The sequence below is a fragment of the Caretta caretta genome, chromosome 23, assembly GCF_965140235.1.
Source record: "Caretta caretta isolate rCarCar2 chromosome 23, rCarCar1.hap1, whole genome shotgun sequence".
Lineage (NCBI taxonomy): Eukaryota > Metazoa > Chordata > Testudines > Cheloniidae > Caretta > Caretta caretta.
Window position 1 is genome coordinate 5,211,178 of NC_134228.1, and position 69,176 is coordinate 5,280,353.

The 69,176-nt window shown below is 57.7% G+C and overlaps 2 protein-coding genes across 4 annotated transcripts; both read left to right on the forward strand.

The window, feature by feature from the left end:
* The first annotated feature begins 5,537 nt into the window (after window positions 1-5,537).
* DACT3 (dishevelled binding antagonist of beta catenin 3) lies at window positions 5,538-31,766 on the forward strand. The gene is made up of 4 exons (XM_048833315.2): window positions 5,538-5,853; window positions 26,645-26,756; window positions 27,166-27,321; window positions 27,671-31,766. Exons 1-4 carry the CDS (start codon window positions 5,632-5,634, stop codon window positions 29,347-29,349), a joined length of 2,169 nt encoding a protein of 722 aa, XP_048689272.1. The 5' UTR covers window positions 5,538-5,631; the 3' UTR covers window positions 29,350-31,766.
* Window positions 31,767-40,458: 8,692 nt separating this feature from the next.
* Window positions 40,459-45,957, forward strand: GNG8 (G protein subunit gamma 8). 3 transcript variants are annotated; one of them, XM_048833379.2, is made up of 3 exons: window positions 40,459-40,645; window positions 44,857-44,963; window positions 45,577-45,957. In XM_048833379.2, exons 2-3 carry the CDS (start codon window positions 44,880-44,882, stop codon window positions 45,703-45,705), a joined length of 213 nt encoding a protein of 70 aa, XP_048689336.1. In that variant the 5' UTR covers window positions 40,459-40,645; window positions 44,857-44,879; the 3' UTR covers window positions 45,706-45,957. The 3 variants fall into 3 exon arrangements, with proteins under 3 accessions (XP_048689336.1, XP_048689334.1, XP_074978623.1); XM_048833377.2 differs by having other exon boundaries at window positions 40,464-40,645; window positions 44,824-44,963; XM_075122522.1 differs by lacking the exon at window positions 40,459-40,645 and adding an exon at window positions 42,036-42,059.
* The last annotated feature ends 23,219 nt before the right edge of the window (window positions 45,958-69,176 follow it).

The following is a 69,176-nucleotide window of genomic DNA, read 5'->3' on the forward strand; positions in this document are numbered from 1 at the left end:
GAAACTGATCAGCTCAGGCTGGTTTTTCTCAGGAGAGGAGGGAGGGTCTGGGGCAGTCTCCCAACTGGAGCCGCGGCAGGACAGACAACCATCATCCGCAAAATGGCAAAACCATCCGGGGTCCTCTCTTTGGCCAGGTCTGTTAGGAGGGCTGCCAGGACCAAGGTAAGAAAGGCCCAGTGGTGCCCGGGACATGGTGGAGGTGGCAGCTGTGATATAAACATGCTCTGCGCCAGGCTGGCAAACCTCTCTGGCCAACTGACGCGCATCCTGGTGACTTCAGACATTTCCTCCCATTTCTAGACTCTTTCAGCCCGTTGCCATGCCGACCCCTGACATTCCCAGGGGCCCTGCAGCCCCCTTAGCCACACGTCTTTTAACTTCAACGATCCACCCCGGATCTGCCCATTTGTTGCCAGCTTTTCGGACTCGGTTCCCGGATCAGGCTGACAATCCAGGTGTCTTGACAGCGGGCCCTGGAACGCTGGCCGATGGGACTGCCTCAGCTGTGTATGCCGGCGCTGAGATGCTGCTCACGGCACTCTGGGCCATACAAACTGCAGGGTGAGTGCCCAGCTGATGAATAAAGACCAAGATCCTGAGCCTTGTCCTTTCTACTCACCCATGGGACCCACTAGGAGATTCCCCCTCACCACACACACGTCAGATCCATGAGCAAACTCTGTCAGGTCCAAGACACAGGAAAGATTTGGATCCACCGGGACGCGAGGGGACGGAAGTGTGGGGAGCCGCAGGGTTTGCCTGGCTATGAAATTGGTTTCAGGTGGTGTCGGTGCCCCCCGGGTTGTTACTGATGTGAGCTAGGGGAGATCAATGGGCCCCAGACCAGGGTCGCATCGGGCCCTGTCGCGCTGGGCACTGCATAGGCCCAGAATGAAAACACGGTTCCATGCCCTGAAAGGTTCACAGGGCATGTCTGTGAGTCGCAGGTGTAATTTCTGGCTGGAGGAGGCGTACTGAGCAAGCTGGCCCGCTAAAAAACCCCATGGTGTTGTCGTGGCTTCCCGGGCGGTGAGATAGGCAAGTACAATCCTGGCCGAGATGCTAGCTGTGTATTCCAGCAGCTCCCGCTCCCGCCGCAGTGGCCAACCTGCTATTTTTAGCGCCCTAACTCAAGCAGCGCTTGCGTATGTCTGCTCCTCCCAGCTCCAGTGTGAATGTACACCCCCCTCCCGCGATGGACTAGGGACCGGTGACGGTGTTCCCGTCCCAGGAAAATAGTCAAGGTTCTGGGAAATTTCCCCGTCTCGAACGGAGATGGAGAGTTCAAATCTCGAAAACCTTCGGGACATGAACAGTCAACGTTGGTTTGGGTTCAGGTCGCTGGAAACATTTCGTTTTTGAACTTTCTTCATTTCGGTTGAAACGACAATTAGCCTCAATCGCTGCCAGAAAAGGCCTTTCAAGCCAGGAAACTGCAATGTGCCACTCAGATGACAGCAAGATGGGACATTTTGACAATTTTATAAACTTTTTTCCACCTTTTCAAGTCAAGAAATTCCCCAGAATCGACCCGGCCCTGCAAACAGTTCTGGTTTTTGATTAATCGAATTTTTTGGATGGGAAAAGTCTCATTGAAAATTCCCTGACTTATCAACAGGTCAGGGACATGCCTATACCGTGCTAACGTATCACATGCACTGACCCCTACGGAGCATCCCCCTCTAGTGGCAAGGTGCCTGCTCGCGGTTTGTGACTTGGCTACAGGTTACGGAGCGAATAAAGCAGCTTCTTTGGATCATGCTCTTCGAGCTAGGGATCTGTTCCCAGGGAGAGTCAGCACACACCACCGCTTGTCTGTCTGCCTCACCCTTGCTAGGTGCACAGTCTCCTTGGCCCCTTCAGCCCTCGGGGGCCTGCTGGGCTGGTCGTTTTGAAGCTGGACACGGCTGTCTTACTAGGAACTGCTCAAGGCTTTGTTTAAATCAGGCTGCTAGCTGGGTCTAGCTGTACTTGTGCAAACCCCTCGTGCAGATGGGCTGCAATGGTGTAAGCCGTGACTCGCACCAGCATGGACAAGTCTGATTCTGCTGTTCTTGGTCTGGAAAGTTTCTGGGAGGGGAGTGGGGTCTAGTGGTTAGAGGGGGGGGCTGGGAGCCAGGACTCCTGGCTTCTTTCCCCAGCTCTGGGAAGGGAGTGGGGTCTAGTGGCTAGAGCGGGGAGGCCAGGAGTCAGGACTCCTGGGTTCTGTTCCCCCCTCCCAGCTTGGGGAAGGGAGCGGGGTCTAGTGAATAGAGCAGCTGGGGATAGGAGGGTCTGGGAGTCAGGACTCCTGGGTTCCCTTTCCAGCCCTGCCTGTCTTTATTAAAAGTGCCCGATTAACGAGGCCTTTCCCCACCATGTGTCTGTGCTGTCATGACGCATTCTGGCCCCCAGAGGGGGGTATCGGCTTCTTCTACAGATGCATGAACTCAAACCCTTTCTCCTTTGCTAGTGCTGTGGGGTGACTGGACTGGGGGGCAGGCCAGGGTCACTGGTGGGGCAGGCCATGGTTTGGGGGCTTGGGCCTGTGATGCCGGCACCCTTCCCCAGCACTAAATCCCCCTTAGAAGTTAACTGGGGGGGCAGGGCAGCGTTTTGACCTAAGGACACTGATCCTGTTAATCCCCCACCCCAGGCCCTAATCCTATTGGAGCTCGTTAAATCGCCCTGGCCCCTTCCCGTCTGCGCTGGCTCTGGCAGCTGCAGCCTGGGGAAGGGGCAGCCTTCCTGGCCCCATGCCCCCTGCCACTCTGCCCTCCCTGGAGCCCTCCCACCATCCCTGCTACCCGTCCTGTTATTAGCATGGCCATTTTCACCGTCGAAGGTAACTTGATCCCAGTCTACCAGGGGACAAATATTTAATCCTGGGCTCTTCAGTCTAGCAGGGAAAGGTCTAATGTGATCCAGGGGCTAGGAATTGAAGAGGGACAAATTCGGACTGGAAATAAAGGGGTAAATTTTCAACAGTGCAAGTATTTCACCCCGGAGCAATTTCCCCAGAGTGGTGATGGATTCTCCAGCCCTGGTCACTTTCAACTCAAGATGTGATGTTTTATTAAGATCTCAAATTCATTCAGGGCAGTTCTCTGGCCTGTGCTCTCCAGGGGGCTGGAGGAAATGGTCTCTGCATCCATGGCTCTCTGGATGAACCCCGTGACTATGATCAGCAGGGGGGGTCTCTTCTGGCTCTACGCTGTGAATCGCTGTGCTTGTGATGGGCACTTACCACGTCCGCCATCCTCCCCATCCCGGTTGCGTGGAGTCCAGCCTTGCCTGGCGGGCAAAGCAGACCCCTCCTCTGCACAGACACGTTTCACTCCACGACCAAAGCTGGTTGTGACCCATGTGCTGGATTTCACAGTTCGAACAAGGATGGTAGATGCTGTTCTGGGATAAAGCGTATGCCTCCACTGCGGTTCTGTGGGGGGTGAGATGTGGGAGGGCGTGCTGCATAAGTGTGTGTGTGGGGGACGCTGGCATGTTGTGGGCTTGTTAGGGGTTCTTGTTGGCAGCAGCAGGAATAGTGGGCCCTGGGGGATTTGCAGGGATATGGGGAGACCTGGAGGGGCGCTGCAGGTATTTGGGGGTATCAGGAATAGCAGGGGATAGGAAGTATTGGGAGGAGGGGTGAATGGTGGGGGGCTGCAATGGGAGCATGGCAGAGATAGGTAGGGGTGGGGGAGGAGGGCGAGCATTATGGAGCAGAGGGATTGAGGAGACTGCCTTGGGGGAGGAAGCCATAAATGGGGGGCAGCGTGCATTGGGGAGGGGCTAAATGGGCAGGTGCACAGGATGCATTGGGGAGGAGTTGAATGGGGTGCCTTGGGGAGGGGGTGGAGGAGTGTGCAGGGTGTATTGGGGCTGGATGAAGGACATGGCCAGGGGGCTGGAGGAGTGCGATGGGGCGGGGCATTGGGGGAGGTGCAAATGGGAGTGGGCAGTGAGGACTGGGGAGGGGATTAATGGGGGGTGCATTGGTGGATGGGATGGGGGGATTGCACAGAGTGCATGGGGAGGGGTGTGTGGGAGTGGTCAGAGAGCACTGGGGCGGGGATTGATTAGCAGGGTGGAGGGTGCATTGGGGAGGGGCTGGGGTTTGCACAGGGTAAACTGGGGAGGGGTAAACAGTGGGGTAGGCAGAGAACACTGGGGAGGAGGGGCATTGGGGGAGCAGGTTAGTGGGGGTGCATTGGGGAGGGGGAGTTGCACAGGGTGCTCATTGGCAGGAGTCGATGGGGTGCATTGAGGCGAGGGTGCATTGGGGGAGAGGGTTCATGGGGGAGCACTGGGTTCAGTTGTGAGGGGGGGGTGTTGAATGACCATTTGGGGAGGGGATGGCATTGAACAGGATGAATTGGCGGGGGGCTTTTTGGGGGAGGGGATGGGTTTGCATTGGAGGTGAGGCTAGTGGGGGTGAACTGGGGAGTTTATTGGGGGAGAGGGTGAATTGGGGAAGGGGCGAGTGGGGTCAATTGGGTTCACATGAAGGAGTTGCAGGACCATTGGGGAGGGGATGGGGGTTGCACAGGGTGCATTGAGGGGTTATTGGTGGAAGGGATGGGGTTGCACTGGAGGTGAGGTTAGTGGGGATGTACTGGGGTCACATCAGGGAGTTAAGGACTATTGGGGAGGGGAGGGGGGCTGCAGGGCGTGCACTGGGGGGGTGTTATTAGGGGCAGGGTGTACTAGGTTCAGCAGGGGGTGGGGAGGGGGGTTGAAGGACCATTGGGAACTTTACCAGAACCAACAGCTCCCCTCTCCTGGGTCTATTTAAGGTAGGCAACCCAGGCTCAGCCAGGAGCCAGCCAATCAGCTGCTTCAATTGTCCCCTGGGAGGCAGGAGGAGTGAGAGCCACACCCACCTTGGGGTGGGTGGAGCTGTCACTGGCCCGCCCCATGGACGAAATGGATGAACCAATGGCTAGGTGCGGGAGGTGTGGTCATGCAGATTAAACTCAGTGTATGAGCAAATGGCAGCATCCATGGGCGTGACTGTGCAAATAAGCATGTGTAAATGAACCACTGGCTGGGAAGGGGAGGTGGTCATGCAATTAAAACAAGGGGGGTGGAGCCAAGGATTAAATTTAGGGGCGTGGCTATATAAATAAAACAGGGCAGGGGCGATAGCAGGCGAGCCAATGGGTTGGCTGAGGGCGTGACTATGCAGATAAGGCAGGACGAGAGACTCAATGGGCTACAATGAGGTGGGGGGGCTATGCAAATTTAGCAGGGTCGGGCAACCAATGGGTTGATCTGAAGGCGTAGTTATGCAGATAAAACAGTGCGGGGGAACCAATTGATCGGGTCAAGGGCGTGGCTATGCAGAGGAGGCAGGGCAGAGAAGCCGATGGCTTGCGTACGTGTGGGGGGGTCTAAACAGATGAGGCCGGGCAGGCGAGCCAATGGCTGTGCTGGGAGGGTGTCTATGCAGATGAGGCCGGGCAGGCGAGCCAATGGCTGTGCTGGGGGGGTGTCTATGCAGATGAGGCCGGGCAGGCGAGCCAATGGCTGTGCTGGGGGTGGTGGTTATGCAGATGAGGCGGTGACAGCGCGGAGCTGCCGCCGGCGGAGCGGGTCGGCTGCGCTGGCCGGGGCCGCAGGGGCAGCCGCGGGAGCCCAGCCGGGGGGATGATCCGGGCGTTCTCCTTCCCCGTGAGCCCGGAGCGGGGCCGGCTCCGGGGCTGGTTGGAGGGGAGCCTGGCCGGGCTCTGCGAGCTCCATCTGCTGCGGGAGCGGCAGGAGCGCCGGGTGCGGCAGGCGCTGCGCCTCGGGACCGAGCCCGCCGAGCAGGCGGCGGCCGGGGAGACCGAGCCGGGCAGCGCTGCGGAGCCGGCCCCCGAGGAGCAGCTGGTGAGTCCCGGCCGGGGCCCCGAGCGCCTGGGGACGGGTCCGGAGAGCGGGGGCGGCGGGGCCGGGACTCGTTGGGCACAGTGGGGCTAATTCCGGGGGGCTGTGCCCGGCCTCCCCATAGCTGCTTCGGTGTATGGGGCTGTTCTGGGGAGCCCCAGCTGTGCGGTGGGGGGGCTGTTTTGCGGGGGTGCGAGGAGCCCCGCGGTGGGGTGTGTGTGTGTTTGGGGCTGTTACGGGTTGTGTGGACAGCCCCTTGCTGTGCGGTGGGGGGGCTGTTTTGCGGGGGTGCGGGGAGCCCCCCGGTGGGCGGTGGGGTGTGTGTGTGTGTTTGGGGCTGTTACGGGTTGTGTGGACAGCCCCTTGCTGTGCGGTGGGAGGGGGGGGGGTAAATGGGGCTGGTGTGGGGGCAGCCCCCTGCTGTGTGGGGTGTACGGGGCTGTTATGGGGTGTGGGGGCACACCAAGCTGTGCAGTGGGGGGGGGTGTATAGGGCTGTTATGAGGGTGTGGGGGGACCCCCAGCTGTTCAGTGGGGGGTGTACAGGGCTGTTATGGGGGCATGGGGGGGGTCTATGGGGCTGTTCTGAGTGGTTGTGGGGGGAGCCCCTAGCTGTGTATTGTGGAGGTCTCTGGGGGTGTTGGAGCCCCTAGCGCTGCAGTTTTAGAGTTTCCTGGGGCAGGTGAGCAGGAGGCTTCCCCTCCCCTTCCTTTGTGTATTTAACTTTCATTGAAACATCTCAGACCCCCGGGCCTCTGGGAGCCCCTGGGCCCGGCCTGTTGCCTGACTCAAGTTGATGGCACCACCATGTCCGAGGTTACATTGTCCTCTGCCCTGTGGTTGGACTCTGTTGATCTGAGAGCGTTTTCTCTATGGCACTGTGGTTAGAGCAGGGGGCCTGGGAGCCAGGACTCCTGGGTTCTATCCCTAACTTTGGGAGGGGAGTGGGGTCAGTGGTTAGAGCAGGAGATTGGGAGTCAGGCCTCAAGGGCTCTGTTCCCAACAGGAGCAACCCAGGGCCAGCCTTTCTTCCTGATTTGGATGGGCTTGCAGTTTAAGAACTGCTTTTGAATCCGGTAAGCAACAAAGTAGTGAATTATTGCGTGACCGTGAGGCGTTAGTTGGTAGATCTTCCACTATGTATAATAGAAACTGGGCTTTTAGTGTCGGGGTTTTCCTGAGAGCTAGAGAAAGGAGGATATTCCTGATACCTCTGGATAAACTCCAGGGGAAAAAGGGGGGGCATGTGAAATTGCGAAGCGATAAACTGAAAGTAGAAGAACATTAATTCTCTCCTGCAGGGGTGCTGGAACAATTTTTATAGTGGGGGTGCCGAGAGCTATTGAACTCAACTGTAAACCCTATATATGATGAAAACCACTTCAAGTCAGGGCGTGTGGCAGGACCCCCAGCACCTCTAGTTCCAACACCTATGTTCTCCTGAGCAGCACAAAATTAACTTGTGGAATTCCCTGCCACAGGATGTTACCAATGCACAGTGCTTGGGGAGGAGTTGGAAAAAAGTTAAGATTGTTTTTAATACAAAAACTCACCCTCATGCTTCAGAGCTGATCACTGGCTGATGGTCAGGAAGGCACCCAATCCGAGTGCATAGTTAAGTCCATCCTCCAGGCCATCCAGGAGAGAATGACAGGTTTCAGAGTAACAGCCGTGTTAGTTAGGAGAGAATGTGGCTCTAGACTGGCCCATTGGTCTGCTCTGGTGCAGCAAGGAAGGGGGTGGTGGGGACACTGCACTCAACAGACCATTGATCATTTCTGCTTTGGCATCTTCAGAAACAGAATTCAGTCTGCACTCAGCCCCAATGCTAATGCGGGGGAAGGGCTGTCTTGCCATTGACAGATTAGACTAAGCACCTATTGTCTTCTCCTCCACGTGCGGGTGGAAGGGAAAGATCCTGCAGGCCGTGTGGGTGTGCTGGCATAAGGCAGCTAGAGGGAGGCCGGAGATGGCAGGTGAGGTGTCCCTCTGAGGTCTGACTGGTCTTTAGTCCTGCCATAGCTGGGGCGCCAACTGGGGATTGGGGGGGTCCCATTGTGCTGAGCACTATGCGGACAAGCCATAGAGAGTCCCTGCCCCAAAGACCTTACAGTGCAGGGCCGGATCCCGAGCTGGGGTAAATTGGGTGTAACTCCATTGGAGTCAGTGGGGCCAGATCCCCAGCTGGCGTACATCAAGCTTTGCTCACTGACTTCATTGTAGTACTATGGAAAGTCCTCTGGGGCGCAGGGTGTCTGTCTGTCTGTCAGTCAGAGCTTGTCAGCTCCTCTGGTGCAATCCTCCCCCATCTCATCCTCAGCCCGCTCAGAGGGGAAAGCAGGTGGGGTGGGAGTCAAAAGGATGGGGGGGGTGTCATTCACAAAACATGCAATTGTCCGGTCATCGTTGAAAGTGGCAGGTTCCTCCATCACCCCAACATCACTGTGCCGGACTCAGCTAGGACTTCGGTTGTGTGGCGAGATCCCTTGCAGTGGTGTCTTAGCCAGGGAGGGGCTGGGGTTGTGGTGAGCTTCCTCAGTGCAGTGTCCTAGCTGGGAAGGGGTCAGCGGTGTGGTGAGCATCCTCACGGTGGTGTCCTGCCTCTCAGAGCTCAGCCTGTACCTGTGAGTGCTGGGTGGGGCAGGTCTCTCTCTGGCCTGAGGAGACCATATCTGGGGGAGAGGAATGGGGCAGGCTGCCTTTCCCTGGTGTATGGGGCAGGTGTCATAGAATCATACAATATCGGGGTTGGAAGGGACCTCAGGAGGTATCTAGTCCAACCCCCTGCTCAAAGCAGGACTGATCCCCAATTAAATCATCCCAGCCAAGACTTTGTCAAGCCTGACCTTAAAAACCTCTAAGGAAGGAGATTCCACCACCTCCCTAGGTAACGCATTCCAGTGCTTCACCACCCTCCTAGTGAAAAAGTTTTTCCTAATATCCAACCTAAACCTCCCCCACTGCAACTTGAGACCATTACTCCTTGTTCTGTCATCAGCTACCACTGAGAACAGTCTAGATCCATCCTCTTTGGACCCCCTTTCAGATAGGGTCTGTCCCACCTCTGAGCTGGCTCTAACCTAAGACCCTGCAGTACCAAACCAAACTATCCTCAGCGACATCTGGAGTGGGGTCGGGGGAAGTTGTGTGGGTCTTGTCACTTTGTGTAATAAGCTGCTCACAAGCCCTGGGCAAAGGTGTCTGTTGGGCATGTGGAACCAGCTTATCTCTTGGAAAGTGACTGCTAAGGCTATTCTCACTGGAGTCCTTCCCTGGGTGCATCTCTGCCCCTTCCTGTCTCAGCAGGACGGACAGATGGACGACATTGTTGTCCTGTGCTCCAGACTGCTGCCCATGCCGGGGGAGTTAGAGTAGTCAAGGTCATGCTCCAGGGCAACAGCTGGTCCCTGGAGCAGGGTCAGGAAGGGGATTCCTCACCTGCCCCTGCAGTGCATTCAGCCAGGAGGATGGTTGATTCTGAAGCGTTGGATGTTGACTGGTGCTGGTGGCAGGGTGCTGGGCTGACGTGATGTAGCAAATATCTTCGTCTCCAGCCCCATGCTCTAGTGTTGCTTAGCGTTGCTGCAGCAGGGGCAGCTACAGGACTTGAGTGGCTTGGTGAGCTTCCTCCTAGTAGTGACCTGGGTGGATTCTACATATAGGGGAAATAGAGGCACAGCACAGACAGATCACCCAGCAAATCTGTGTCAGAGCCAGGAAGAGAACCCAGGATTCGAGGCACCAAATGCTTCTGCTGTAACCACTAAACCCCACTCCCTTCTCAGAGCTGGGGGTAGAACCCAGGAGTCCTGGCTCTCAGGCCCTGCTGCTCTAACCACCAGACCCCACTCCCTTCTCAGATCTGGGGGTAGAACTCAGGAGTCCTGACTCCCAGCCCCCCTGTTATAACCACTAGATCCCACTCCCCTCCCAGAGCTGGGGTAGAACCCAGGAGTCCTGATTTTCCCCTCCCTCTTGCAAGGTGCTTTGTATTTTCAGTGCCCTGGATGTGCTATCTTGCTGATTTCACTGCTTGGCCTGTGCAGCCATCTCTGACCAGGTATCGCTTGGACCCCTAAAAGTCTTGTTCTGGAGGCTGGCATTACTGGTCCCTTCTGCTGCTGCCAGGGCTATGGGGTTCCTGCCTGGCCTGGTACATCACAGCTGCCCATCCCGCCCCCCCTTTCAGCTCCAGCTTTGCCAGCTATTTACTGATTTAATAAAAAGATTTTGCTCTTTCTCTGCCCCCCCTTAATTAAATCGACTTCACGTTTGCGGATCCGCTGTCAAAAAGCCTGGCAGCGTCTTCCAGCAGGGGATTAATGGGGCGAGCAGCCAGCAGCCAATGAGAGGCGCCTGCTTTGCATAGTGATGAGATTCTCTGGTGGGGCGGGGGTGAGCTGGTCTGGAAGCTGTTCCTTGGACCTTGCGTTGAGGAAAGGCGGCGGGGAGTGGGTGGGTGCGGCCCCGGGGACGAGGCTGCAGTCAGATCAGGATGCTGAGCGCTGGGTGAATTCTTCCCACCGTTGACACAAGCTGCATGCCTTGGTGCTGATAACGCCGCTCCAGCGGTGGGATAATGGGCCGACGAGTCCTCCTGTCACCCCAAGACTGTCTGGGCTCCGGTGGGGCGGGGAGGGGGAATGAGTCAGCCAGAGAACAGGCTGCCTGGACTTCTGTGTCCTCCTTACACCTCTCCGCCCCTCCCATCTTGACTGTATGTCAGTGGCGTGGTGAGCTGCCTCCGAGCAGTGCCAGCTAGACCCCAAGGCCAGGGCAAAGCAATCCAGAGTGTTGGCGCAACCTCACATGGGGCACTTCCTTGGCCCCGCCCCTGTGCCATGACTCCGCCCCCTCTTGTGTTGGGCAGGGGTCACGCATTCAACCATCCTATTTCTCTCCCCCCATTTCTTTGGTCTTTATCTTCTGGCTGGGCTGGGGTCCCTTCCCGAGATGGGGAGGCTCCTTTCTCCCTCAGAGAAAATTGGGAGTTTTTTCAATTAAATGTCCCCCCCATTCCCCCCCCACACTGGGAAACGTCAGTGCGTCGAAACCCAAATATTTTGGTGGGAAAGTTTTTTGTTGTTGTTTTGTTTTGACAAATTTCCTGATTTATTTATTTTTGGGTGGGGAGGAAGGGGTTAGGAATTGTCACTACCTCCCTGTCGTCACGTTTTCCAAAATGAGAAAATCCAGGTTTTTTTGGGGGGGGGGGTAAAAGGGAAATTTGAAGTTTAATTTGTAGGGGGGGGAAATGTAAACAAGGCAGATAAGAATAAAAATGGTTTCAATCAACACAAAACCCTTCAGTTGGACCCAGTCGTTGTCTTCTTCTTCCACTTCTTTTTGGATTGCTGGTTGGTGAAAATTTTCAGACTTTTGACTTTTCTTCCCAATTCGGGACAGGAAAAATATACAATTCTCAGGGGATGGGCAATCTGTGCAGCTGTGCTGGCCCTCCCCTCCCACCCCCCATATATGTGTGTGTCTGTTGGGGAGGGGAGCTTCTGACACCATCGCAGATTGGTGTGGTGAGCTTCCTCAGGGAGGTGCCCTGGCTGATGGAAGTTAGGACACCCCCCTTTCCCCGGGTGTGGTGAACTTCCTCAGGGGAGTACCAGTGGCTAGCATTGCCAGTGTCTTTAGCTCTGGCCTGGCCATTCCCGGCTGGCTTGGGTCTCAGTGACAGGCCATCCGGCATGCGCTCTGGCAGGCCTCATCGGTCCCCTGCCTTCCAGCTGGAGCTGGGGCATGTGGGAGTCTCGCCGGTGGTGGTGGGGAAACACGTGAGTCGTCTGGAATGGGCCGGCGGCCGGCGCTCTGAGGTCGGCTCATGCCTGAGACATGACGGTGCGCGAGGCTGCGGCTTGGCGTCCGGAGCAGCCCCGGTTTAGGGTTTCCTTGGGAGAGATGCTCAGACAAAGCAAAGCCCAGCCACGCGTCCCTGGCTGCAGCGTCCATCTCCCCACCCCAAACACACCGCCCCACTGGCTATGGCTGGGCCTGCCTTTCCGCTAGGAGTCTGATTTCTCCTCTCTGCTCCTCACTTCTTCAAAGGCAAAAGCCGTTGGCAGCTCACAATTGAGGCTGGGGGCCAGGAGGCGGGGCGGTGGTGGGATCCTTCAGCAAAATGCTACCTCTCCCTGGGCCTCGCTCGCCCCGTCAGTAAAACAGGGGTAATGATCCTGCCCAGACGGTGCAGCACCGTGCGGTGGGGCGGGGGGGTGCGATCTTGGGTGGGGAGGCTGCAGAATCGAAGCAAAAGCTGCTGCAAAGGGAGTAGCTGCAAGATCCCGGAAGGGGTGGGGGTGAGCCCCTGGCTACAGAGGGGGAACGGAGCTTGGACTTTAAATCAGTGGGATGGGGGAGGGCTGAGAGTTGCCTGCATGATGCAGGGCTGGTGGCAGCCGACAGCTGCATGGTCAGGGGGCCTGGCGGTGGCTGCTGGGGGCAGACTGGGCCCCTTGGCTGGGCTGGCTGGAGCTGTTTCGCTCTGCCTGCCCTCCCCCCCCCCCAGCCCCATTCCTGGCCGCTGAGGGGTGCTGAAGGGATGCAAGGGGGCAGGCTCCTGCCTGGTGAGCAGCCTCCCTTCCCCCACTGGTCCCTCCTGCACCTTATCTCTGCTTTATTACTTATGGGCCATAACCGCTGGGCTGGGGGGGCTGTGCCGAAAGGAGCTAAACTCCGGCCTGGACTGTCGCGGGAGGAAGGGACCGAGCTGTAGCTAGTGGGATGGATGGGGCAGGGAAGCTGCTGGTGCCAGGGCGGGCCCCATTACGTCAGGGATCCTCCTCTGTATCTCACCCCAACGGAGACTCCATTATTCCCCCAGACCCAGGGAGCCCTCGAGACAGACCCTGCTGTCCACCCTCAGTAAGCCCCCTCCCAACTGACCTTTGCACAGACCCCCAACACACCCTCTCCTCCTGGGAGCCCCTGCCCTATCTGACCCCAAAGCAGACCCTCTTACCCCCTCCCCGCCTCAGTCACTGCGAGTCTGGGCAGCGCCCGGCCCGACGGGGCCCTGATCTCGCTCACTGCGTGTCTGGGCAGCGCCCGGCCCGACGGGGCCCTGATCTCGGTCACTGTGTGTCTGGGCAGCGCCCGGCATGATGGGACCCCGATCTCGGTCACTGTGTGTCTGGGCAGCGCCCGGCCCGATGGGACCCTGATCTCAGACAAGGAAACACAAGAAAGAAGAAGAAAAATGCAGCCAACATGGAAACCCCAAAGTAGCGACATAAGTTGCGTCACCCAGCCAGGAGAGCTTCTTATGTCGTCTTGGACCAGTCACAATGACCTTGGCTGCCCTTCTCAGCTGGGGAAGCATATTCAAGGGCTGCCCCCCAGTCTGGTCCTCTCCAGTGCAGTCCGTGCCCGTCTCGTGTCCTGTGAGTCGCGATCACACATGGAACTTCTGTCTAGCTAGGTCCGTGTATGGTCCCCATCACCGCGGCAACTGTGCAAAACCATCACCATGGTAACTGAGCACCTGACCTTCATAGCACCCCATTTTACAGATGGGCAAGTGCTGCACCTCAGTTTCCCCAGGGTCACACAGGGAGCGTCTGTGACAGAGCCGGGACTTGAACCTTTGTCTCTTGCTGTCTTAACCATGAGGCCAACCTTGTTACCAGAAACATTGTTGCCTTGAGACGGGAGGGTGTGTAGCGGGCCCAGATGGAAGGAGGAGAGCTTGTGAATTCTGAGTAGATGCTTAAAAAAAATCTTTGTATAAGGGCAGGGGTCTGCTCTGGTGCCATTGGCCAAAAATCTACCCCACCCCTGTGCTGTGCACTCTTTCCCCCCCCCCCCCCCAGAGGTGGCTGCATTCAATTGCTGCTGCTGGGTGTGCGTGCACAGCTTGTGAAAAGATCTGAGATCCGCTAGGGAAACAGTGTAACAATATCCGAGCATTGCCGTCTTCTGGATACACTTGGGACAGCTCTGATGAGTGTCATAAGCCCTGTACTGCTAACACCTACCTCATGGGAGATTCTCCTTCAGCCCAGGTGGGCTTTTGTGGCAGGAGGCGCTGGGTTCTATCCTTGGTGGTGGTGGGAAGTTCTGAGCTACCACAGACCTTCCTCCAGATTGTCATTCTTGAGCGTGTCAGTGGCTTGCTGGAAAGATTACCATGCCGTGCTGAGCAGCTGATTGTGGTTTCAGTTCAGGTGGAGGCATTAGCAGCTGTTAAATGCCGTAGGAACAAAAGAATCTGCTTTTATGCAAATATCCCTTGTAATTAAGAAGGCGAGGGAAAAAAAAAAACTACCGAGGGGGCGGAAAGCCACAGAGAAGATGCTGAATGCACAGCCAGGGATGTTGCTAAGTATAGCAGTGGCTAAATCATCCATGGCATAACTCCTGTGAGAATCAATGGTGTAACAGCTCAGTAAGGTTTCCAAAAGTCGTTTAGAGCCCGGCTTCTAGTGCAAATCCCTCTAAGGTCTTCCATAGCCTAACAGGGGAAAATAATTTCTTGGCATATAAACCACACACACCTCTATGGAGAGAAATATACATGTATTCAGATTTTATCACGTGCCCTGGACCAGGACTACTTAGAGAATAGGGCACACAACGGCATTTGGTATTGAAGAAAAGTATGCAACCCCTAATGCTCACCTGATAAGAGAAATTTCCCCCTCTCCATATATATATATTTCCCCATAACTAGCTAATTAAAGAAATTCAGTCGTGGAACTGCCAATTAGAAACCTAGCCTGTTTCTACCAAGATCCCTTCCACACCTCCAAAGTGACGCATCTCTTCAAGAATGGATGATTTTCTAAAAGACCTGCTCGAGTTCAAACAGGAATTAATTTGAGGTTATCCAGGAGGTCACAACCACATGATCACAATGGTCCCTTCTGGATCCTAGAAATGCTCATTCAAGACTCCATCAAATTAAGCCAACCTGGATTTTTGTTCTGGGAAAGGATGTTGTGTTTCCCCCCTCATCGAGATAGGAATCAGTACCAGCCCCAAATTAATGGTCATTTGCAACTTGGTTTTGGAAGCGTAGAAGATGAGAAATTTTGTCCTACGTCAAAATCGGTGGTTTAATTTTAACCCCCCAAACAAAATTGTAATTCTTTTCCTTGTTGGCGAAGCGAAAGCTTTGCAGGAATTAAGTGTTGCTATGGGAGCACCTGGGTTTTTTTTAACAAGCTCTTGTTCTAACGATTTAAACCTCATTCCAGAAATTAGGGTTGGGAAATAATCTAGGGGAATTAGATGCTTTTGGAATTCACATGCCTAACTCCCTTAGGAAATTTCAGTCCTATACATAGTGTGGGATGCTTCATTGTCCACTCCCCTACACCAGGGCAGAGTTGGTGCCCAAGAATCTAAAGCCACTGATGGCCCAGGGGGTTTAGGCACCTCACCTGGTCAGGCCCTTTTGTAAAATCGTGCTCGGTGCCCCTCTGCATCTTGAGGCATCTGTTTCCCTTTGTAAGCCTGGCCCTCTGTGCCCACGGCGGGTGTGGGGATGAAGTACTTATAAGCAACAGGAAGTTTATTTAAGTTCTTTTCTGTTTTAAAATCATTTAATGCTTGCCACTTGTATGGTGCTTTTCAGCCACCTGGTGCAAAGTGGGTTAGTATTATGGCCCCACCCCCTGGTTTACAGAAGGGAAACTGAGGCACGGAGAGAGGAAAGCAACTCCTTCAAGGCATCAGTGGCAGAGCTGGGGAGAGAACCTAGGGGTCCTGACTCCCAGCCCTGCTGCTTTAAGCACTAGGCCCAACTCCCCTCCCACAGCAGGGATTGAACCCAGAGGTCCCGACGCCCAGCCTCCTCTGCTCTAATCACTAGGCTCCACTCTCCTCTCAGAGCTGGGAATAGAACCCAGGGGTCCTGGTTTCCAATTGTCCTGGCTCTAACCACTCTCTCACGCAACCGGGAATAAAACCCAGGAATCCTGAATGCTGGTGCAAAATGTTGTCCCTATGGGTCATGTGTTTCTCTCTGCTGGGTGTTTTTTACACACGTGTGTGTGCAATGTACGTCTCCAACCTTTGTTCCTTTTTTTTTTTTTGAATACAGCCTCCCCGTTTCTCCGGTCAGGAAAGCAGCCCTGACTGTCCAAGAGGAATTTTCCTGCGGAGAAATGGGAGCTATGCTTCCATCCAATAGACTTTTATGGTCTGTCCTCTCTCTCCTCTTGCCAGTGGGGGGAGGGAGGAGGAGGAGAATGCTGAGCAGCGGCTTCTTTAGGGAATGCCAGAGCGAGACAGAGAGAACCGATACAAAGCTCAAGCTTATTATAGCCTGCAATCCCCTTGGCGGCTGCTGGCTATCAGGATCCGGTGTGCTGAAGGAGCCCTCTGCAACGGGGAGGAGAGCAATCTGCTCTGAACTGCACCCCAGGGACCGGCAGTAACTAGCTGCTTAGTACAGCAGCTCAGTGATGCTGGAGCGCTGGGCCGGTGCAGTTTGTGCTTTGGCCTGCCCTGCTACCCGCCCTGTGCCGGAGGCCGTGTGGCCTCGTGGCTAAAACACTGGCCTGTGACCCAGGAGAGCTGGGTTCTCTTCCTGGCTCAGCCACTGGGTGGCTGGCTGGCGGTGCCTCAGTTTCCCTAGCTGTAAAATGGGGGTTGTGATCCTGCCCTCCTCTGTAAAGCCCTTTGAGATTTCATGGTGACGAGCGAGGCTTCCCCCCTGCTCCCCATTCAGCTGTGGGGTGGTGCCAGCCCCAAAACTCATGTGTCAGCTTCCCTCCCAGAATCATGAGATGGCCCGATGCTATCAGCAGACTTTCCCAAATAATGGGGTGGGGGGTTCTCTCCATTTGCCTTCTGGAGCCTTTAGGGGGTCCCATTTTCTAGCTCTGTCTCCCCTACCACAAGCCCTGCAGACATAGATCTGGGGTAGGTCAAAGCGCAGTCTGCAACAGTTAGTGCATGGCAGGCTATGGCCAGGTAGATTCACGCTCCAGCTTGCCACGTGCTAACAGTTCATCTAAACAAGCCCTTACTTCATTAAGGAAAAAAAACGGAAGCAGATGTTCTCCCATGACTCCGGGAGCTGGGTCTTGAAGTGCAAGAATTGCCAACGGTGGATTATTATTTATCACCGTATATCACAGTACCACCTAGTGGAGATCGGGGGCCATTGTGCCAAGCGCTGCACGACCGCAAAGTCCCTGCACCAAAGAGCTCACAGTCTAGGCAGGAGGAGAAGCAGAGAGAAGTGATTTGCCAATGCCTCACAATCTGGGCAGAGCATGAAATAGAGCCAGGGCACCCAGCTCCCAGTCTGGTGCCCTATACACTGAGCCATGCTGCCTTTAGCTGGTCCAACCTTTCTACCTCCTAGACTAGTCCAATGTTGGATGTGCTAGCCAATATGGCCAGGCTGGGAGATTTACTAGCCAGAGGGCTAAACCTGCAAGCCAGGTGCTGATCTGAAATATGGGGGAGGGGGGTGTAAAAACCTAGCGAGACCAGCCCATGCCTCTGTCCTCCCGCTGAGGGAGATGAGAATGGGGGCTGAGACGCTTCCCCTGTCTCTGCTCTTCTGGGTCAGCCTCTGCTAGTAGGTGTAATGAATCTGAAGTCACCTCTGGCTGCTGGCTCGGTGAAGGGTGGAACTTTGAAACCTGGCAAGAAGAGAGAGAGAGAGAAACCCCTACCGTGGTATCCTATGGAACTCCCTGCCACATGATATTATTAAGGCCAAGAGCATAGCAGGATTTTAAAGGAAGGGTTAGAAGTTTTCTATATAAAACAAGAATAGGAAGTTTGTTGGTAAAAGGGATATAAGCCTTCATGCTTCAGAGCATACGCAAACCCACTAACCTAGGGGTCTGTCAGGAACTTCTGCTCTTGGCTGGGTATATCATTGCCCACCGGGGGTGGGTGGAGCAGGGAGGAAGGGCGGTTCTTGCACCTTCCTCTGAAGCAGCTGCTGCTGTCACAGACACAGTTCCAATGCTCAGGCCCAGCTGGTCTTAAAATGGGTGGAAACGGCCCCTTGAGAATCCCTCCTCCACAAGGGGATCTCCCTAGCCAGTGTGGAGCTGGAGTAAGAGGACTTGGATCCCAGCCCCCCGACATAGGGGGTGGATAGGGGGCATTGTCAGAGCACACTGCTCTGTGGCTATTCTCTGTCCTCCAGAGGCAACAGAGTGTGAATTAGAGCAGCCCTGAGGCTGCACTAGCTAACACCGGGGGCTGGGGGAGGCCTAGAATATGCCGGGGCGGTGGGGAGCACTGTGCAAAGGGGCTTAAAACCACCTCCCACCATCATTGCCACAAACACAGGGGGTAGATAGCTGGGAATCGGGCCCCACGATACTGTGCAAGAGGAGGTGCTGGTCCAATCCGGCCCAGCAGATCCTAGTGCCTGTGGGGCATACAGATTAGAGACTCGCACGGCGTTGGAGCCACCATCCATTTGCTGTGCTAGCCACACATCCAGAGCCTGGCCCTTGGCTCTGCGGGATGCTGGGTTGCTGCACTGAGTTTACTTAAAACTGAATTCTACGGTTTAACCCTTTTTTAACCTTGTCCTGAGCCGTGAAAGGCGCAGAGTTTGATCCGGCTGGATTCAGCCTAGCCCTGGTGCTCAGAAGTCACGGGATCTGTTGGTACTTTTCCATTTCTGGTTGCTGCGATCTCTGCTTTAGCTCCGCTGCGTCCACCTCCCTGCTTATGGCTGTTAGCTGGACGATAACGGCTCTGCCGAGGTCTGGCTTGTGTCTTTGTCTCCTTGTTGCTCCAACATCTAAACATGTGTTTGAATGCAGCCAAAGGCAAGATCGTGTGTCTAGGAGCAAAGAATGCAACTAGATGGGGGACTATAGTCTGGAAAGCACTAGTTCCGAAACAGACGGAGGGGTCACGGTGGCTGTTGCTAGGCACGTTTATACTGCACACTAAGTCCAGGCTCTGACTCCAGTTTGAGCCCAGTTACCCCCCCACCCCTTGTGTCCACACACAAATTACTCTGTCTTGGGTCAGCAAGCACTCACTGAGGACCCTGCTAGTGGGGTGCATCAGAGCCCCGCTCCTGGTGTGGCTCAGGCCTGAGCCCCGTCATTTTGCAGTGTGGACACAGAGACGGGCTGCAGACCATGTAGTGCAGTGTGGACGTGTTAGCATGGGTGAGAGACCCCAGCCCAGCACTTATAAGTGGTGTGGACACTCAAGCACGGGCTTCGAAAGGCCGAGTCCACATGCTGGGTTCCACATACCCAGGTTAGCAATGCAGTGTAGACGCACCTGTCAATCCCATCCTCAACCTGACAAACCGTCTGAGCATCCATTTCAAGTGCAAGGCCCTGATTGGCTGGCATTGGAGTAGGGCCTTTAACCTGGTTTGCTGTATCCCCAGCGACAGCCCTGACCACTGGGCTACCCAATCTCTTTCTTTTTGGCCCAGTGGCTAGTTAATGACTTCTACAAAGGGGTGAGACTGAGGCTGATTCTCCAGCCAGGTGCTCCTCAGGGAAATGGGAGACACCGGTTCAATTCCCTGGGCTGGCCCATGCCTGGTTCTCATTCTAGTTCTCAGCTGAAGAACTAAACAATCCATGTTTAGTTTTAAAGGGACGGAGTGGAGAGTAATGGTTAGAGCAGGATGGGGCAGGGAGTCTCAGGACCCTTGGGTTCTGTTCCTAGCTCTGGTGGGGTTTAGTGGGTCAGAGCAGGGGGCTGGGGGTCAGGACGCCTGGTTCTATTCCTGCTCTAGGAGGGGTGTGGGGTGCAGGGGGTTAGAACAAGGGTGGCTGGGAGTTAGGACTCCTGAGTTCCATTCTGTGCTCTGCCATTCCCTCTCTGATCTTAGGCAAGTCAGTATGCCTCAGTTTCCCCATTTGTAAAACAGGGATACTGCTGAGCAGGTGGGGCTGGGAATCTGGACTCCTGGGTTCTATTCATTAGAATGGCCATATTGGGTCAGACCAAGGGTCCTCTTAGCCCAGTAGCCTGTCTTCTGACAGTGGCCAATGCCAGGTGCTTCAGAGGGAATGAACACACCAGGGCAATTATCAGGTGATCCATCCCCTGTTGTCCAGTCCCAGCTTCTGGTAGTTAGAGGTTTAGGGACACCCAGAGTTGTTCCTGTGACCATCTTGGCTAATAGCCATTGATGGACCTGTCCTCCAGGAACTTATCTAGTTCTTTTTTGAACCCGGTTATACTTTTGGCCTTCACAACATCCTCTGGCAAGGAGTTCCACAGGTTGACTGTGTGCTGGATGAAGAAATATTTCCTTTTATTTGTTTTAAACCTGCTGCCTATTAATGTCATTGGGCGACTTCCTGGTTCTTGTGTGATGTGAAGGCAAATAGCGCTTCCCTCGTCACTTTCTTCATACCAGTCCTATTCCCAGAGGACTTGAACCTGGGTGTCCCATATCCCAGGAACGCGTCCTAACTCTGGGCTGTTGGCTGTTTCAGGGTGGGTCTCTCTCTCTCTCTCTCCCCTGTGGTGTTTTTGTGAGTAATTTCAAAAGGTCTCGGTTCGTTCCAGCGTGAAATAAAAACAAAACTTGAAACCTTGACATTTTTTGTGGATGGGGATTTGTGCTTTCTGGCCAGCCCCTAGCCTTACCTCTGTATACAGCTACTGGGATAGTGTGTCCACACTCCAGACAGGAGCGGGGGAAGCTCACAGAGGGTTCAGAGGTGAGCAAGTTGAAGTCCGGAAAAGCCACCTCCCAGCAAGAGAGGGAAGGAGCTCAGTCTATTTAGCTTATTGAAAGGACACCTAAGAGGCAGCTTGGTCTGGGTGGATAAGCATCCGCGGGGGAGATCTCTGGTGTAAAGGGCTTGGTAACCTACCAGACAAGCCATTACAAGAGGCAGTGACTGGAAGCTGAAGCTAGAGAAATTCAGACTGTAAATAAGACTCAAGTTTTTAACAGGAAAAGGAACTAAGCATTGGAACAACTGACTGAGGGGCAGTGGTGGATTCTCCACCGCTTGGAGGCTTTATGCTGAAATCAGACATTTCTTTCCCGTTCTAGCTCAACCACAAGATATGGGCTGGAAGTGGGATTCTCTGGCCTAGGTAATACAGGTCGGACAGGCTGATCAGAATGATGGTTCCTTCTGGGCTGAAAATCTCTGAATCACTACAGTAGAGCACCCATCCCCGTCCCCGTCGTCACTCCCTGCAGAGCTTCTACCAATCCCACCCCAGATCTCCTCCCTCCCCTTTCTTCACAGAGCCCCGAGTACTGCTGAGATTGTCACAATTCCTCTGCCTTTCTGACTGTGGCTCCAGGGTGTCCTGTTTAAATGTATCCCCCCCTACAATGTCTGTATGTGGCTCCGTTCGGTAATTTATCCCATACGCTCTCCCCGGTCCGATCTTTAATTTGGCGGGGGATAGCTCAGAGCAGTGGTGGTGTGCAGAATGAATGTGGATGAGCCCCACACCTGGTTCTCATTTGAGCTCTCTTTTGGAGAACTGAACAAGCTATGTTTAGTTTTAAAGGGGAAGGGATGGGATTTAATTGCTGGAGGAGCAGGGACAAGAGAATCAGGACTCCTGGGTTCTATTCCCAGATCTTGCAGGGGAGTGGGGTCTAGTGGATGAGAGCAGGCGGGGAGTGGGAGCCAGGACTTCTGGGTTCTATTCCTAGCTCTGCCATTGACACTCTGGTTGTAGGGAAAGTCAATATGCCTCAGTTTCCCCAATTTGTAAACCAAGGAAAGTGCAGAGTTGGGAAGCAGAAAGGGTTAATATTTATACAGTATTCTGGAGGTAGCAAGTGCCGCATACATGAATGATTATATTTGCTGCCCTGTGCTGGCGAGAGGCAAGAAGTGGAACCGATTAGAATCAGAGTGAAAACAACCCAGCTATGTTTCAGGGTTCCTGAGCGAGGTGAAATGCAGACAGGAAACCCACCGCATTAATAGGATCTCTGCAATCTCTAACCAGATCAGATTCATTTCCTGGAAGCAGGTTGCCTGATATTGCGCTGCAACTAATCTTAGCCGCGAAGCCAGGAGGAAAGTAGGCTAGATTTAAATACACACCAGGTCTCTTAATACAGGGGTTTTTAAAAATGTAATTTCCTATGATTTTAAAAATTGGGAGGGGCGAGGATTTCATCCTGTGGAGCCATATTGACCCTTTCACACATGCGGGGTGTCATCAGGATTGGGGTCATTTGATTCAAAGTGCAGTCCTGGTAGCAGTAGTAAGCTGTTATCTTCTATGTGGATCTGCCACTAGAGGGGGATGAGAGACACATGTTGACTGTGGGTTTCACAGCTATTTGCTGACACCAAAATCCCTCATGACTGGTCCTCCTCCTATCCCACTCCGCTTCTCTCTCCCTCTCCCTACCTGCATCTCTTCTGTTCCCCCATCCAGCCTCCTCACCCTTCTGCATTCCAGCCTGGCAGCTGTCTCCTCTTGCATGCTGCATGGTGCCAACAGGGGGAGCACTCAGAGTGCAGGAGAGAATCTCCTTGCTCTTTGTGCTGCATCGCCCTCCCCCTTTCCCCCTTCCCCAAGGAGCAATTTCCAGGAGTCCTACTCAGCCCCTGCAGCCCTGAGCTGGAGCATGTTCAATTGCTCTGTTGGGGTGGTGCATGGGCAGTCTGGTTGGGACACAGGACAGATTCTCAGGGAGACAGCAGAAGGCACATCCCTGGCCCCTCTGCCAGATTTCAAGTCCCTGCCCCAAAGCATGGGGGCGCTAGAGCTTCTCAACCGAATGGTTGGAAGAAAAAAAAATTATTTTTTTGGAAGCATGGGCAAAGCGCTATATTTCCCCCTAACTTTGTTCTCAAAAACAGCTGACCTGTTTTACCTGAAACTTTCCAGAAAAATTCAGGTGGAGGCTGACACCCAGCAGGGAAAATTTCAACCTGAATAGCTAAAGTTATAAGTAACCGAAAACAGGCTCTTATAATGGAGACTGTCAGACAACCTTAATAATTGACATTGCTGTTTGGGCTGCCGATAACACACCCATTCAAATCACAGGTCCAGTGCTCCTTGCCGTTGTGTCCCAGGATGTATCTTTCAGCTCCATCCTTTACCAGAGGCTGATCGTGGCTGCTGGCAGTTGGATCGGGATTGGTTTTTCAAACCCATTTGTGTGTGTGTGGATTTAGATATTTGAAATGCGCCAGCACCAGATATTACAGAGCTTAGCAGGATTCCAAAAAGGATTAGCCATTTATAGGAATAATAAGAACGGTTGCGGCTACACGTGCCGGGATAAAAATTTACATGGGATATAAATCTGCCTGCCTCGGGGTATAAGCCCACTGCAAAAGGATGGAGGTTGGGATAACTTCCCTCGTAGGTGGGTTAGTTGGTCACGGTCCTATCCGCAGTGCCTCGCACCTGCCCCCAAAATATCTGGAACTAGCCACGGGGAGGCAGGGTGCTGGGTAATATGGGGCATTGCTGGGATCTGGCACTTCCTAGGGGGTGATTTTAAAGTCTTTTTCCGGATTAAAAATCTTTGGACCAGGAGCTCAGCTGGTGCAAATCCGTTCAGCGCTGTTTGTGCCAGTGGAGTGATGCTGACTTGAACCGGCTGAGGATCTGGTTCTGTTCATCCCAGTGTTGCTGAGCCAGCTGGGGATCTGGCCCAGTGACTCCAAGAGCGTGACACCCATTTACACCAGTTGGGGGCCTAGACCCTTAGCTGACCTTCGTAGCTCAAAGACAATAATTTGGTTTTTATTTTGAAAGGCCCCCTTGGAAATTTTTTTTTCCACGCTGTCAGACGTTTATGGCTGGCATTTTAACTCCCAGGGCTCCTGGGTTCCCAGCTATGGGAGGGGAGAGGGGTTTAGTGGATTGGAGTGGGTAGGAGGGGGTGGCTGGGATCCAGGACTCCTGGGTTCCATTCCTCACTCTGGGAGAGGAGCATGATTTAGCGGTTAGACTGTCAGATTGCCAACCTTCCCCCTTACGGCCTAGCTCAAAGCAGGTCTAGCTGACACAGCAGTTAAAACCCCGATGGCTGCCGGTTCGGCTGTGGGACCTGCATGGCTGGATTGTCTGAACAAGGGGAAAGTGCAGCTAACACATGGGTGATGCATGCAGGTCGTTTCAGTCCTGATCCGGCACAACCGTTCCATGTGTACTTAATGGGGTGCCCACACGCACCCTTATAGTAAGGTGCCCAGATACCGTGGGGATGGGCGTGGGATAGTAGGATGAAAACCTGACTAGCGCCATTGGAGGATTTGATGGGGCAGAAAGTCCAGGGGCCAAGGCCATTGAGGGCTAGGTTTTCCAACGCCCAGCATCCACACCTGGGGCCTCAGCACCCAATTCACTGAGGTCTCTAAATGGAAATTCTGGCCTGGCTTGTGGGTGCTGCCCCCTTCTGGATAGTCCATGTAACAACCACCTCACTTCAAGTCCTGCTTTTGACCCATTAATATAGCACCTGAGCACCCCACAAACTTTAACGGAAGGATCTTCACAGCATCCCTGTGAGGCAAGGCAGCTATGCCCATTGTACAAATGGGTAAACTGAGGCACAGAGAGCCTTGTGTCCAAGGTCACTCAGGGAGGCTGTGGTGGATCAAGGAAGTGAACCCCCCTCTCCTCAGTCGGAGGCTAGAGGCCCTGGCTGCTAGGCTATCCTTCCCTCTTCCTTCACCAGCCTTTCTCTTTCTCTGCTGCTAGGCTGAAGCCAAAAGACCTGAAGAAAACAAACCCTCTGGTCCCCCCAGAGTTTTACAGTGTTGTTGTTCTGGGTGGGGGGCGGAGAGGGGGAGCTTAGTTAGGAAATTTACCATTTTTACATCCAGCCTCTTCACAAAATGGCTGGACTTCACCCATGAGCCTGATGCCCAGGGCCTCTGGGAGACAGACGGTGGAAACAGAGGGGGCCGGTTAGGTGCTGGGTGGACAATACAGAGTTGAGGGTCAGGAATGGGGGGGGCATTTATCAGATGTCCCTAGAGCAGCAGGCTAAATCCCTGATTTAGAATGTCACTCGTGAAGTGTGGGGGGGGGAGGACATGGGCTGAATTTATGGAGTAGGGGGGTGGATCTGGGCTGGGCTGGGAATACCCCCCCCCCATGGCCCCTTTGTCTGCAGCCCCCTGCACTGTAATGTATTCATCGACGTTGCCATTGTAGTAGGAATTTCCCCAGGAGCCGTGATAAATGAACCCACCCCCCGCCCCAATCTCTGAGCCAGGCAGAGGGGAAGGCATCCAGGTGTGAAGCAGAGATAGCGGGGATGCGCCGGGGGAGGCCTGTGTGTGTACGTGTCCCCAGTGCAGGGTTGGGGAGCTCTCCCCTCCCCATTGGGATGGCAAGGAAACGGGGTCTATGTTGGAGGGGTGGAGGAGATTTTTCCTGTCTCTGCTTCTCCCTTCTCGTTCTTTCTCTCGTTTGTTTCTCTCCTTTTTTCTTCTTGTTGTGTTTTCTGTCTGTCTATCCCCACGTAACCCCATCTGTCCGTCCGTCCCAACACACCTCTCCTTTTCCCTCTCCCTCCCTCTTGTTCGATTTCGTCCGTCCTGTTCTTTTTCTCCTCCCCTGTCTTTTCCTTCTCTCTCACTCTTCTCTCCTGGCGCAGGAGAGCCGGTTAGAAATCTCACCGGAACCGACGGGCAGCGGACTGATTACACCTTTTACGAACTGACTTATAGCCAGGACGCTGTTCGGTTGACTTGGGGTGTTAAGAGTTTGCGTGAACTTGGGGGTGCTGATGCTTTAGGGATTCAAGTTTAATGTCCGCCGGGTGTGTTGTGCTTTGTTTTATCCCTGTCTCAGTATTTTAGAACATTTTAAAAAAGTTTTAATGAAATTTGATGTGAATAAAGGTGTTTTTCATGACATCGTCTCTCCTTTACTCTTCTCATTCTTTCCCCCCTTTTGTTCTCTTCTCTCCTTTGTTCCCTCTTCTCCTTCTCTCTCCTTGTTTTTCCTCACTCTCTTCTCTTCTTTTTCTCCTTCCCTTGTTCTCTCTCCTCCTTTTTCTCCTCTCATTTTCCCTCTTTTCTCTCCTTCTTTTCCTCCTTTCTCTTCCTCTCCTTCTCTTGTTTTGCCCCCGCATCCTGACTGGCTCTGGCCCCGTCAGAACACCCCCCACCCTTGTGCCCACCCCGGCTCCTTGGAGTTCAGGAAGCTTCCCCCCACCTCCATTGGGCCCGGGAGCTTTGGGATCTGGCTGCCTCCTGCTTTCCTGACCTTATAGGGGCAGGGTAGAGGCCAGCACAGATTCCAAAGAGCCTGGGGCCCATCTCCGGGCTCCTTGGGCCTTGTTTCCCTGGGCGGCTGCGCACCCCAGATGTGGGGGTGGGGTTTGGGGTTGGGGTATCCCAATGCAGTGGGACAGGTGGTGGCTGTTTCCCCTCCCCCTCCAGCCCTGGAGCTGTCAGCTCCCCCCCTTCCCCGGGGTGAGGACGTTCCCCCCCCCCTTTTGTCTCCAGCAGAGTTTGAGCGACAGCCCCAAATGGGTCTCATTGTCTCCCCCCACCCATCTGTCTGGAGGTCAGAGGTCACCCAGCAGACCCTACCCCACCCCCCATGTGGGCTGTCTGCAGCACATCCCCCTCCCACCATGATACCCCCCTCGGGGTGCAAAGTTCAACTGAATGTAAACATGAGGGGTGCACTTAGGGGCTAGCTGACCCCCCCCCAACTATCTACCACTGATGGGGTTTGAGCCTTGATTTTTGGGAGGGGGCTGAGGGGGTGATGTGCAGCAGTGGCTTCTGGGTGGGGGGCACTGTTGGGGGGGGTAGTTCAACCCCCCCAAATGGGGAGGCTTGGAAGGCCCCTGTTGCTGGAGTATCAATCCCTCACTAACGTCCTGCCCCTCTCGGTTTCCTTTCCAGGATGCGCTGCCCGGGCTGATGTGGGAACTGGAGCAGCAAGTGGGGGGGCTGCGGCTGCACCCCGAAAAGGCCTGCGGGGAGGCGGCCGAGATGGACAGCTGGCCCAGCTCGGGTAGGAACCCCGGTGGTGTGATATGGGGGTGTGTGTCTCAGACTGGGGGAAAGATGCAGCTGATTCTCACCCCCGGTTATCTCTGCAGGGAAGTGGGACCCCAAAACTGCTTCTCACACCCCAGATTCCAAGCTGAGACCTGCCCAGGGAACGGGCCGGCTGGTGCCCCGTGGGCTGCTCCCATCCCCCCCAACAGTCTCTGTCACCTGCCTCCCCCTTCCCTGCCCCCCAGCTGATGGTTGCCTCTTCCCCTACCCCCAGCTGACGGCTGCCCCCCTCCACGTCCATCTCTGCCCCCCAGCTCAGGGCTGCCTCTTCCTATCCCCCATCCCTGCCCCCCTCTCAATTGGTGGCTGTCCCACAAATCTGTCCCAGCTGCCCCCCAGCTCACAGCTGCCATCTCTTGCAGGTTTCTACGAGGGTGCCTCTTCCGCCGTGGCCTCAGACTCGCCGGCCTCCTGCTTCGGGGACTCTTCCGGCTTCCCCTCCATCTCCGGCTCCTGCTCCCGCATCGGCCAGGCCGAGTCACGTGGCAGCTACGCCAGCGAGCGCCCCAAGTCCGTGGGTGAGCGGCTGCCCGGCTCCTGAGAGACCAGCGTGGGGCTGGGGGTCGCCTGGCTGATCTGGTGGGCAGAGGGAGGGATACCGGGCCGGACGGAGCCGTGGGTCCGGTCCTGGGGGATACCAGGCCGGACGGGGCCGGTGGTCGGGTCCTGGGGGATACCGGGCCGGACGGGCTGTCAAGGACCGTCTGGCCATGGCTGAAGAGAGTTGGGGGGTGGTGAAAGGGGCAGGCCTGTCTCTGGGGTTGCCTTCGTCCCTATGGGAGCGAAGGGGGCCTGAGCACTGCCCCCCTCCAGCTGGAGCCGCCCTTTGTGGGTCTGTCTCTCAGTCCGTATCTCTCTGTCCCGCAGGCGAGATGGGCAGCAGTGGCAAAGACGGGGCCGGGCGGGGCATGGTTCCCCGCTCCTACTCGGCCCCCTACTCCAGCTGTCAGGACTACCCCTCCGAGCCGCCCCCGCGCCTCCCGCCCCGGGACAGCCTGGACCCCTTCCTGTACCCCAGTCCCCTTCACGCTGTGGCCATGCAGAACCCACTGCTCCGCGGCCGCCTCTATGATGCCACCCCCTTCTCACCGGGCCTGGCCTATGGGGCGGAGCAGGCTGGGGGGCTGGAGGAGTTCGGGGGGCAGGAGATGCCCTGTTATCCCGAGGCCGCTCACTGCCACAAGGTGGAGAGCTACATCTCGCGGCTGATCCGCCGACGCAGCCAGCTGGCGCGGGGTGGCAAGCCCCGGACTAGCCTCAACGCCGAGCCGCCCGCCAAGGCAGTGGCCCGCCAGAACAGCCTCTGCAAGAGGCCCTCAGAGCTGCTGGCCCCCCAGGCGGAGCGCAAGCACCCCCCAGCCATGGAGCGGGGCAGCAGCACCCCCTCGCCCTGCGGCTACGAGGGCGGGGCCGGCGTGGCCGCCCGGATCTGGTCGTCTTGGGACGCCGCGGCCGAGAGGACGCTGGCCGGCAAGGGGGCCCCCGAAGGCTATGCCCCGCCGCACTCCAGCCTCAAGAAGCCCCCGAAGCTGCAGGCACTCGCCCACCTCCGGCCTGCCCTGTCGGTGGATCACTACGAGGAGGGGCCGGGCGAGGACGGTGCCCATGCCAGGAACGGCCAGGAACCCGCTCCCTATGAGGAGAGGGGGGGCCGCCCCCCGCTGGCCTGCACCGAGGACGGGGCCTGCCAGATGGTGAAGGCCCAGTACATCCCGGCCCAGCAGCCGCCCCGCGCCCAGCAGGCCCACCGAGGCGCCAAAAAGAAGCCCCCTCCCCTCACCAAGGGGCGCTCGGTGGAGCTGTCACCAGAGCGGGCCCCGGTAACGCCCAGGGAGAGACCTCGGGCAGCGGCGATGCCCAAGAAGTGCCGCTTCACCGAGGAAGGGGGGGAAGCACCAGGGGGGCGCCGGGCTAGCGCCAGGAAAGGCTCCCCCCGGGGCAAGAAGGCGGCGCGCTCTCAGTCGGAGAACAGCCTCCTGAACAAGCCGGGCGCCTCGGGCACCAAGTACCACACGGTGGAGCGGGACGAGGTGGTGCTCAAGCCGTCCCGGCAGCGTCGCCCCCACCCCGGCGCCGCCGGCTACCGGAAGTGGCGCTCGACGGCAGAGATCTGCCAGGAGGAGGCGGGCGCCGGGGAGCCGCGGCGGAGCCGGCGGGCGGGGCGGAGCGGACCGGGCGCCCCCTCGCCCCCCCGCAATGTGCTGTACGGTTACGCCGGGAGCGACTCGGAGTGCTCGGGCGGGCGGGGCGGCGGGGCGCGGCGGGCGCCCGTGTGCCGGCTGGAGGAGGGGCTGGCCTACGGCGACAGCGAGTCCAGCCTGAGCGAGGGCGGCTCGCCCGCCTTCAGCACCGGCTCCAGCGACACGGACGAGAGCAGCGGGCTGGTCTGGCCCCAGCAGCTTTCGCCGCAGCTGGTCGCCAGCGCGGGGCCCGGCCAGGCCGGTGGGCGGCCCAAGGTTTTCGTCAAGATCAAGGCCTCCCACGCCCTCAAGAAGAAAATTATGCGCTTCCGCTCGGGTTCCCTGAAAGTGATGACGACGGTGTGAGATCCTGGGCTTGGAGGGGGGGGGTCTAATCCCCCTCGTCACCCCCTGCAGCCTGGGGGTGCCCCTGACCCACCCCCTCTCCAGCCTCCTCCACCCCCCCAACCAACTCTGCCCCATACTGCCCTGGCCTGGGGCAGCCTAACCCATTCCCGGTCTATGTCCCCTGCCTGGTGGTGGCCCCAACAAACCCTGCCCCATACTCCCCTCGCTTGGGAGTATTCCCTGACCCATACCCCCTCCAGCTTGATCCACCGCACTCCATACACCCTGGCCTTTTGTGGGGGGCTTGACTCTCACCCCCCCATCTACCTTCCCAATCTGGGAGTGTCCCTTTCCCAACCTGATCCAAGCCCTCCAGGGTAATCCAGCCCACCCCCACCCCCAGCCTGGGAATGTCGCTTGACCTAAACCCCAGCCTGATCTACACCCTGACCTGCCTTAGCCTGGGGATTCCCCTCGACCCCCTGACCCACCCTGGATCCATGCACCCCCAGCCTGGCGGGCCCCCTCACCTCACACCCCCCACTCCTACTTACCTTGGGAGGGGCATGTCATCCCTCCATCCCTCCCAGCTTTGGGACCCCTCTGATCTCCTTTCCCACTGGTCCAGTTCTCCTCCCAGGGTTGCCAATTTTGGTTAGACCTATTCTTGGAGGTTTAATCACATGACATCATCTTTAATTAAAAATTCATCTTTAATTCCTGGAGAGTCCAGGACAATCCTGGAGGCGTGGCAACCCTGTCTCTTCCCCCTTTGCCGTACTACCAGATCCTCCTCCCCAAACCCTTCCCTGCCCGGCCCCCTGATGCAAACCTCAGGCCAGAAGCTGGTAGGTTCAAGCCCCCAGGTTTAATTTTTAGCAGAGGTGCAAGATGCCCCCCTGCCCCCCACCAGTCTGCAAGGCCAGGGGGATGCCATGACGGGGCAGGGGGCACTGGCTGCTGGGGGTCAGTGGGTTACATTGCGGCTGGGGAGCAGGTACTAAAATTAATTGGGGAGGGAATTGGGTGGGGGAGCTGCAGTCTGCCCTGGCTTCCCTTCACCATTGTGCGTGAGCGCTCGCTTCCTGGTGCATGACGCCTCCCAAGTGAGCTGCATGCGAGACCCTCGCTTGGCACTGGTAAAATCCTGATGCCGAGCGGCCTCGGAGACACGAACGGTGAAAGTGGGGCACTGGTGCAACCATGGGCCCTGGGGGTGACGCCCCCTGCATGGGGGGGGGTGAGCTGCGTTTGGGGCGCTGGTGAGGCGGTTGTGATGCTGATGCGATCGTGCCTGAATGGATGAGCTCTTCGGGTCCGTTAATGGTGACGCTGTGGGCACTAGTGAGCGCGTGCCAACACCCTGGCGGCTGGCACCGAGCCGGTTCATCGCCTTGCAGATTTTGTGGACTGCTGAGATCTGGGCCCAACCAGGCTAACGGCAGCTTCTGGGTTAGGATGGGCCTGTGTCTTTCCTTGCACCCGTGGATCGTGCCCCAGGGCTTCGGCGTGCCGGATTAAGGGTGCAGAGATCTCAGGGTGGTGGCACTCCCATCCTCTCCCTTTGGGAGTCTATGCCTGGGGGCACGGACTCTGGCTACCTCCCGCCCCCCCGCACACATGCTCCCACCGCAGCAGCTCATCAGATACTCTAGGAGCCCCTGATGAGCGTGGTGGGGGCGGGACAGCATTGTGGTCCCAGGGGCATGAGATACAGGGGCCTTTTCCCTCCAGCTCCTCAGTTCCAGTCCAGCCCAGCTGGGTAACGTGGCCCCCTCTCCCCATCTGCAATCAATTTGTTGGGTCTCTGCTCACAGTGGGAGACACCATGAGCCTGGGCGGTGCTCACCCCCTCCCCCACCCCCACCCCCCGTGACAGGGGTCCCTCCCGGGCAGGGCTGAGACTGGCTCAGGGTAGCATTTGGGGTGCAGGGGTGAGTTCCCCCTGCCCGGGGTTGTGCCCACTCTGGGGCTAGACCGGGAAGGATCCCTCTCCAAGGGTCTCCATCCGGCCCCATCACAGCAGCAGTTAAAATCCCCCTCCCCGGTTATGTGGGTTTCATCTCTCTGCCAGGGCCGGTTACTAAGGAGATCCAGCCTGTTCCTGAGCGCTACCCTGAAATAGACACCCGTGCCCGCTACACAGATAATTAACTTGCCAACAGGAGCCCAGCTTGTGTTAGTCCCCTGCCGCAGACCCCTGCCCCCCGGCTGGGCCAGCACTTCCATGGCGCGACGTTCACTGTGTCGCATGCTGTTTAAATGAACGTATTTATTATTCTGATTTTGTATCGTAACTCCTCTGGAGTCCGCGCTGTACATAGGTACCTCCCTGGAGTCTGTGGCAAACCCCCCTGCCAGTCTTGTATTTCTATATATAATTTCCCCCTCCCTGTCACCCCGTTTTTGTAAATAAAAATCTGTTATTTGTGGAAGTGCCGCTTTACTGGCGGGGTGGGGCGGGGCAGGGATTGAAGCACCCACAAAGTTAAGGGGGCGGGTTGCTGAGCCATATTTGTTAATATGGTAACACACAGAAAACCCCAATTGAGATTGGGGCCCCGTCGGGCCAGGCGCTGCCCAGACACGCAGTGACCGAGATCAGGGCCCCCGTCGGGCCGGGCGCTGCCCAGACATGCAGTGACCGAGATCGGGGCCCCTCATTGCATACAGTGTATGTCCGTGAGTATGCAAACAAGTAGCTAGATACCCTGGTGTGGCTGGGGAAAGCAGGCCACAAACCTCAGGCTTGGGCGGCTTTAGCATCCCCACACCAATGCCCCTGGCATTTCATCCACCTCCCCGTGCCTGGCGTGGGTCAATCCCTCCATGGCAGCATGCTGGCATCATCCCACCCCTGACACCAATAGAGAATTTGGAGGGAGATTCCAGGCTGCAGCCATGTCCATGGGCTGCTTTGAGCTCCAGGCAGTCCCTGTTAAAAACGCTTCGCCCAGAGCCCCTTATGAAAACCAGATGTGTGAAGCAGCCAGGAAAACGTTCCTGCCTTCCAAATTCTTTCCCTCGGCCCCACGAACGCCGGCGCTTGGCCCCCTCCCCTCCCCCCGGCCCTTGCTCAGCTGAATTATTACGAGCTGTGGACAACATGCACATTCTCCTCCTCGAGCCCTGCTTGGAAGCCAAAGTGTGGAGCCAGTTCTGCTCCCTGCCCCCCTCCACCTCGCCTATGCAGATTGTCTCTGCTCCCCCAGCCTAGGCTGCTGTCTCCCCGCTCCAAAATCTGAGCTTCCACGCTCTCTGCACCCTCACTGCGGTGTTGTGCTTTTTCTCCTGCTCCTGCACCCCGACACCTGTGCTGTTGTGCTCTCTGCACCTCCAAATCTGGCCTGCTAAGTCCCATGCCCCCTTGCCCCCCCCAATCCTGAGTGGCAGTGCTCTGCACCCCTCGCCCCCATATCCCAAGCCTAAGTTGCTGCGCTCTGTACCCCCAAACCTGAGCCACTGAGCCCCTCTGCCCCTGCACCCCCAAACCTGAGCTACCAAGTGTCTTCCCTTTCCCACCCTGCCTTGTGCATGATACAAATGAGGGGTTCACCCCCCCGTGCCTCTCTCTCTGGGTGGGAATGGGACACCCCCACTCGCTGGGGCAGAAGGTTTTACCTCCCCGCATTCACACCGGTGCTGCAGGCCAGGTTCTGCCTGCCCCCTCCCTGCATGCTCCATCTCCTTGCATGGGGGAGGGGAGAAAAGCAGGGAGCATCTGGCTGCCTCCCATTAGGGGAGCCTGGGGTAGAAACGGGGGGGATTGGTCCAGGGAATGAGGGGGGGGTGGGACCACACCCTTTAATTTGTACCATCTGCAAATCACACTAAAACCCAAGCAGAGGGGGAGTGGGTGGGGTGAGGAGGGCTGTTATGGAGGGGAGGGTTGGAGGTTGTGGGGTGGGGAATGGGCTATTGTGGGGCAGGATGTGAATATGTTGGGCTCCCCCAAGGGCCGGGGGGGGGGTGTTTGCAGTGGTTGGCTCTGGCGGGAGTGGGGGGCTGGGCTGTGGGAGGGGGCTGGTGTGTAGGAGGGGGATGTTGGGGGGGCTCGGCTTTGCTGGGTGGGGGGGGGGGCAGAGCTGGGATCTGGCAGGGCAGGGAGCCTGGGCTGTGGGGAAGGGTGGGTTGGGCTCTGGTGAGGGGCTGGGCTCTGCTGGGCAGTGGGGGAGTTGTGGGGGGTGCGCTGGGACCTGGGGAGGGGCAGGCTGTGGCGGAGGGGGGACGTGGGGAGGGGGCTGGCGGCTCTGGCTGACTGAAGTCTAATGCCTGCCAGATGTGAGACAGTGGCCCCCTTTCATGGCCTGCCCCGAGCCAAACCCACCAGCCGCTGGGACTGTGCGCATTTCAGGCTGGGGCGGGGGGAGGTGAGACAGGCCTGTGGGACCCACGATCGCCTCCCCCAACTCCCAGCGGGTATGGGGCCACTTCGCCAGCCCCGGGACGGGGGGGGGGGGAAGTACCAGATCTGGGTGTGCGGGCAGGTGCCCCATTCCTTGGTGCCAGGTGCCTGGATCCCAAGACCGGAAGGGTCCATTGCGACCGGCTCATCTGACCCCCCTGCGGGGCAAAAGAACTGCACGAAATAATCCCCAGAGCAGATCCTTTTCGGGGCGGGGAGGAGGGGACCCACCCCTCCTGCAGCCACACCGGACCTTTGTCCCGGCAGAGGCCCAGATCTGGGTGTGCGGGTCCCTGGGGGCCTGTTGTGCCATTCCAGGGTTCTCCCAGCAGCAGGGGTGGGAGTCCCGGCGGGGGTGGGCGGGGGACGACATCAGGGCAGTGGGGCTGGATAGTACAGCTTGGAGCTGGCAAAGCGCCAGTTGCCTCCCAAGGGGCATTGGCACTAGGCAAGGCTGCAGTGCTGCGAGCTTCCTCCGGGCAGTGCCGGTTGGGGAGCGTGGTGCTGCGAGCTTCCTCCGGGCGGTGCCACCTGGGGAACATGGTGCTGCGAGATTCCTTACAGCAGGAGCCAGGCCCAACTGGAGAGCTGCTAAACTGTAGGGAACATGAAGCCTGAGTCAGGCAGCACCTTCCCACGGAGCCGATAAAAATACCTCGCAGGCGGTGGCAGGGACGGAGCCTTGCCAGACTCCCGCATTTCTCCTGCCCCCTCCCCCTCCTCCCGCTCCCCCGAGCCCCGGATCACTGCAGGACCGGGGCTGAGCTCTGCTTCCCCGGGAAAGGGGTTACTCTGGCCCAGGAAGGGGCCCTGGCATGTCCACCCACACCTGCTTCGCTCCTACCCCTCCTGGCACATGGAGATGGCAGGCAGCTGGCCTGAGTCCCAACTCCCTACGCTTGGGAGAAGGGAAGGGTTAACTCTCTTTGTGTTCCTCACATTCAGGGCTCTTCCCAGTTCCCGGTCAGGGGTGCACCCTCTATGTCTTGGGGGGTGGGGGGGGCAGTGAATAGCCACAGCGCAATGTGCTCCGGCCACACCCCCGATCTGCTCCCTACGCCAGGGGTTGGGAGTCAGCTCTACACTGAGCAGAGAGGCCCCCTGTGTGTGGGGCGGGGGAGAGTCTGAAGGGGCTGTTTCCAGGGCAGAGGGGCCTGAGAATGGAGCTCAACCCCCCCCCCACGCCCCTCACAAGGATCCCCTCTGCCTGGATCGCCCACTGCTGAGAACTGGCTTCTACTCTGATCGCTGCCGTGCTGTGAGCTTCTCCAGGGCAGTGCCGGCTGAAGCCGGCTGTGCTCCTGCCTTCAGGCACCATAGGGTTAACAAACTACCTTACCCACAGTGGGATGCCTCCCCCTCAGACGGGCACGTCCCCCAGGCAATGAGCCAAGCTGGGCCCCCTGCCAGTCGTTCTATCCTGGCCCCTTATAGGTGCCCATTGGGCTGAGTCTGAGCAGCTACGGTCCTGCTAATGGAGGGTTAACAAGCCGGGATGGTGGCAGGAGGCAGCTGGCTCACTGGGCACTTGGTGCCCTATGGGGGGCGATGAACGGCCTCGTTCCCCTGGCACCCTGGGGTGGGGGTAATTGATCGGTTTGGTGTCACGGGGCTAACTTTTCTGGAACGGAACAACTGGCCAATATTACAATAGGGAGGAGGCAATTAATTAAGGCAGCATCATGGGGCTGATTAATGAGTCTGGGGCCACAGGGGGTAATTAGACGGCAGCCGCGCACTGTGAACAGGAGACTGGCCCGGCCTGGAGACCGTGAGCCAGGCTGGGGAGATGAGGTAAAGCAACCCAATCTAAGGGGACAAAGGGCTGGGCTGGGTTTGGGCCAAGGGGACTAGGAATTCTGGGCCAGTGGGCCAGTTCTGCAGCAGAGGGGCCCCGAACTTGGCCAGCACCCAGCTGGAGGCTCCAGTGTTGTGAGCTTCCCCACAGCAGTGCCCTGCCAGCACCCAACCGGGGACCCCAGCGCAGCGAGATTCTCCTCCGCAGTGTCTGGCCATCACAGGGGCTACTGGGAGGTCTGAAGGTGATTCATAGATTTTTTTGTGGGGGGGGGCCCTAGCACCATTCCCCTACATCCCACCCCCACTCCCTTCCCTGCCTCACTTGCCTTTTGCAGTCAGGACTGAGCTGACTGTAATCTAAAGGGGGTTTTCTATGGAGGCTGCTGGGCCCTCTGTGGTTCCATCAGACCCTCCAACCTGGCGACTCTAAGCTGGCCGGTCCCGTCTCTTCCCCCATGCCCCCAGGAACCGTGCACCCTGGGAAAGCCACTCCAGAGCCTGGGCAGAGGAGACGCAAATGGACGGGATTTTCCCACAATGCACTGGTGCCCGGGCACAGGGCAGGCGTGAGTAGCCAAGGTGGGAATGATGGGATGCATTGGCAAGTGCTGGGAGCTGGCTGGCTCCTCATGCCTGTGCCCTGGGGGCATCCCGTGAGTTCCAGTTTGGTTCAGACTCACCCATGGGTGGGGGGAGAGGGGAAGGCTAGGGTAGGACACTGGGGTGGGCTGCCTGCCCTGAACTGGATGCTAATCTGGAGGCAGGGGGGAGGGTCTCTCTAGATCCCACCTGGCTGAATCCACTCTGGCTCCCCCCTGCAGTGACTAGGACCAGGCTGACAGAGGAAACTGCATTTAAGCACTGGGTGAAGGTTCCTTGTATAAACAGCTGCTGCACCCCCACCCCAGAGGCAGCTGCATTTCAGTGCTGGATGGAGGATCCGTGTATAAACAGCTGCTGCACCTCACCCCAGAGGTGGCTGCATCTCAGGTCTGGGTGACTATTTCCCTAAAAGGACATGAGCGACAGGCACTGTCGAAACGTGCGAGATAATTTGCAGGAGCCCTTTCTCTGTCTCGTTTCCCTCTGGAATGTGCCCGATTCCTCCTCCTCCACTATCACCCAGATCTTAATGAACCGATTCCACACCCCGGCTTTCCCACCCCTCGCTTCTTCCGGTATCAGAACGGGCTGGTGCCGTCGCCATGGCGACCATATTGCAAGAGCCTGCCTCTGGAGAAGTGGGCGAAGGGACGAGAGGATTATGTTAACCCTTCCGCCGGCTCCTTCCCCGCCAGCCCTCCGTGCGAAGGACTCCCAGGGCTGGCCGAGGACTCGAGGGGAAAAGCAAAGCTGCCTCCCTGCAGGGCCCATCTACACTAAGCTGGTAGATGTTGCAACAATGTGTCTGCGGGGTGGCAAGATTGGGTCCATGCCACAGGGATGGGGCCTTTAGTTCAGTCTTGGCCAAGCCATGCATACAGGGATAGGAAGCCGCATGGGCTGCAGCTGGTCCCGTCCCACAATGCACTGTTCTGCACCTGACAATTACCCACCGCTCTCCGCTCCCAGCTGCGGGGATTGGCACCACTCACGCCAGGAGAGCGTGGATTGGCGCCACCCTCTAGCGACCGCTCCATGGCTTCCCGAGGCGGCTCAGCCAGCCGGTCCTGTCTCTCCAGGGACAGAGCCGCAGCTCTGATGGCCCCGGGTTCAAACGCCGGAGGGGGGGCAGGGCATCCTCGGCTGGGCAGTCCCAGGGTGCAGGGCACCGGAAGTGCGGAGGGGCTGAAGTGACTTTACCAAGGAACCGGTGCCTGGAATCCCCTTCCTTAGGGTTGATCTGCACTGGAATCCACATCCCCGAGAGATGTAGCCAGCCTAACCCCCGGTGTAGACAGCACAAGGCCTATGTGCCACTGTACGTGTCAAGGCCCATCACTGCCGGTGTGGATTTTCCTTCGGCTTCAAGTGATCTGGGCTGGATGGAGGAGGAGGATTTGGATTTTACCACAGCTGCTGCTAGGAAGTGTTAGGAGAAGACGGCTATTAAACAAAAACAGAGAGGAGTCGCGTCACACAGCGTAGACATGCAGCTGCTTCTGGGGTGGGGCACGGCAGCTGTTTATACAAGGACACCTCACCCAGCGCTGAATTGCAGCCACCACTGGGATATGACACACAGGTGTACCCCTTGCCGGGTACTGAGATGCAGCCAACTCTGGGGTGGGACGCAGCAATTGTTTATACAGAAATCCTTCCCCTAGCACTGAGATGCAGCCGCCTCTGGGGTGGAACACAGCAGCTGTTTATACAGCAATGCCTCCCTCGGCACTGAAATGCAGCCACCTCTGGGGTGGGATGCGACAGCCATTTTAATGGCAAAACCAAACACTGTTTGGGACAGAAAGTGCAGGAGAATCCCGTCTCCAGGGCGGGCTATGGGGGAGAGGGAGGGCAGTGTCACCCAGGCTGAGATGCAGCCAAGACGCTCCAAAGGCCACATAAAGCCTCGTTGGCAGGAACCGGGGACCGAAAACAGTAAAAAGAACAAATAATTAAATACTGAGTCCCGGTCTGAGTGGCTGCAACGTGTCGGGACACCTGGGAGGCACTGCTCTCTGGGGGGCGGGGTGCACTCGGAGCTTCCGGCTGGTAATTTGGGGAGGAGAGGGGGGTTGCAGGGGAGGATTCAGCAGGAAAGGAGCTAGATGGAGGCAATCCACTCCCCCATCCCATCCCAGGAGGACGTGGATGTGGGGCAGGGGTGTGTGTGTGTGTGTGTGGACATGGGAGCTGGTCCATGGACCGGGCTGGTCCCATGGAGCTCATTTGCCCTCATTCTAGACGTCTCTCTCTGTTGCCCCCTCCCCAGCAACCCCCTCCCTGCCGTTCAGCTCCTTTAATGGCCTTGTCTCCCCCACCTCGAGTGTGGGGCCAGCTGATTCCAGCACTCATGCTCGTGTGCTCTTTTCCCCTCCCCCACCCACTCTACCTCTTCCCCCTCCTCCCTTTCCCCTTGCCCCCTCCTTTTCTCTCTCCCCCCCCACCTTTCCCCGTCCCCTCTCTTTCTATCCCTCCATCATCCCCCCCGCCCCTCTGGAATCCGTGAGGCCCTGCTGGGATCTGCTGGGGCTAATTTTAGCCCCTTGAGGCCCTTATGGCTGCCATGGAGGCTGCAGCGGGGCTGGTGCTCAGAGCCGAGAGCGCCCGCCTCTCCCCGTGACACCAGGGCACAGGGGCATGTGCCCCAGCCAGATCAGAGCCCTCTGCGGGGGCGCGGCTTCCCCGCACGGCCATGCGCGGCCCGTGCCGCGATCTCCCGCCTCCCCCGGAGATTCGCTCCTGTCCCGCCTCACCGGCATTGCGCGTGCCACGTTCACCGCCCGACGCGCGCGGGTACACGCGCTCTGAGCCCCCGCCCTCCTGCAACCCGTACTCCATTGCACCGCCGGCCCCGCGGCGCCGTCCTGCCCACGCGGCACGCTCTCGTGAGACACGAGGGCAGCCCCTGCAGCCCGGCCAGCTTCTGGCTCATGCTGAAGATCCCAGGGCTTCCGGGGCTGAGCAGCACCGTCCTCGAGCCCAGCAGGGCCTGTACCCATGTCTAAGGCCCTCTTGCCCTGCGTGGACCCCATGCCCTCTCCAGGTGTGAGCTCCATGGGGCGGGAGGGCGGGAGGAGGAAACCTTCAGCTGGAGAGACCCTGGCACCCTCCCCCATGCACCCCACTGTCTGCCAGCTCTGGGGTCGGTGGCATGATCCCAAGCGCTGTACGGATCCCCTGTCCTTCGGTGCCCCCATGTGGATAATGCCAGTGCTGCATGTGGGGAGGACGGCACAGAGTGCAAAGGACCGGACTCGGGGTCCCAGGGACGGGGAGAGACAAAGCGAAGTCATTGCACATAACAGAAAATCGGGAGCAGGAGCTGAGCAGGGCCCTGGGGGATTCTTGGTAACTGGGAATGGGGCGCAGGGGCTGGTCAGAGCCCTGGGGGATTCTGGGTAACAGGGAATGCGACTGGAAAGGTCTGGTTGCTCCCCCATTGTCTTGTCCAAGTGCAGTTGCAGGGTAGCTCCCCATCAATCTCGGGGTGCCCTTTTGCCTGGGGGCTGGAGCCTTCCAGGGTCCATGTCTCGAGAGGAGTCTGGGTAAGGCTTGGAGCCTTGTGGCCTGCTGAGGGTGAAGGGGATACGGGCAGCCCATTAGCCACCCACTTACACACAGCCAGCTTGGGCTGCAGCCCGTCAGCCATTCCCTCCAGGGAACGTGTGGACCCCTTGCTCTGGGGCTGGGAACGCCCAATCCCCAGTGACAGAGAGAAAGGCACCCCCAGAATCCTGGGGCCTCCTTCTCTGTGGGTCAGTGGGGAAGGCAGCGTGGGAGGGCACTTCCATGCCCGACTGTGGCGTCCCTTGGCACTGGGCCACATGATGGCACGAGCGGCAGAGAACAGGCCCTGCGAACTGAGTATGTGTGAGCACGGAGCTGGGGTGCGTTTGTGCACACGGGGTGTGTGTGTGTGTGTGTGCGTGAGCACGAAGGCTTCCGTGCCTGGCAGTCCCGTTGCACCAGTCTGTGTCAGTCCGACCGTGGAGGGGGGTTCCTGCACGCACCTGACTGTGAGTGTTGTGTGTGTGTGTGTGTGTCCATCCACCCTTCCGTGTGCGCGTGTCCATCTGTCTGTCCGTGTGCGCGCCCCATGGCTGTCTGTCTGTGCCCACGTGTCTCTGTCTATCAAGGGGTTGGGGGAGGGCATTTGCCCTTGGGTCTGTGCATCTGTCTGGCCACGGGGGTGTGCCCACGGGCCTGCGCATCTGTTTGCTCCTTGGCATGTGTCTGTGTGTCCATCCCGCCGTGTCTGCCCGTCTGTCCAGCCACAAGCGTGCTCACCTCCGTCCTTCCATGTGTGATCACAGGGCTCCGGTGCTGGCCCTGCCTCCCCCCACTCTGTCAGCTGCTGCGAGCCACCCTGCTGAGCCAGCGGCCCCCGGGGGGGCAGGGGGAGGTGACACTCAGAGATGCTTCACACCAGAGGCTGCTGTGTGGGGAGCTGACGCTGCTCACTCCATCCAGAGAGAGCGAGAGACCCGGACACTTTGGCAACAGGTAGGAGCTGGCTCAGCCCCCATCCCCTTCCACCCCGCGTCCCCTCGAAAGTGACCCACCCCTTCCTAAACTGCCTTGGGCTGGGGTTCTGACATGGGGAGTGCTGATCTCCCCCCTGGGCAGCTAGTGCCGAGCTAGAAGGCTCCCTGTTCGCTGTAGTGAACCTTGCTGTCCTCTAAGAACTCCTGGGACCCAGCTGGCCCCGGAGCATCCGACAGCCATGATCCCCATCGGCCGGGGAGCAGCTAAAGCTCCCCCATGCCCCAGACTGCTCCGTGCAATGCCAGCGGGGACTGGTCTCCCTGCCCTCAGGGGGCAGCTGGCAGGCTGGGGTGCAATCACAGCTAAGGGGGCATCTGGTCTCTCTCCGTCCTCTGCTCCAAGGGTCTCAGAGCCTTTGCCAAGCAAAACTAACTGCTTCCTTCCCAGCATGGGGTCAGGCTCCCTAGCCCTGTTTCACAGAGGGGGGCTCAGGGGCAGAAAGGGGTTTGCCCAGGGTCCCCCAGTAAGCCAGGACTAGCACCAGGTGCTCTGGCTCCCAGGCCCCCCTGCTCTGGACCCTAGACTCCATTCTGCTCCCAGAGCTGGGGCTAGAACCCAGGAATCCTGATGCCCAGGTCCCTCACCAAATCTCTAGACCATCCCTCCCTCTGGTGACACCTACTCATTCTCTTGCACTCCTCCAGTGACAGGGGCCAGACTGGGGGGGAAAAGTATGAACCTCCATGCCCAAATCTCATTCTTAGAACCGAGCAATCTTGCCCAGATGTAGCAGAGATGGGCACTGATGTAAGAAGATTAGATAGATAGATAGATAGATAGATAGATAGATAGATAGATCGATGGGGTGTATGGGGATAGATTAGATAGATAGATGGATAGATAGATAGAGGGGGTGAATGGGGATAGATAGATAGATAGATAGATAGATAGAGGGGGTGTATGGGGATAGATAGATAGATAGATAGATAGATAGATAGATAGATAGAGGGGGTGAATGGGGATAGATAGATAGATAGATAGATAGATAGATAGATAGATAGATAGATAGATGGGGTATATGGGGATAGATTAGATAGATAGATGGATAGATAGATAGAGGGGGTGAATGGGGATAGATAGATAGATAGACAGAGGGGGTGTATGGGGATAGATAGAGAGATAGATAGATAGATAGATAGATAGATAGATAGATAGATGGGTGAATGGGGATAGATAGATAGATAGATAGATAGATAGAGGGGGTGAATGGAGATAGATTAGATTAGATAGAGGCAGTGTATGGGGATAGATTAGATAGATAGATGGATAGATAGATAAATAGATCTATCCTCAGAAGTTCTGAAAACTCTTTATCCCCAGCTCACTTTTGTTCCCAAGAGCTGCTGCTGAATAAACCAAATCACTGGTGAAGGTGAGTTATAAGCAGGTCCGGATCTATACTGCAGGCCCTAAAACGGAGTGAGATTCCCAGATGGGTTTTGCAGGCTCAGCAGCTTCTGATCCATTTGGGTCAGCACCAGAACCAGACCCAAGCCCGGACTCTCCTGAGGCAGGGCGGGACATGCATTCCACCTGGCTCTTGGACCTCAACTCACCACGCTGGTCCAAGGCATGCAGGAGATTTGCTTTGTAATAACCCCCCAAGCCCTCTCTTTCCTGCCCCATCTCTGCCCCCCACCACATACATGCCAGAGTCCCTACAGATGGCAGTGCAGAGCCAGCTGTGCCATGTATTGGCTTGGCTTCCCGGGCAGGAGCTCTGTGGCTGGTGACCCTGCCAGAGAGGGTATGAGTCCAGCTGGATGTGCAAATCTGGAAGGAAGGAGGTATTTGTGCCTCCAGCGACTGATAGGGGTCAGATTCCAGGTCCCCGCATGGGGGGACAGATCTGGAATTGAAAAACAGAGCAGCCAAGGCCCAGCCCCTCTGTTATTTACCTGCTGAGAGCAGAGATCAGGGACCAGCATCTCCCGCAGCAGCAGCTGCAAAGCTAGGGAGGGCCTGGTGCTTGGGACACCTCCTCCGCGGGAGAACGTGTCTGCTTGTGTCCACCCATGCACGCTCACCATGTGCAACCCCCCCCATGCACACGCACACTCGTGCACACACCTGTGCAAGTCTTTGCACTCTCATGTGCACACTTTAGCACACTCATCCCCTCCCCATGGCCCTGTCCACGCAGATGCATGCCCATAAGCCCTTGTCCTCACATGCCCTTGCACACATACATACGTGTGCAAGTCCTTGCACTCCCATGTGCACACTCACGCACTCCCATGCCTGCATCCGCACAGGCACAAATGTCCGTAAGAACCTGCGCTCGGGCACACCCACCCATTCAGACATAAGCATGCAGGCATTCGTGCATTAACACACGCCCTGGCACGAACTTGCACGTGGATGCACGTCCACACGCCAGTGCACACCAGCAACACATATACCTTTAGCTCTGATGTTTCACGACCAGGTGGCCTTCCTCGCTTACAAACGGCACACACCCTGCAGGCTCATGAAGCCGGGCAAATGAGAGGCCCAGCCAGCTCCCCCAGCGTTACTGGCTTGGGGTGGGGAATGGGTGCTCTTTAGAACAGCACAAAGCAAGCGGATTTGACTTGAACCATCGCCCCCAAACTCTAACCGATCCCCCCAGAAAAACTTCTCTGCATTTTATTAACTTCCCCGTCACCCCTTTCCCCAATATTTTAACAACTGCCTCTGCCTCGAGGGGTTCTGGTGGGCCCCCGTTCCTGACAGAGACTCTGTCACCCCCATATTCCTAACCCTGATTGGTGGGAGCTTCCCTGCCGGAGCCACCTTCACGGGATTTTACAGACTGGCTCGCGACCTAGAGCCTCCAAGATTCGCAGTATTTCAGGCCTCCCTCCACCCCTGGCCCCCGCACAGCTCAGTTGGGTAAAGACTGCAGAGGCACTGTCCCTTTAAAGGCCCTGCCCCAGGCTTCTAGCCATGCAGTGCCCCCTGCTATGCCACTTAAGCGCTGGCCTTCCCTGTGCCAGCCCTGGAACAGGTGACATTTCCCTGCACCTGGCTGAGCAATTAGCCGGCTGCTTTGAGCATAGCTGATCAGGGACCGCCTGCAGGCAGGGCTGGAGTAGGGGGGGAAAGCTGCTGCAAGGCCCTAATTAGCCAGCCCCCCCGATACGCCTCCCCCTCTTCCCGGAGTGTGGATAATTTCCCTTTCTTGGATCAAGTCTGAGGCGGTGGGTTCCCCGTGGTCCCCAGCACAGCCAGCCTCCAGCCCCCTTCATCTGCCCCCCCCCCACTGCCTCCTGGCCCAGCAGCTCCACTGAGCTGCCTTTAAAGTTTAGCTCTGTGCTGGGGGGAGGCATGGATGGAGCAGAGAGCTCAGGGTTGCGGGGGGGGGGCAGGGTGAGCTCATAGGCACACGCAAACATACATGCATGCACATACGTGTACTCTGCTTCCTTCCCCAGACGGGAAGAGGAGCTCTCATGCAGCTCAAAAGCGTGAATCTTCCACCAACAGATGTCGGGCCAATAACAGATAGGACTGCCTCTACGTATATATACACCCCCCCACCCCCTGCACATGCACGCAAACATATACATACTATGCACACCACAGACATATCAGGGTTGGAAGGAACCTCAGGAGATCATCTGTGCAAAGCAGGACCAATTCCCCAAATTTTGCCCCAGAACCCTAAATGGCCCCCTCAGGGATTGAACTCACAACCCTGCGTTTAGCAGGCCAATGCTCAAACCACTGAGCCGTCCCTTCCCCTGCATAGGCTCCTCCCCTGCCAATGTGGCCCTGCCCTAGAGGGACGGGCCCTCGGCCCGGCATCTCCTCCTCTGCCACCCTTTCCGCTCTCGTGGGGGTGGTCTGTGACTGAGACCCCCGTCAACGCCTCACATATGAGCCACTCAGCGGGGATGACTTTGTACTTGAGCCAGCACCTGGAGGGGAAGGGCCCCATATCCCATTGCCCGCCCCCCCGAGCCAGCCAGTCCCCACTGCCCTGGGGCTGGAGCAGAGCTGGCGCCCCCTATAGACAAGGGAGCAGGGAGCGTGCGAGGGGCAGGCGTGGGTCTGGGGCTCGGGGAGTTGTGTCCCAATGGGGACAGCAGCCCGTGACGAGTTACATCAGCTCTCTCTGCCCCCCCCCCCCCACCTTCCCCTCACTCTCCCAGCTCCGCTCGCCCCTCTCCGCCTGCTCCCTGCAGGGCAAGCGCCTGGCTGGGGAACCATGTCCAACAACATGGCCAAGATCGCCGAGGCCCGCAAGACGGTGGAGCAGCTCAAGCTGGAGGTGAACATTGACCGCATGAAGGTGTGACTCTCCTCCACCGCCGCCTCCTCACATGGGCGTGCAAACCCCGCCCCCGTGCCACAGTCTCCACGGCTGTGGAAGCCCCACCCCTAATGCCATCCTCGCTGCATGCTGGCTGTGGGGGGAGCTCCCGATTACTCCAGTCCCAGCCTCTCCCAGAAGGGGGCACTGTGGGGAGCAGGGCAGGGGTGCTGGCTGTGAGGGGAGCTCCCGGTTACTCCAGTCCCGGCCTCTCCCAGCAGGGGGCGCTGTGGGGAGCGGGGCAGGAGCTGGCTGTGGGGGGAGCTCCCGCACTCCAGTCCTGGCCTCTCCCAGCAGGGGGCGCGGTGGGGAGCGGGGCAGGAGCTGGCTGTGGGGGGAGCTCCTGGCTATTCCAGTCCCAGCCTCTCCCAGCAGGGGGCGCTGTGGGGAGCGGGGCAGGAGCTGGCTGTGAGGGGAGCTCCCAGTTACTCCAGTCCCAGCCTCTCCCAGCAGGGGGCGCTGTGGGGAGCGGGGCAGGAGCTGGCTGTGGGGGGAGCGCTGGCTGGGAAATCGCCCAGTGGCTCTATGGCCAGCAGAGGGGGCTCTCCCTGGGCACCGGTGGGCGTGTTTAACCCTTTCCTCCCCGTGGCAGGTGTCAAAGGCGGCGGCTGATTTGCTGGCTTATTGCGAGGCGCATGCCAAAGAGGACCCGCTGGTGACCCCGGTGCCCTCCTCGGAGAACCCCTTCCGCGAAAAGCGGCTCTTCTGCATCGTGCTTTGAGCCCTGCAGCCAGCGACTCAGCACCCCGCCCAGCTTTAGCATAGGGGAGTGGAGAGTGGGTCAGAGACTGGGGGGGAGGTCGGTGGGCACTGGGGGACAGAGCATGGGGTGTGGGCTGCACACCCTGACTGACCTGGGGCGTCTGCTTCACCTGTCCTCCTTTCTCCCCCCCCACCAGTGAACATTATCTCTGTGGATTCACCCCTTGGCTGCTGTTTCCAAGATCAATAAACACAGTGCAGAGTTACTCTCCCTCTGCCCCTGCCTGGTCATTGCGTCCCCCAGCCCCTGTCCCCCCACATCCCCAGGTCCTGTCCCCCCGTGCTGCTCCCACCGGGTCACTGAGGCCCCAAGTCCTGTCCCTCCCACTGCCCCGCCTGGTCCCTGGGCCCCCAGGTCCCGTCCCCCCCCAACAGCCACCACCTGGTCACTAAGCCCACAGGCCCTGTCCCCCTCCCCAAACAGGACCCCTGGTTCTAGCTTTCCTCGCCCTGCTGCTCCTGTCTGGTCACTGAGCCCATCCCCTCCGCTGCCCCAGATTCCATCTCCTCCCCACTACCCCCACCCAGATACTGAGACCCCAGACCCTGTCCCCACCGAGTCCCAGGTTTCATCTCCCCCCTGCTGTTCCCCACCCAGTCACGAAGCCCCCAGGGCCCGTCTCCCGGGGGGGGATAGGGGATGCCCAGGGGTGGCTGACAGACATTCAGGGACTTGGCCCCCTCCGGTGTAGAAGGCTCTGTGGCACTGTGGCCCGCAATGTGTGCCCATCGCCCAGGCCCCCACGGAGGTGCTCTGTCCCCGCTGGGCAAGCGGGTGCTGTGGCTGTGAGGCCTAGGGGTGCCATGTGTCTATGAACAGGGGAGGAGGAGGAGGGAGGGGAGCTGGCTGCTTGTGGGGGAAGGGATAGGATCTCCCTGCACTCTAAATGCCCCTCTATCCCAGCGAAGTGGGGGACCAGAGTCCCCCATGCTGCCCCTCCCCTCTTATAACAGGGTGATATCCAGGGCTGTGGGAAGAGAGGACACGGGTCAGAGCGACTCTGGGTTAATGTACCTGCCAGACATCAGGGGCAGGAGCCGCCGGCTGCACTGGGAGGTGTTACACACGTCCACACGCATGGACAACGTCCACGCACACACACGCACGCATGGACGCACCCGCGCGCACACGAACACGGATGCACACGCACGCACGCACACGCACGCATGGACGCACCCGCGCGCACACGAACACGGATGCACACGCACGCACGCACACGCACGGACGCACCCGCGCGCACACGAACACGGATGCACACGCACGCACGCACACGCACGCATGGACGCACCCGCGCGCACACGAACACGGATGCACAAGCACGCACGCACACGCACGCATGGACGCACCCGCGCGCACACGAACACGGCTGCACACGCACGCACGCACACGCACGCATGGACGCACCCGCGCGCACACGAACACGGATGCACACGCACGCACGCACACGCACGCATGGACGCACCCGCGCGCACACGAACACGGATGCGCACGCACACACACGCACGCATGGACGCACCCACGCACACGAACACGGATGCACACGCACGCACGCACACGCACGCATGGACGCACCCGCGCGCACACGAACACGGATGCACACGCACGCACGCACACGCACGCATGGACGCACCCGCGCGCACACGAACACGGATGCACACGCACGCACGCATGGATGCACCCGCGCGCACACGAACACGGATGCACACACACGCACGCACACGCACGCATGGACGCACCCGCGCGCACACGAACACGGCTGCACACGCACGCACGCACACGCACGCATGGACGCACCCGCGCGCACACGAACACGGATGCACACGCACGCACGCACACGCACGCATGGACGCACCCGCGCGCACACGAACACGGATGCACACGCACGCACGCACACGCACGCTTTGGTGCACACTCGTACCTCCAGATACCGGCACACAGTGGTGTTGGAACACTTTTAATAGCGGGGGTGCTGAAAGCCAGGGCCCTTACCTCTCTCCGTGGCCCCCTCCCTGCTGGGCCCAGGAGCAGGGCCATGGCTCTGAGGGGGGAGGGGAACTGGGACAGGGGTAAGGGGGCCAAGGCTGGGGCCACACCCACCTGTAGTGAAGATACACCTGAAATGGGGGGCTAAGGAGGGACCCAAAGAGGTCGGGATGCACGATCACCTGCCTGCTGAGGTGCTAATGGGTAATGACTTGGAGGACTGGCCGGATGGCACTCAGAGCGCCTTGGTCCTTACCCGGAGCCAGAGCCAGCGGGGGACGTGGGACCTCCTGAAGGGGGGAACTGAAGCACCGAGGGTAGGGCTTGACAGGGCTGGGACGGAGCCTCCGTCCCAAGGTGGGGAAACTGAGGCACTGCCATCCAGGGCTGTATCATCAAACCCAGCAGCTGAATTCCAGACAGAGCTGCAGGAGGATCCCTCCTTGGAGAATCTGAGGGCCCTTGCTGGCCACAGCGGTGCAGGATCCCAGGGGGAGGACCGCCAGGAGAGATTCCTGTGGGAGAAGGGATTCCTGTACTGGAAATGGGCTGATTCGGGGCAAACCGAACCTTGGAAGGCCAGGAGAAAGTTGGTGGTTCCCCAGAGGTACCGCCACAGACTGTTGTATTTGGCCCATGATATCCCCTTTTCAGGGCATCAGGGCATCTGGCACCAGGCAGAGGCTGCTGCAGATCTTTTCCTGGCCCGGGGTCTTTGACGCCGTCCAGCAGCATTGCAGGTCCTGTGACCCCTGCCAGAAGCAGGGGTTGGGGGGGGGGGAAGGCCTGGGATAAGTGTAAAGCACCCCTGAGACCTTTGCCCATCATAGAGGAGCCTTTCCAGAAGGTGGCTGTGGACATAGTGGGGCCCCTCAGCAGGGCAACCCGGTCGGGGAAGAAATATATCCTGGTGGTGATGGATTTTGCTACATGCTACCCCGAGGCGGTGGCCTTGTCCTTGGTCGAGGCAGACACCCTGGCAGACACGGCGCTGACCATTTTCAGCAGAGTGGGGTCCCCAAGGAGGTCCTTACAGAGCAGGGGTCCATCTACATGTTGGCCCTGCTCCAGTGCTTGTGGGAGACGTGTGGGGTCCGGCACACCTGGGCCTCGGTGTATCACTCTCGGTCCAACGGGCTGGTGGAGAGGTTCAATGGGACCCTAAATATGATGCTGAAAACATTTATGGACCAGTAACCGCAGGATTGGGACAAGTATTTACCCACCTGCTGTTCGCATACAGGGACGTGCCCCAGGAGTCCACAGGGTTTTCCCCATTCGAGTTGCTGTGTGGGAGGAGAGCGAGGGGACCCCTGGAGTTGATGAGGGATGAGTGGGAGGAGAAGGTCTCTCCCGATGGAGAGTCAGTGGTGGAGTATGTCCTGACCTTCCGGGAAAAGCTCGCAGAGCTCATGGGCTTGGCCAGGGGAAACCTGGTCAGGGCACAGAGGAAGCAGAAGGTCTGGTACAACCGCTCAGCACGTGTGCTACTGGGGACCAAGTGATGCGTCCCATCCCCGTGAGGAGGAACAAGCTGCAAGCTGCCTGGGACGGTCAAGGTCATCAGACAGGTAGACGAGGTGAACTATGTCGTGGAACTGCCCAACTAGGCACACAGCCAGTGGTGCGCCATGTCAACTGGGACAGGGAGAACTTGGTGCTGGCTGTGTGTGGGCAGTGGGAGGAGAAGGGAGAGGATCCCTGGTGGGACTCCGCCCTGAGGCTGGGGCTGACCCCTCGCTGGAATCAATTCCCCTCTCAGACCAGCTAACCCCTGCCCAGCAGGCTGAGATCAGAGAGGTGCTGCATTCATACTGGCAGCTGTTCTCCAACCGGCCTGGGCTCACTAATCTGGCTGTTCACCGGGTGGAGACGGAAGCCAACCCTCCCATCAGCTGTTCCCCATTCAGGGTCACTGGGAAAACAGCCCATAACTTGACAGGGGAGGTTGGAGACATGCTGGCTTTAGGGGTGATGCAGCCATCCTCCAGCCCCTGGGCCTCTCCCGTGGTGCTGGTCCCCAAGAAGGATGGGTCGATCCGGTTCTGTGTGGACTATTGGAAGCTCAATGCTATCATTGTGTCCAATGCCTACCCCATGCCTAGGACCGATGAGATCCTAGATAAGTTGGGGGGCACCCGGTACCTCACTACCATGGATCTCACCAAAGGCTACTGGCAGGTGCCTTTGGACGTGGAGGCCAGGGCGAAGTCTGCCTTCACCACCCCAATAGAGATCTTCGAGTTCCTGGTCCTGCCTTTTGGCCTCAAGGGGGCACCTGCCACCTTCCAGCGCCTGGTGGACCAGTTACTAAGGAGGATGGAGGACTGTGCTCTGGCGTACATTGATGATATCTGTGTCTTTAGCGAGACCTGGGAGGACCATGTGTCCCAGGTGAAGAGGGGGCTGGGTCACCTGCAGGATACAGGACTGACTATAAAAGCTGGAAAGTGCAAGGTGGGGATGGCAGAGGTGTCCTACCTGGGCCACAAGGCAGGGAACGGCCACCTGAAGCTGGAGCTGACCAAAGTGGAGGCAAACAAGGGCTGGCCCACTCCCCAGACTAAGAAGCAGGTCCAGGCTTTCACTGGGATGGCAGGGTACTACCGGAGGTTTGTGCCCCACTTTAGCTCCCCTCATGGAGCTTTGTAGGAAGAGAAAGCCGGACAAGGTGGTCTGGACTGAGCAGTGCCAGAGGGCTCTCTGTGTGCTGAAGGAGACACTTATCCAAAGCCTGGTGCTGGTAGACCCGGATTTTAACAAACCCTTCCTGGTGTTCACCGACGCCTCAGACATGGGGCTGGGTGCAGTGCTGATGCAAACTGATACTAAAGGGGAGAGACACCCCATTGCGTACCTGAGCAAGAAGCTGCTGCCCCGGGAGCAGCACTATACGGCCATGGAGAAGGAACGCCTGGCCATGGTGCGGGCCCTTAAAAAGCTGCAGCCGTATCTATTTGGGCGGCACTTCCCTGTGTACGCTGAGCATTCGCCCCTGATGTGGCTGCACCAAACGGAAGGGGCTAATGCCAAGCTCCTGCGGTGGGGCCTGCTCCTCCAGGGTTGTGACATGGAGGTGCTCCCTGTGAGGGAAGTGCCAATGTTATAGCCGATGTTTTATCACGGGGCCGGGGCCCTGAACTTCCCCCAGGTCACTGGCCAAGTGACCCCGCTCAGTTCAGCCGGTTCTGGCCAGCGGGAGGACAATGGGCTGCGGAGAGAGGGCCCCGGGGGCTGTGACCAGTCGGTTCCAGCCAGTGGGGAACAAAGGACGGCTGAGAGGGGAGGAGGCCCAGGTGACCCTGTTTACCTGGACAGAAGACAATGGACAGAGGCGTGGCTTGCGGGAGGTGATATCGGATGCCCAGCTGGAAAGGCGGGGCCGGGGGTCAGGGGTTCGAGCCTGGAGGGCGAGAGAAGGCAGAGCCCACCTGGATGCAGGGGAGACTAGGATGTGCAGTGCTGAGCGAGGCCAGGCCTGAGGATCCCTGAGAGTTTCCTGTGCTGGGTTCAGACGCTCAATAAACCCTCCTTTGTTACGCTGGCTGAGAGTTGCTCTGGGCTAGAGATCGGGGGGGCATTATTCCCTCTGGGCGTGGAGGCCCTAGGGTCCAGAGCGAGTGGACTCCCTGAGGGGGCCCACGGCGAGAGACCGGCGTGCTGAGGCTCAGAGAGGTGCGCTTCCAGGAGGGGCTTAACCCCCGAGAGAGAGTGGACCCCCGAGAAGGGGTGTCGCACTGAAGGGGGTTCCCCCGAGGGACCGTACAGGGCCAAGAGTGGGCATGACCTGTGAGTCCGGGACAGCCTGGCCAGACACAGCCCCCGCCTGCTTTCCCAGCAGGAGGGTCGAAGCCCCTTCCCCAGCAGACGCCTCTGGAGGCACGAGTCCCTTGCTGGGATTCCCGGTGCCAACCCACCACCTAGTGGTCATCCAGGCGAGTGCTCTTCAGTGCCACTGGCGGTGGGGGGCCGGGTGATGGCCAGCAGGGCTGGGGGAGTGGGACCACACAGCACCCATTGCCCCCAATGCACTGCTGCCTGCTCCCGCTGGTCATTGCCAGCTAAGCCGCGCTGGCCCTGGCGAGAGCTTGGCTGGGAGCCACCCAGAGAAAGCCGGGAGCTGCCCCAGGAATGGAAGTGAATCTCTGCCCCCCCCCCCCCACACACACACAGCTGGAGGGGAAGCATCACCCCGCGGTTAAGGCTCAGCAGACCCAGCTTCTGGTCCCAGGTTTATCAGCCTCTACGGGCAAGTCACTGCCCACTCCTTGCCTCAGTTTCCCTCCCACCCATTGCATATCTCGATTGTGCTCTGGCAGGGGCTGTCTCTCACTCTGTGCCTGTGAGTGCCTGGTGTGGAGGGGCCTCCGGGTGCTATCGTAATGCTCATAATAGCACTTCTGTTGCCCTGGGTTGGGGGCTGTGCTCAGTAGGGTGTGTGGGTGGGGGAGGCAGGTCAGGGCAGGCAGGAGCTGGGCTCTGGTGGTTTATTGTGTCCCTTTGCGGGGTGGAGTAAGGGACTGGACACTGCGACACCCGGATTGGGGCACTCTCTCTGCTGGGAGAGATACGGCATGAGGAAATCTCAGCACTGAAAGCATGGGGAATGTCTGTCCCACCCCCGAAACCAACCCCCTGGCCCCCCTTGGAGACCAGCTCTGCTCCCTCTGTGAGGGAAAAGGCCAGGGCAGCTGCCCCGTCACTCAGTGGTAGGAAAAGGGGCCAAACTGACTCTGGGCTGGCCCCCCCAAGTGACTCCCGAGGCTGGGTTCCCCCCAGTGAGTCTGAGCTTCCTCCCCATGCCTGCTCCTGCCCCCCAAGTGCCGGAGCTCCCACCATGACTTTTGCTAGGCTCCCCCCCCCCACCCCAGGTTCCTGGCTCCGTTCCCCTGTCCCTGTTTCTTGTTCTTCGCAGAGTCCCTGCACAGAGCCAGCCCATAAAGCACCGTGACTGCTTTACTAGCCAGCCTCGGCGCGAATACCTTTCCCCTAAGAGGAAGAGTAAACAGGTCCCTCCTGTGACTGCCCTCCCTACTGCTCCCTCGCAGCCCGGCTGCCCCTGGCCATGTACATTCATGGGCATGGGAAGAGACCAGAGGGACCCAGCTGAGCCCAAAGCATCCCAGATCCAGAGCAAGGCATGGCCCGTTCTGACGCAGCCCAAGAGACACTCCCAGCTGATGGTCCAGGCTTCCCTCTCAGCCCCCCGATTCTCTGCATCCTGCTAATGAGGACTGTTGCACCCCCTTGACTTGCCCAGTGCACCCCCTTTCCCAGTGTGTGCCCTCTCCCGCAATCTGCCTCCCCGCCGTGGAGTCAGCCACGTAGCGACTGCCACTTGTCTCTCCGGGTCTGAGGAAATGCACTGGGCCGTCAAGGGAATTAGCTAATGAATTAGCCAGTCGCCTGCACTGTTCAACATTTGTGCCTTATTTCCAATCGGAATTGGTCTGGCTTGAACGTCCAGCCACTGATTCTTGTTCTGTCTTTCTCCCAACTGCTAACCTTTGGACTCTGCTCCACCCCAGACGTAGCTGCATTTCAGACTCCCAGACTGGCCTGCAGCCCTCCTCTCTGCCGGCAAGCCCCAGGAATTATTATGTTGCTCGGAGCAATCAGGGGCTCCCAGGGCCTCCGTGACTTCCCTCATGTGTTTGGAACATGATATCTAAATTGCTTACCGCTCCCTCCATTCGGGTCCAATCTCAGCGGTGCTCAATTAGTCACAGCCCTATTAGCCACTATTGATTTACAATCCTTCCTGCTCATCAGGGCTATAATTGCATCTGACTTCCCTCCGTCTCCCTCTCTGCATCTCGGCCTCCAGCTCTGAAACTTGCATCATGTCTCCAGCCCTGACTGGAATGAGCCAGCTCCCGGTGAAAGAGATACAGCCCCTTCCCACCCCCCACCCCCACCCCTGCACTCCTGCAACCCTGGAGTGCCTCAGCTGAGATAGGCCAATGCTAACAACATCGACATGGACGGTCAGCAGATTTCAGAGCCAACGCCGCCTTGAGATGATTGGAGGGCTGCCCTCGAGCTGTCATTTCAGTCTCCGTGCAGACTCAGGCAGAGAGCTCCGGGCCGGCTCTGTTTGGAAGGCTTTCCTCGTGAGCTCGTCAGGGCAAGGAAAAAGTATCAAGGGTGCAGAGAAGATCTAGGGAAATGCATCGAGGACTGGCAGCAATGCTTTGTACTGAGCTCAGGCTGTTCAGTTTGTTGAAAAGGAGGCTGAGTGGTGAGTTGCTTACAGCACATAAGAAATTCCCGGGTACTAAAGGGCTCTTTCATTTCGTGCAGAACAAGAGCCAGTGGCTGGGAGTTAAAGCCAGACACATTTAAGTGAGAACTGTGGCCTGATTTTTAACAGCAAAGATGACTGAGCTCTGGAATCAGCTGCCAAGGAAAGTGGTGGCTCATTTGTCATCTCCAAGTGCAGGCCTGTCTGGAGATGGGGCTCAGGACAAGTCAAGTCAAGGCAAGTCATGGGGCTCAGGACAGGGGGAGCCGGAGGAAGTTCTGTGGCCTGTGGAGGTCAGCCCAGGTAGCTTGGTGGTCCCTTCTCGGCCTTAAACTCGATGAATCTTCCTCTGGGCTTTTGTAGCGCCCAAGGCCCTGTATGTTCTGAGTGCGGCTGTTGGGTAAATAGATGCTCATAATGACCCCAGGGCTACTCAAAGCCAATTTAAATCCCATGGGATATGGTGAGTCAACAGGGTAATCTTGGTATAGTCAAATCAGCAGGAATCTAGTACTGGGAACTGGCTGTCAAGGCGTGCCGGGTGATGCGTGTCTTGTGTGCATGATAAGGCGAGAGGCAGGAATCTGTGCAGCGGGAATCCATTCATAAAAAGCAGTCACAGGGGCCTGCAATGTCAGGGGAGGGTCAGCCTGGTGGTGAAGGCACCTGCCTAAGCCTCAGGATGCCCGGGTTCAAGTCCTAGCTTTGTGAAGAGAGTGAGTGATTTCCCTGTGCCTCAGTTTTTCTATCTATATATTGGGGGTGATGATACAAATGTAGCTCTAGCCATGAAAATGGCTACGTAAGAGTGAATTATTAGCATCTGAGCCACCTGTTCTGACTACCAGAGACCGGACTAGCTCAACCACTGGGATTTGCTGGTTTGGCATAAAGCAAACCACTAATGAAGAAGTCAGTTCTTATTATTTATTTGCATTATGGTCGTGCCCACCTGAGATCAGGGCCCTGTCGTGCTGGGCGCTGCCTAGACACACAGTGACGGGATCAGGACCCTGTCGCGCCGGGCGCTGCGCAGAGTGAGACAGTCCCTGCCCCCAAAGAGCTACCTGTCTACGTGGACAAGACAGGCAGCAGAAGGGTGGTTATGCCATGGGGTCACACAGGGAATCTGCAGCAAAGCCGAGAACTGACCCAAATTGCGAGGATCCCTGGCCAATCCCTGAGCCCTGAGATCAGCCTTTGCCTCCAGCAGGGGCCCTGAGCCTGGTCAGGCATGGCTGGCAAGGGCAGTGAGAAAGGGGGACAATTGTACCTGAGCTCAGGAGGCCTCCACCCAAGCCTCTGCGACTGGAGTGACATGGGAGGGGCTGGGGCCCCAGCTAATGGGGTGTCCCAGGACCCCGAGATCCTCTTGCTGGGCCTCCCTCCTACCTTCAGTTTGTTCAGCCAAGGAATCAGCACCAGCTGAAATCTTGCTTCTTCCAGCTCAGACCAAAGCTGATGGCTAAGGCGCTGGGCTGCGGGAGGGAGATGGGATGGGGGAGCTCAGCTTGGGGGCTCCATCCTTGGCCAGCAATAGTGCTTCCCACTGACAGGAAATGCCTAAGGCCTGACATAGCCCCAGGGCAGCCCTGGGGGAGTTAGAGGCAGAGCCAGGAACATGGGCTCCTCAATCCCTTGCTCTAATCACTACATCAACCCCCGCCGCCCCCCGACCCAGGACCAGAAATAGAACCTAGGAGTCCTGACCTCCAATCCCTTTGCCCCAATCCCAAGACCCCGCTCCCCACCCAGAGCTGAGGACACAACCCAGGAGTGCTGACTTCCAGTCCCACCCACCCCAATTCAAACCACTAGCCAACGCCCCCTTCTAGGGCTAGTGGCCCCCTGCTTTGACTAGCCCACCCTGCTGCCCCACGCTTGAACAGCTGCTTCCAGCAGAGACCATCCAAGTGTGCGACACTCCCCGAAGATCCCCATGAGGCGACGAGGTCCCAGTGCATGGATGGGTCCCCTGGTCACAAACACGTCACCCCGCCCGACTCCAGCCCCACAGCTCTGTCGCCCTGGAAGGCTGCCCAGCACCCCCTCTCCAAGGGACCCTCTCCCTGAGTCGAGCACAGCGCCCACCCCCTCCGTGCGGTGGAAGCCAGTGAGTGACGAGCCCTGGGGGGATCGCATGGAAGGAAATGTGCAGCGTGAGTCATGGAGACACATGGAAGCTCTTACAGATGGGGGCATTCCTTCACCCCCCCCCCCCCGCCTCCTAATAATGGGATGCCCCAGGGCTTTGCTAACAGACAGCTTGGAAAATCCACTGACCGCTGTTCACAGCTCATAGCCATCTGATTGGGAGGGGTCTCTCTCCATCCATCCATCCCCCTTATTTATCCTGCCTCAGATTCACCCCTTCCCCCTTCTCTCTGTCCCCAGGCACACCCCTCTATTTATCCAGCCAGCCCCTGGCCACGCCTCTCCATCCCCATACACTCTCTTTCATCGATTTACCCTCTGTCTATCCCTCCCTCCCTATACACACTCCTCTGTCTACCTAGCCATATACAGACCCTTTTACCGTCCACCCAACCTTATACACGTCCCCGTCTATTCTCATAAGTATCCCTTTATCCATCTCCCCATCAATCCCCAACCCTGTACACCCCCCTTCTCTCTCTTTCTCTCTCTCTCTTTCTCCCCCATACATACAATCTATCTATCTATCTATCTATCTATCTATCTATCTATCTATCTATCTATCTATCCTCACACCCCCCCTATCTATCTATCCTCACACCCCCAGGTTATAAAATCAGTGATTGAAAGTGGCTGGGCCTTCGGCTCAGGGGGGAGGAAAATGGCCCTCCTGTGACCAGAGCCGGAAAGCAAAACCTATGTCATTGTTAATTTCAGCCCCAGGAGTGGCTGTCTGTAAGGCCTTGGTCAGCGGGTCTGTGTGACCAGCCAAGGCGGGGCAGGACATGGCTGGGGGCACGGGGATGGATGGAGGTGTGTGTCAGTCATTGGAAGGTTCACCCTTCCCAGGCCTCATCCTTAGTCCGTGTAGGTCTGAGGTCCTGTGTCCTTGAGATTAGACCTGCCTGCTCCCTAAATCCGCTGTTGCTGATTGAGGGCTAATTGCCTTCACACCGCTGGCCAGTGCCAGATTATCCAAAAGAGAGGGTTAATCCCCCTCCCGCCGTGTTGTCCTGGCTCCAGATGATCTGAGACTGAGGGTATAATCCCCCCACACTGCTGTCCCGTGCCAGTTTATCAGGGCTAATCCCCTCACGCTGCTGTCCCGTGTCAGGTTATCAGGGCTAATCCCCTCACGCTGCTGTCCTGTGCCAGTTTATCAGGGCTAATCCCCTCACGCTGCTGTCCTGTGCCAGTTTATCAAGGCTAATCCCCCGACACTGCTGTCCTGTGCCAGTTTATCAGGGCTAATCCCCTCACGCTGCTGTCCCGTGCCAGTTTATCAGGGCTAATCCCCTCACGCTGCTGTCCCGTGTCAGGTTATCAGGGCTAATCCCCTCACGCTGCTGTCCCGTGCCAGTTTATCAGGGCTAATCCCCTCACGCTGCTGTCCCGTGTCAGGTTATCAGGGCTAATCCCCTCACGCTGCTGTCCCGTGCCAGTTTATCAGGGCTAATCCCCTCACGCTGCTGTCCCGTGTCAGGTTATCAGGGCTAATCCCCTCACGCTGCTGTCCCGTGCCAGTTTATCAGGGCTAATCCCCTCACGCTGCTGTCCCGTGTCAGGTTATCAGGGCTAATCCCCTCACGCTGCTGTCCCGTGCCAGTTTATCAGGGCTAATCCCCCGACACTGCTGTCCTGTGCCAGTTTATCAGGGCTAATCTCCTCCTGGTGCTCTCCCAAGACAGTTTATTAGTGACAGTGCAGAGTGGCCCAGTTTGGTGGGTGTGATCACTGGTGCCCCCCAACCGCATTCCACCCAGTGGGGGTGCCCGACCCCCTCAAAAGCTGCAAATTCACGATGCAGCCAGATGGGCTGGTGGCTACACAGGCTGAGGGGAGCAGGTCCCTGTCAGGGGCACTTGTGCGCCAGCCAGTACCCTGGCCCCACTGGCGCCTGCCCGGCCACATGCAGCCTCTGGCTCTGGTTCCTTCCCCTCATTTCCTCCCTAATTAATTGAGCACATTGGCTAAATGAATTGCGAGTGAGCCTGCTTTTGGAGCATACAGCAGGCCTCCAGGCTAACCCCTTCCCTGCTGCTGTTAGGGAGGCTGGGTCTGGGAAGTAGCTGCCAGCCTAGCAGAGCCCCAGCTGGTCCATGGGACAGGGTGTACGTCTGTGTGTGTTTGCCTTCAACTGGGGTTGGGGCTGGGCTAAAGAACTGGAGTCTGAGCTGGAGGAGGGGGCTGGGGTGTCAGCTGATTTAGCCTAGGTTCTGGGGACTTCCTAGTGATCTTGCATAAGGAATGGGGACGGATCTCTTGGGATACCTCTTGGGGGCATGGGGTGGATCTCCAGAAATTGTGAGCGAGCAATGGGGGCAGATGTCTTGTGAGCTCTCAGTGGGCTGGAAAGGAGGCCCTTTGGTGATCTGGCTTGGAGAGGAAGCCAGGACTTGGGGGTTCTAGTCCCAGCTCCAGGAGGACAGCCGGGGAGGAGTGGGTAAAGGCCATTAACCCTTCCACACCCAAAGTCCCATTAACCCCTTTGCCTGGGTTCCCCCTGGTGCCTGGCATGGAGGCAGTTCACCGGGGGGGGGGGGGGGGAATCCTGCATTTTCAGCTGCTCCCAACTTCACAGCTCCACACCCTGCACTTCCCACAACTCTCCTGGGAACTTGCAGGTGGACCGGGGGTGGGGAAGAGTGCTGAATTGTCTGCCCCAGGGGTGACACTGAGACAGGTGACCTGCAGAGGGCGACCCACACCCTCACTGCTGGGATGAGCCAGGTGGGGAGGGGTGCAGTCCTCCCTTTGGCCAGAAGGGGTCGCTAGAAGGTAAAATGCTCCTGACCCTAGAGGCATTGAACCCAGGCACCCCACAGCTGCTGCCCCCTGGGGGGCAGGGAATGTGAGGCCAGAGTTGGGGCAGGGAGGCAAAGCTTTGTTTCCACCCCCCAGCTGCTGCAGCAAGGCTGGGTTGGGGGCATTGCTCTAGGCAGCATTGCTCAGTGTTGATGGATCCTGCCAGGGGCTGGGATGATGCCAAGGCTGAAGCTGGCGAGGGTGCAGGGGAGCTTTGCCATTGCTTAGCATACAGGGGAGCAGGAAGCCAAGCTGGGATGCTTTGGGGGTTCACCCAGACCTGTGCCCGCTGGGGCACTTTGGGGGTTCACCCAGACCTGTGAGGGGTTCTGTCACCCCCCTGCCCTATAACCTCAGCTGCTTCTGTGCTGGGCAGCTCAGGCTCAGAGCCTGGACACCAGCAGCCTGCTCACGGCGTAAGGGTCATATCCTGCCTTCCACCAGCCCAGTGACGTCATGCAGGTGACCCCAATAACCCTTCCATTCTCCCCAAAACCAATCCCTCTTGCTGGACACTCCCAGGGGTAACCCAAAGCTGGCTGCCTCCACAGAGCCAGTGCACACAATGGCTTGCTAGCTCCGGCGGGCTTCTGGGTCCTGCCTCGCCACACAGCCCTGAGATGGCTTGTGCTAAAGCTGGAATACCTTGGTTCACAAAGAATAGAGATTTACGTGATGCTGAGCAATAGGCAGGATCTGGCTATGAGCAAAACCAAATCAAACCCAACCTGCTTTCTAGCGACAAAAACTTCATTTTAGCAAGTTATAGCCTTTGCCGGAGCAGTTTTTTACTTCCATTGCATTGTAGCATCTCCATGCAAGGGGATCCGCCTTTCTCAGGCTCCGAAGGTGCCAAAACGGCTTTTTGCTTCTGCTTGTGTTTCTCCAAACTCCTTGTTTTTCAGGAAGATGATTTCCCAGCTCCCTGCTGATGCCTGTGTAAATGGGGCTTCCCTTGGTTCGGTTCCATCATGCTTAATTTCATGGGCGAGAGGCAGGTAGCTGCCTTCCCCTTTCTGGGAGACAACCTGGTTCTCCCTTTCTTTGGTCACAGACTTTAAAGCAGGGGTGGGCAAACTACGGCCCGCAGGCCGGATTCGGTCTGTAAACCATTTTAAGCAGGCCCACGAGCTCCCGCTGGGGAGCAGGGTCTGGGGCTTCCCCGCTCCGGCTCTCCAGCCCGGGCGCTGGGTCGGGAGCTGCACCACGCGGCTCAGCCCCGCTCCAGCTGGGGCACAGGGTTGCGGGCTGCACCATGCAGCTCCTGGAAGCCACGGCATGGCCCCGCTCCAGCTCCTACGCACTCCAATGACCCCCTCTGGTACTCCAATGGGAGTTGCAGGGGCAGTGCCTATGATTGGTGCAATGTGCAGAGCCACCTGGCCACGCCTCCACATAGGAGCCAGAGAAGGGACATGCCACTGCTTCTGGGAGCCGCTTGAGGTAAGTGCTGCTTGGAGCTTGCATCCCTGAGCCTCTCCCCATGCCCCAATCCCCTGCCCCAGCCCTGATCCCCCATCTGCTCTCCAAACCCCTCGATCCCAGCCTGGAGCACACTCCTGCATCCCAAACCTCTCATCCCCAGCCCCACCCCAGAGCCTGCACCCCCAGCTGGAACCTGCACCCCTTCCTGCACCCCTGCCCAAGCCCTGAACCCCCTCCCTCTCTCCAAACCTCCTCGATCCCAGCCTGGAGCACCCTCCTCCACCCCAAACTCCGCATCCCCAGCTCCACCCTGGAGCCTGCACCCCCAACCAGAGCCCTCACCCCCTCCCGTACCCCAACCCCAATTTTGTGAGCACTCATGGCCCGCCATACAATTTCTATTCCCCGATGGGGCCTTCAGGCCAGAAAGTTTGCTCACCCCTGATTTAAAACACAGTAGCCACGAGTACCCGTCATTCCTCGTGTTGTGTTAATACAGACATTTCACCAGGATATTCATCAGTGCCACCGGCTTTCAGAAAGGACTGGACTGCACATGCTTTGGTAGTGTAATAATACTGTGGACAATCAGTAGACTCAATTTCTTATTTTGGGGGGTTCAGCCCCTCTGTTCTGCCCCTGGGGTGTCTAGACCACCCCCCCCCCCGCCTCCTCCCTGATACCAGTGCAGTCACTTGCCTGGCTGTCATAGAAGGGGATCTCGTTCCTGTCCATGGTGCAGGGCCCTGCTGGTTCTGTATTGCTGATGCAGAAACCTATTCAGAGTTCTTTGCACACACACATGAGTGTGCAATACAAGCACACATGCCATACGAGCGTGCACGCATGGGATACATGGGTATGTATGCAGGCACACAGCCATGCGTCATGCAATGCAGATATGCATACACGTGATGCAGGCATGTACACAACCAGGCATAGAAGTACACAGCCATGCGTGCCTGCAATACGGACATGGATGCAATACACACATGCGCCCATCCATCGACACGTGGGCCCAGACACACGCACATGCAATGCGGACACGTATAATGCAAGCGTTCCCACAGCCATGCACCCACATACACAGCCATGCATGCATGCAATACAAACATGCCTTAATGCAAGGCAAGCATGCAAACACACGTACCAGCATGGGGGTATCCATGATACAAGCACGCCCATGTGCCAGGCTGTGTACATGACCTGCAAACGTGCAAAATGCCTACCAAAATGCAGGCAGGCATATAGGCAGCTCTGTGTAAACATATGCCATCCTATGCATGGATGTATGCGTCTGGAGAACGTGCGCATTCACACACATAGTTACATGCATATGTAGCACGTGTAAACACATGTGAGTGCACTAATATAAGCCCTTAGCATGCAGTGTCTTGGACTGGAGCATCCACCCATTCAGCCAAACCAATACCTGCTGCTTCGATACAAGGCAGCATTTGAATCTCTAGCTTTCCTGCAGCAGGGGGTTCCACAGATTGCCCACATGCCAGTTTTGCATGTTCTGTCTTCCAGCTCCAGTGAGCGCCCCCCTGGCTCTCTCGTTGCAGGCAATGGTGCCGGTGAGACCCCGCCAGCCTCTTGGGAGAGCATCCAGGATGCTCACCAGCACCAGCGGAGCAGGGACAATGGTGGCCCAGCACAAGGGCTAGCAAAGGATGGTCTCCCCTCCCACCCCCATAGCCTGAAGCCATCTGTCTCCGTCCGGGTGCCTGCCTTCCCCAGACCTTGCCATAGGAATGCCAGGCCATGTGTGTTTGGAGTGGGCTCCATGGAGACCTGTCTAAGCATTGTAATGTGGAGGAAGTGCAGGGGCCCAGCCGTCACCTCCAGAGCAGGGAACGAGATGCCCGTCAGCCGCCCCGGGCAGCCGTTTCCTAATAAGTAGGGACCTACTAAATTCACGTCCATTTGGGTCAATTTCACGGCCACCAGAGTTTTAAAGTCGTAAATTTCATTATTTCAGCTGTTTCAATCTGAAAGGTCAGGGTGCTGTAATTGCGGGGGCCCTGACCCACAAAGGAGTTGTGAGGGGGGTTGCGGTGCTGCTGGGTGGCTCCCTGCCTTCAGAGCTGGGCACCTGGAGAGCGGCGGCTGCTGGCTGGGAGCGCCCAGCTCTGAAGGCAGAGCCATCGCCAGCAGCAGTGCGGAGATAAGGGTGGCCTGGTCTGGTATTGCCACCCTTCCCTCTGGGCTTCCGCTGGTGGGGCGCTGCCTTCAGAGCTGGGTGTCTGGACAACAGCCGCTGCTCTCCGGCCACTCAGCTCTGAAGGCAGCCCAGAAGGAAGGGTGGCAATGCCATGACCCCCTCCCTAAAATAACCTTGTGACCCCCCCCGCAACTCCCTTTTGGGTCAGGACCCTCAATTTGAGAAACGCCCATGACATCTGTATGGTATTGGGTGAAACCACACCAAAAAACAGATTTCATGGGGGGAGACCAGATTTCATGGTCCGTGATATGGTTTTCATGGCCATGAATTTGTTAGGTCCGTATAGATAGCCAGAGGGGGTGTATGGGGATAGATAGATAGACAGACAGACAGACAGATAGATAGATAGATAGATGGGGGGGGTGTATGAGAATAGATAGACAGATAGATAGAGGGGGTGTATGGGAATAGATAGATAGACAGATAGATAGAGGGGGTGTATGAGAATAGATAGATAGACAGATAGATAGATCGGGGGGTGTATGGGAATAGATAGATAGAGGGGGTGTATGGGAATAGATAGATAGACAGATAGATAGAGGGGGTGTATGAGAATAGATAGACAGATAGAGGGGGTGTATGGGAATAGATAGATAGACAGATAGATAGATCGGGGGGTGTATAGGGCTGGGCGATTGATGGAGGGATGGGTAACAGGGTACGTATGAGAATCGATAGAGGGGGGCGTACGGGGATCGTCCCACTGAAGGGCAGATGACAGGGGGCTAGCGGCTGGATGCTCAGCCCAGCTCTCCAGGAAGGCCCCCCCAGATCGAGCCGGGGCAGCTGGTTAATAACACGCGCCCATTTCCCAGCTGTGCTGAGACACTCCTGTGGGCGGCGGGAGCTAATACCTTTAAAGGGCAGGCGGTGCCAAGTACACTGCTGTTTAGCTCACGTCCTGAGGCCTCGGAAATGACTCCACTGCTGGCTGGGAAGGGGGGGGGGGGAGGGGAGGGGAGGGAGAGGCTCCCTGCAGGGCAGGGCAGGATGGTGAGGCGGCAGAGCTGGGAGTGAAAGTACAATGGTGTGCGGAGCGGGTGCGTGTGTACGTGCGTCCGTGTGTGCGCATGTCTGTGTGTGGACGTGTGTCTGGACGTGTGCATGTGTGGGTGTGTCTGTGCATGTGCGTATCTGTGGGTACGCATGTCTGTCTGTGCGTGCATCCATGAGTGTGTGTCTGTGCGTGTCTGTGTGTGCGCGTGTATCTGTAAGTGGGTGTGTCTGTGTGCGTGTGTCTGTGCACGTATCTGTCAGTGTGTGCGTGTGTGTCTGTGTGTGCATGTATCTGTAGGTGTGTGCGTGTGTATCTGTGTGTGTGCATGTATCTAAGTGGGTGTGTGTGTGTGCGTGTCTGTGTGTGTGTGTGTGTGCGTGCATCTGTAAGTGTGTGTCTGTGTGTGTGTGCATGTATCTGTAAGTGGGTGAGTCTGTGTCTGTGTGTGTCTGTGCACGTATCTGTAAGTGTGTGCGTGTGTGTCTGTGTGTCTGTGCGTGCGTCTGTGAGTGTGTGTCTGCGTGTGTCTGTGTGTCTGTGTGTTTCTGTAAGTGTGTGCGTGTGTGTCTGTGAGTGTGTGTCTGTGTCTCTGTGTGTCTGTGTGTTTCTGTAAGTGTGTGCGTGTGTGTCTGTGTGTCTGTGCGTGCGTCTGTGAGTGTGTGTCTGTGTGTCTGTGTGTTTCTGTAAGTGTGTGCGTGTGTGTCTGTGAGTGTGTGTCTGTGTGTGTGTCACGGAGTCCCTGGGCGATGCTCTGGAACTGCTCCCCATGAAGCCAGTCAGGACTCTGGGGCAGTCGCCTTTCTGTGAGCAGCCTGTCTTCAGGACACACAGCTCACCCGGCTTCCACCTTCCTGGGTCTGACCTCGGAGCATTCAGCATCCTCTGCCCCTCCGTGCGCTTCCCACAGTGAGTCCGCTCAGGCGGGGTCCTGGAGAAGCCAGAGGGTCCTGCCCCCCAACTTCGCAGTCAGACGTGACTCTCAGCCAGCCAGTAAAACAGAAGGTTTATTAGACGACAGGAACATGGTCTAAAACAGAGCTTGCAGGTGCAGAGAACGGGACCCCTCAGCTGGGTCCATTTTGGGGGGCAGTGAGCCAGACAACCACGTCTGCACTTCACTTCACTCCATGTCCCAGCCAGCCCCAAACTGAAAACTCCCTCCAGCCCCTCCTCCTCTGGGCTTTGTTCCTTTCCCCGGGCCAGGTGGTCACCTGATTCCTTTGTTCTCCAACCCTTCAGCTCTCACCTTGCAGGGGGGAAGGGCCCAGGCCATCAGTTGCCAGGAAACAGGGTGTCGGCCATTCTCTGTGTCCAGACTCCTGCACACACATGCCCTCTAGGGCTCTGCAATGATCATACACCCTTACTCCACCCCCTAGATACTTAAGAACTGCCTAGGGGAAACTGAGGCACCCCCACACTATTCAGAGGAAACATTAAGAACAGTCCCACTTCGTCACAGTGTGTGCACGTATCTGTCAGTGCGTGCGTGTCTGTGTGTGCGCATCTGTGTGTCTGTGTGTTTCTGTCAGTGTGTGTGTGCATCTGTGTGTGTGTGTCTGTGTGCGTGTCTGTGTCTGTGTGTATCTGTCAGTGTGTGCGCGTCTGTGTGCGCGTCTGCGTGTCTGTGTGTTTCTGTCAGTGTGTGCATGTCTGTGTGTCTGTATCTGTCAGTGTGTGCGTGTGTGTCTGTGCGTGTGCGTGTCTGTGTGTGTCTGTGAGTGCGTGTCTGTGTGTATCTGTCAGTGTGTGCGTGTGTGTCTGTGCGTCTGCATGTCTGTGTGTATCTGTCAGTGTGTGCGTGTCTGTGTGTGTGTCTGCGTGTATCTGTCAGTGTGTGCGTGTGTGTCTGTGTGTGTGTGTGTCAGTGTGTGTCAGTGCGTGCGTGTCTGTGTGTATCTGTCAGTGTGTGCGTGTGTGTCTGTGCGTGTGTGTGTCAGTGTGTGTCAGTGCGTGCGTGTCTGCGTGTATCTGTCAGTGTGTGCGTGTGTGCGTGTGCATGTGCATGGAGGGCTGAACGGGACTGGGCCGTCAGGGAAGCAGTGACGGTCACTCGCTAAGGCATACAGGGGACCGGCTCCCCATTGACTGTGGGAGGTGGGGGCTCAGAGCGGGCGGTGGAAGCATCTAGCAGTGGTGGCATGGCCTGGGGGGCTCAGATCTAGAGCTCAGCCCTGGCATCCTCTGGCTGAGGTGCCCAGTGTGTGGGGGGAGAACCCAGCCCCACTGGGGGATGCGTCCGATGGCGGGACCCGGAGCGCGGACGGCCAGGGCCGGGTGGATCCGCAGAACTCCGGAACGGGTGGAATCCAGCCCCTCTGTTAACCGGGGCAGGGCAGCTCCGGGTTTATTCGCTCCCTGTCTCAGGCCTATTTGCCTTGTTATTCCATAGGGACTACCTGAAAGGGGGTTCCAAAGAGGATGGCTCTAGACTGTTCTCAATGGTATCAGATGACAGAACGAGGAGTAATGGTCTCAAGTTACAGTGGGGGAGGTTTAGATTGGATATTAGGAAAAACTTTTTCACTATGAGGGTGGTGAAACACTGGAATGCGTTACCTAGGGAGGTGGTAGAATCTCCTTCCTTAGAGGTTTTTAAGGTCAGGCTTGACAAAGCCCTGGCTGGGATGATTTAACTGGGAATTGGTCCTGCTTTGAGCAGGGGGTTGGACTAGATGACCTTCTGGGGTCCCTTCCAACCCTTATATTCTATGATTCTATGATTCTATGACTCACCCGGCCCCAGCACCCTGGGTCAGAGCCCTGGCTACCGCTCTGGAGAAGCTAACGGCTTTGCTGGATCAGCAGCTTGCAGCCAGGAGCTGGCCTGGGTCATCAGCAACTGGAAACGGGGTGTCCCCCCACCCCCAAGGCCTCTGATCCAGGACCCCTTTTGTTCTCCAGGCTTGGGCCTCTCTGCCCCAGATCCCACCCCAGCCCCAAGCCTTCCCAGGCCACTTTCTCTGCTCCAGATGCCCCCCCTCCCCGCATACTTCTCCCTCCCCCATAGATTCCCACTCGTTATCTCTAATTGCCATTTGGCTCTCTGCCCACACCTCCCACCCCACTATTGAGAGCCCTCCCCACAGAATCCCAGCTCTGCCCCTCACGCTCTGGCTGCTCTAAACCCGGCAGCGCCCTCCCCTGTCCTCCGGGAGCCTCGTTGTCTGCCCAATTCAGCACTTCTAAGCGATCCCCAGGGACCTAGGGCTTCCTGCGATGCCGCTATGCCATGCACACTCAGGGGCTAAGATAAACCATCACCTGATTCAAAGACCCGGTCCCCGGAGCTTGAGAAGAATCCCCATTAGCTGATGGCAGTATAGGGTCTCTGACCCAAGGATGAGTGTATCTGATCCCAGGTGGTAGAGGGCAGTGATGTGCTGGGGCCATGGGTGTTGGCTGAAGGCTGGCTCACCCCGGGCTGTAGCCCGAAAGGAGTGCTGCCACAGGGTTGGGCTACTGGCCGAGGTTACTGTTGTACCAGTGGAACGGAGGTGATCATTTTTAGGCAAATAAAGAGACTTTAAGGCCAGTGGGGGCAGGAGACAGGGCGGGAGGAGGGAGGGTGCAGAAGGAGGAGGTGTCGGGATCTCATCGCTGGGAGGGTGCGGTGGGAAAGAAGTCAGGAGAGATAAGGGGGCTGTTTACATGGCCCTGAACGGCCCTATTCTGGTACATTGTGCCAGCCTGCAGCAGGCAGATTCAACCATGGAAGGATCCTGTGCCCGCCAGCTAATGTGGGGGGGTGGGGGGGGGTGGAGGGTGCAGCTCTGCACCCTGGGGGATTGTCAGCTGCCGTGACAGCTCCAGGGTGTTGCATGTGGGAAGCCAGGAGGGGAAAAGAAAGGGGCTTTTTTTGCTCTTTGTTTGTTTTTTAAAACATTACAGATTCAGGCCTCGGCTGTTGCTCTGGGCAGATAAAGACCAGGTAGGAAATACCAGAGAAGTGAAATCAGAGCAGCCGGGGATTTTCCTCCCCACTGTTCAAATTGGTTCCTTTTTGTTAATGCTGATTTCACTCAAATGCTCAAAGAGCCATCGGGAGAAAAACTCTCATTGTTAAAGATAGGTGGAGTTGCCATGAAGTCATGCTTGGTTTACACTGGGGCTGAGTTTCCATGAAGTGACTCCTCGTTGACGCTGGGTTGAGTTTCAGTGGAGCTACTCCTGGTTTACACTGGGTTTCAGTTTCTATGAAGTGACTCCTTGTTGACGCTGGGTTGAGTTTCAGTGGAGCTACTCCCGGTTTACACTGGGGTTGAGTTTCCATTAAGTGACTCCTAGTTGATGCTGGGTTGAGTTTCAGTGGAGCTACTCCAGGTTTACACTGGGTTTGAGTTTCCAAGAAGTGACTCCTAGTTGACACTGGGTTTGAGTTTCCATGAAGCTACTCCTGGTTCACACTGGGGTGAGTTTCCCCCCTCCTCCAGCAATTGGGCTCTTGCCGTTAAACAGCTGCTGGGCTCCACCCCAGAGGAGCTGTAGCTCAGTAGTGAGCGAAGCTCTGTGGGGCTGCATTGGGGCCAGATCCCCAGCTGGATTAAATCGGCCATTGCTCCATTGGGGCCAAAGGGGTCGGATCCCCGGCTGGTGTGAAAGGGCGTCCTTCCGTTGGACACACTGAGTATGAGCGGGCGACTGAGATCCAGGACTCCTGGGTTGTGCTCCCTGCTCTGGGAGGTGAGTGGTGTCTAGTGGTCAGAGCAGGGGGGCTGGGAGCCAGGACTCCTGGATTCTCTTCCCCCACGCTGGGAGAGGAGTGGGGTCTAGTGGTTAGAGCTGAAAGCCAGGACTCCCAGGTACGCAACTCGGCTCTGCCATGAGATCATGAGCTAGCCTGTTTCTCCCACTGTAAATGAAATTATTGTTATATCTCTGGGGGGGGGGGGGAGGAACTTGCTGCTTAATTATTTAGTGCCCGTAAACATCTCGCTTCAAGCCACATGACGTGGGGCCAGATTCCACCTCCCCCCCGCCCAGCCCCCGCGGGTGTAAATCGTGCTGCCCCGCGGAGCTGGGTGGGTTTGCGCCAGGGCGGGATTTGGCCCCCTTGCTGGCGGCGAGAGTGGCTGGGTGGCTGCAGTCCAGCTCAGCGGTTCTGCCGGCAGCGACTGGCTCCAGGAGATAGGCCCTGGGGGCTCGTGTGCCGGGCTCAGCCGCCCACGCCATGGGCAGAAGGAGGCTTCGGCTTTTATCCAGGCTTTTGCGGGGAGCGGGAGGGGAAGAGTGGTGTGCTGATGGCCCCCACCCGCTACAGGCAGAGGGAGTTTCTGGCCCCCCACCACAGTACAGCCCCATCTGGGTCTGCTGCATCCAGGGCTTCCCCCTCTGCACCTCGGCACTGATCAGGTGCTGAGTGCTTGCTTGTCCCCCATCAGGTTAGGGAGGGGCTGGGAGGCAGGCTTTCTGGGATCTATCCCCAGCTCGGGGAGGGGTGTGGGGTCTAGTGGTTTGAGTGTAGGGTGACCTGACAGCAAGTGTGAAAAATTGGGACAGAGGGTGGGGGGTAATATGAGCCTATCTAAGAAAAAGACCCCAAAATCGGAACTGTCCCTATAAAATCGGGACACCTGGTCACCCTATTCAAG

What these genes read in the sequence shown, in the direction of transcription:
- DACT3 (XM_048833315.2), top strand. Translation starts at nt 5,632, where the DNA reads ATGATCCGGGCGTTCTCCTTCCCCGTGAGCCCGGAGCGGGGCCGGCTC. An exon ending in CGGCCCCCGAGGAGCAGCTG is followed by an intron (nt 5,854 to 26,644) that starts GTGAGTCCCGGC and finishes TTTCCTTTCCAG; the next exon opens with GATGCGCTGCCCGGGCTGAT. An exon ending in CGAGCGCCCCAAGTCCGTGG is followed by an intron (nt 27,322 to 27,670) that starts GTGAGCGGCTGC and finishes TCTGTCCCGCAG; the next exon opens with GCGAGATGGGCAGCAGTGGC.
- GNG8 (XM_048833379.2), top strand. Translation starts at nt 44,880, where the DNA reads ATGTCCAACAACATGGCCAAGATCGCCGAGGCCCGCAAGACGGTGGAG. An exon ending in TGAACATTGACCGCATGAAG is followed by an intron (nt 44,964 to 45,576) that starts GTGTGACTCTCC and finishes TCCCCGTGGCAG; the next exon opens with GTGTCAAAGGCGGCGGCTGA.